The sequence below is a fragment of the Peromyscus eremicus genome, chromosome 20 (assembly GCF_949786415.1).
Source record: "Peromyscus eremicus chromosome 20, PerEre_H2_v1, whole genome shotgun sequence".
NCBI classification, from domain to species: Eukaryota; Metazoa; Chordata; class Mammalia; order Rodentia; family Cricetidae; genus Peromyscus; species Peromyscus eremicus.
In genome coordinates this window covers 42,924,309-42,995,860 of record NC_081436.1, presented here as the reverse complement: position 1 = coordinate 42,995,860, position 71,552 = coordinate 42,924,309, and the positions used below count along the sequence as shown (strand labels likewise).

Sequence of the window (71,552 nt, the reverse complement as noted above, 5' to 3'; positions counted from 1 at the left end):
GGGCACTGTTGGTGATTAAATTGTATATGTGACAAGTACTGTACCATTGAGGTGCTCAGGTCACTCTTTATGTGTATGTTTGTTTGTTTGTTTGTGCGTGCGTGTGTGTGTGCGCGCGTGCACGTACGTGTGTGTGCCTGTGCGCGCGTGTGTGCGTGCGCGCGCATGTGTGTATGTGTGTGCGCGCATGTGTGTGTGTGTGTGTGTGTGTGTGTATGCGCACGTGTTCAGAAGTACATGCATAGACCAGAGGTTGATGTCAAGTATCTTCCTCAATGACTGTCCTCCTTATTTTGGGGGACAGGGTTTCACTGATTGGGTAAACTAGTAAGCCCTGGGAGACTCCTCACGTGTCTGTCTCCTCAGCATGGGGTTATAGGCACATGTTGCCTTGCTTGGCTTTATGTGTGAGTTGGGGGTTGAACTCAGGGCCACATACTTATATGGCAAGTACTTTACTGATGGCCATCTTTCCCTGTCCCTTTTTTGTGACTCTTGATCAGAAATACCTAAGAATGTCTCCGTCATAGATGAAAACCAATACCTTAAAATACATTTAGCACACCTGCCTTCTTGGAGATGCCTTAGAAATTTGACTTTAGTCTTATAATTTTAAATAAAGATTTTGTATGAAAGATGAAAGGTATAGTTATAATGTCTCTCACTTGTGGTTCTGCTGTAAAATTAAAGACAATTTTTTTTTTTAAGACACTCTTTCTCAAAACATAGGCTGGAACATAGACTGGCCTTGTATTTCCTGTGAAGTCTGGGCTGGTGTTGAACTCATTGGATTTTTTTCATGTGCACACACACATACATAAATAATCATAAAGTATTTTTTAATTCAATTAATTTTTTTTGTGTGGGTGCTGGGCATAGAACTCAGTTTCTGAGGTTTGCACAGCAAATACTTTACTGACTAAACCACCTTCCCAGCCCCAGAACAGGACAATTATGATTTTAATTTGGGCCTGAAGAGAATGTCTAGGACAAGGATAGCAAGATGGCTCAGTGGGTAAAGCCACTTGCTGTCAAGTCTGATGACCTAAGTTCAATTCCCAGAAATCACATACTAGGAGGGGGAAATTGAGGTTTAGAGACTGTCCTCTGACTCCCCCACCCCCCCACCCCACCCCCAACACACACTAAAATAAAAAAGAAAGACAAGTCTGTCTAACACACATCAGTAATGTCTGTATGGATGTTTGAACATTCCAGCTGCCTCGAAATTGAAAACCAATTTCAGGAGAAAATTTGTATGGCTTCAAGCCTGTAAGACTACCCCATTCATAATCTTGATTCCTGAGAAGCAACAGAAGACGTGTGTTCTTTTTCTTGTTGTTTTTCTTATCTAGTACTCCTAAAATAACCTCATGGACTCGCAGAGGTCCTGCTGGCTCCTGGGTATAGGCACATTACTTGAGCCCTTGGCTTCAGCCCCACCCTGGTTACTTTTAAGAATGACCAGATGGTCTGTGGGTTGATTGGTGTTCAGAGAGCAAGTCTCCCTCCCTCGGAATTGCTAACTAGAGCCATGGAGGCTTTGGGTATAGGTTGACTGCCACAGGTCTGGCTGCAGCATTCAGGCATGCAGAATAGAGGGTTGCAGGAAGCCCGAGGAGATTCCTCAACCGTAGCAGTCTATGCTTGAAGTCAGCACCAGTTTCTGAACTTCCCAGTTCTGTGAACCAGTGGGCCCCCCACCCCCACGCTCCTGTATCCCTTACTGAACTTGTGCCTGCCTTCCTGACTCTGCCTCTCAAATATTTAGATTATCCATAATCCACTACTGCGCCCAGCTTGATTTCTGTCAGTTCTAACTGAAGCATGGTTTCCTTAGATCCCTCCCTCCTTTCTTCCTTCTCTCTCTGTCTCCGTCTCTGTCTATTTCTTATTTATTTGTAATTGTTCTTTAAAATGTCGTTATCAGCCCTAGGACTGCTCCATGTGTGTTTTTCTGTATTAGGTTTTTTTGTAAGGTCAGATTGTTTTGTTTTGCTTTGCATTTGAGTCCAGGCCTAACTCTGGAGCTCAGGCTGGTGTGGAACTCCCTATGTGGCCCAGCCTGGCCTGGAATATATGGCGATTCTCCTGTCTCAGCCTCCCAACTCTTGGGATTATAGATGTGAGTCACCATGGGAACAGGAATGTCAAGTCCCCACTCCACTGGCTCTCTGGCCAGTGCTGGTGAAGGGCTGCTGGATTCTTGTTTTTGAGTAGCGTATCCAGTTACTTTTGCATCACTGTGACTAAGCTCCAGCGTCACAATTTAAGGGATGAAGGGCCATGGCTCATGGTTTCAGTACATCCTGGCAAAGAAAGGATGATGGATCAGGAAACAGAATGCACCAAGGCATGGCAGGAGCCGGGGCCTGGGTATAACCTTCAGAGACCTGCCCCTAGTAACCTGCTTCTGCCAGTGAGGCCCTCCGAAAGGTTCCATAGCTTTCCAATTTAGCACCACCAGCTGGAAAACAAGCACTCAGACACTAGTCTGTGGGAGATATCTTAGGTTCTGACAGTAACATCTCAATTCTGTTTCTTTTTTCCAGACTTACACCATTCTTTTCCAGACAGGTTTTTCAGGCCTTAACTCCAAGCTTTAGTCTACCTATTAGTGTGGAAACATGTTATAAGGAACTTTTGCAGGTAGCAAAGAACACCAGGAATTGATTTCATTACTTTCTTTTTTTTTTTTTTAATTTTTTTCTTTCTTTTTAAAAAAAATTTATTTATTTATTATGTATACAGTATTCTGTTTACATGTATACCTACAGGCCAGAAGAGGGTGCCAGATCTCATTACAGATGGTTGTGAGCCACCATGTGGTTGCTGAGATTGAACTCAGGACCTCTGGAAGAACAGTCAGTGCTCTTAACCACTGAGCCATCTCTCCAGCCCCAATTTCATTACTTTCTTTCTTCCACTCTTGGTAAGCATCTAATTCCAGCTCCTGATCAAAAACCTGGGTGTAAATTCTCTTGTCTTGTGTCTCCTACTGAGGCTAGGCGCCATGGACACAATGCACTCTCCCTTTCCTTTAAGCTAACCAGATAGCCCAGTGCTGGAGGGTGAACTGTCTTTTACCCTCTCGGTCCACAGAGACTACGGCCTTGCCCATAGACCGTTTAGCAGGTGTCTCGGGGAGCCTGGCTTTTAATAGTACCCGTTCTTATCAAGGGAGGAGTATTGGCAACATTACACTTGAGTCTGTAGACAGTCCTTCCTGAGGTTTCCATGGGGACCTGAGGTTTAGAACAATTTCTGGGAAGAACATTGGGAGCAGATTGAAGGGCGGGATGTTAATACAGTCCTACTGTGCTGGCACGCATCTTTCCTGCAGACGTGGATTATTGATGAGTCGCTCCATTCAAGACCCACAGAGCTGCTTCATTCAAGCTCTTTGCGACCGGATGCTGAGATCTTGTCTCTGTACTCAGATTACAAGAAAAAAAAAAAATTCTCTACCAGTCGTAGCTCTCCATGACTGCTTGATATTTGCTAGTCGGGGAAGCCTCCTGATCTCCCTGGGCTGCCTCACCCGGGAGAGTTGTTTTGAGACTTAACTGAGACTGTGTAGGAGGGGGGAGGAAGAAGAAAGAGAGAGGAGAGAGAGAATGGTTCATATTCCGAAAGACTATTTTGTGTTTCATCTCTGTGTATTTGTATTTTTGGTGTGTGTGCATGTGTGTATGTATGTTCAAATGTGGGTGTGCATGCGGAGGCCTAATGTTGATGCTGAATGTCTTCCTTGATCTCTCTCCATTTGACTTACTGAAGCGCCATCTCTTGCTGAATCCGGTGCTTGCCAGTCCTGGCTAGAGGTTTCCTCACCTCTGCCTCCCTACTGCTGGCATTACAGGTAGCTGCTACGCCTGCCCAGCTTTTAGGGGGGTTCTGGGATCCAAATTCTTGTTGGTCCTTTTCTTAGGATTTCTGTTGGCTGTGATGAAGCCTCATAACCAAAAGCAACTGGGGGAGAAAAGGGTTATTACAGTTTCCATATTATAGTTTATCATGGTAGGCAGTCCAGGCAGGAACTGATGCAGAGGCCATGGAGGGGTGCTGTTTACTGGCTTGCTCTGCATGTACAACTTTATGCCAGAAAAGGGCATCAGATCCCCTTACAGATGGTTGTGAACCTCCATGTGGTTGCTGGGAATTGAACTCAGGACCTCTGGAAGCCAGTGTGCTCTTAACCACTGACCTATCCCTCCAGCCCTCAGCCTGCTTTCTTATAGAACCCAGGACTACCAGCCCAGGGGTGGCCCCACCCACGATGGGCTGGGCCCTCCCCCCTTAATCACTAATTAAGAAAATGCCCTCCAGGCTGGCCTACAGCCTGATCTTATGGAAGCAATTTTTCAGTTGTGGTTCCCTCCACAGAAATCTGTAGCTTGTGTCAAACTGACATAAAACTAGTCAGTAAGTCTTCATTCTTGTGTGGGCCCAGTGAGCCATCTCTCCAGCCTAGATAAAACACTTTGAGTAACCAGTAACCAGTTGTTGGTTAGCTCTTTTAAGCTGTGATGTACATGAACTTATTTAATCTTTAGTCCTTAAACTATAGCATATGGCACTACTATTTTCTCCCTGTTAGAGAGTGGAAAACCAAGGCACAGTAAGGTAAGATAACTTATCCAAAGCTACACAAGTGGTGACTGACAAAAACCCAGGTATTCCTGCTTCAGGGCATGTGTGTTACCATTTGATCCAATTCCTTGGTTGTTCAATCCCTAGTTTTTTGCTTTGATTAAAAAATAAATATTTAGCCGGGCGGTGGTGGCGCACGCCTTTAATCCCAGCACTCAGGAGGCAGAGGCAGGCGGATCTCTGTGAGTTCAAGGCCAGCCTGGGCTACAGAGTGAGTTCCAGGAAAGGCGCAAAGCTACACATAGAAACCCTGTCTCGAAAAGCCAAAAAAAGAAAAAAAAAAATTTATGTGTATGAGTGTTTTGCCTACAAGTATGTCTGTGTACCATATACATGCCGTGCCCACAGAGACCAGAAGAGGGCATCGGATGCCCTGGAACTGGAGTTACAGATGGCTGTGATCCATCAGGTGGGTTCTGGGAATCAAACCCTGGTCCCCTCAAGAGCAGTGAGTACTCTTAACTGCTGATCTCTCTCTCCAGTCTCTCGGTTCTTCTTTACATTCTGTAATCAAACTCCACCATGGCGTCAGCTACTTGATGGCACATGCCTTGTAATCTCAGCAGTTAGGAGGTGGAGGCAGGGACATCAAGAGTGCAGAGTCATTCCTGCCTACACAGCAAGATGACAGTCTATGAGACTCTTCAACCCCCCCCCCCCAAACATCTTTCTAAGAGAGATGTCTTTCTCCAGCATCCATGTGAAAGGTGGGTGTGATAGCTCATGTCTTTAGCCCCAACATTGGGTGTGCAGAGACAGGCGGATCCTAGGGGCCACCTAGCCTGACTGAAATTGCTAGCTGCAAGTTCAGTTAGAAACTCTGTCTAAAAAACATAAACTGGGGCGGCGGTGGCACACACCTTTAATCCAGGCACTCAGGAAGCAGAGGCAGGCAGATCTCTGTGAGTTTGAGGCCAGCCTGGTCTACAGAGTGAAATCCAGGACAGGTACCAAAACTACACAGAGAAATAAATCATGTCTCAAAAAAACCCATAAACTGGTAGGTAGGCCATAATGTTGAGCTCTGGCTTCTACATGTGCTGACATAGGCAGGTACACCCCCCCCCCCCCACACACACACACTAGCAATACCCCTTCCAAAGTAAAGGAAATAAAAATTAAAGAAGTCTCCCCTTCTCTTATGTATGCATAATTGTAGCTAGAGTTTTCCTGCCTGGCCCACAATCAAGACAAATCTCTCTCACCTGCCAGTCCCACAGCCGCTCAGACCCAACCAAGTAAACACAGAGACTTATATTGCTTACAAACTGTATGGCCGTGGCAGGCTTCTTGCTAACTGTTCTTATCTCTTAAATTAATCCATTTCTATAAATCTATACCTTGCCACATGGCTTGTGGCTTACCGGCATCTTCACATGCTGTTTGTCATTGTGGCGGCTGGCAGTGTCTCTGACTCAGCCTTCCTCTTCCCAGCTTTATTCTCCTCCTTGTCCCGCCTAAACTTCCTGCCTGGCCACTGGCCAATCAGTGATTTATTTATTGACCAATCAGCAACACACTTGACATACAGACCATCCCACAGCACATAATTTACCCACTTTAATTTTTTTTTAAATGAGTACAAATTCTATCTCTGTCTGTCTCCCTCCTTCCCTCCCTCCTTTGAGATTGGGTTTCACTATGTATTCCTGGATGTCCTAGAACTTGCTTTGTAGACAGAAGCCATGTGCCCAACCTGAACTCAAGTATTTCGTATTTTGTCATCGTGTCCCCCCCTCCCCCAGCTGAGGACCGAACCCAGGGCCTTGCGCTTGCTAGGCAAGAGCTCTACTACTGAGCTAAATACCCAACCCCTGAACACAAGTATTTTAACAAGTGTAGCTTCAGCTACTTTCTGCAGTTCAAATTCATTGATCAAAGGCAGGAAAAGCCACGACACACTGTTGTTCTGTTTTCCTGTTGTTAGCATGACTTTTTTTTTTGTTGTTGTTGTTGATTTTTCAGAGGCTCTCACGTGGCCCAGGCTGACGTCACTCACCACGTAATCCTGAGATTATAGGCTTGCACAACCGTGCCTGCTATTACTCAATGCTGGGATCAGCTCGGGTCTCTGTATGCTAACCAAGCACTCTACCCATTCAGCCACCTCCCCAGGCCCTTGCCATCTTGTTCATCAGTGCTGACCGTTCTGACTTGGCTGCAAGGTTAAGACCTTTGGACTGCTAAGGCGCTGCCCCTGTACTACTAAGGTGTATGTTTCTATGCCCTGAACAGCTTTGGGCCACCATTCAGTGCAGAAAGGCTCAGAAGGCCTGAGCTAATACAAAGAGAGGGAACCTTTTCAGCAGATAAGCCAGATCTCTTCCCTACTGTTAACTCCCTCCACACCGTACTTCAGGGTTGTTGCTGTTTTTGTTCATAAATAAAACTTTATTGAAAACTGATAATAGGAGGTCACTGTTGCATACCTTACAAAACCAAACATCATCACATTGTCTTGGTACTTAAGTAACTGAACTTAAGGCTGTCTGTGAAAAAACATAGATTCAGGAACTCATGTAGCTTGTCAGTATTCACTTTGTTTCCTGTGAACAAATGACCCGTGAGTCTGACCTTTCCTCCTGCAGATTGACACAAACTGTTGAGTAATGTACACCGAAAACCCATGGAACGTGACTGAAAACCGTGGTAGCCTTGTAACAATATGGACTTTAGTTTTTAGAGACAAGGTTTCTCTGTGTAGCTCTGCACCTTTCCTGGAACTCACTCTGTAGCCCAGGCTGGCCTCGAACCCACAGAGATCCTCCTGGCTCTGCCTCCTGAGTGCTGGGATTAGAGGCGTGCGCCACCACCACCTGGAACAATATGGACAGTTTACCTCCATAAAATAAAGACTTGGACTCTGTACTAACCATTTCTTAAGTTTTTTCCTTTTCCTCTTCCAGATCTCTAGACAAAGGCATGGTGATCCTTTGGCAAGTCCAGCTACCAGAGATCTCTCAGTTGAACAGCACATGATCAAATTCTTGAGATTAAATGTAAATACTATGGTTTTGTTGCTGGATGTGCAGGATCAGTCAGTTCTCCAGTGACTTCACTGGGTGTCTGAGAATTCGGTTTTGACAGTGCCTGTTGTTTGAGTCAGATCCCGTAGGTCAAGGTCTCACTATCACCTCCATACTACTTCAAATGCCAATCACAAGTAGTGGGTTATTATATACCCTTCACCCTTCTGATTGGCCTGCTATAAGATGAGGTTCCCACAACTTCCTCTTGAGTCTGAATAAACTTTCTAGGATGGTTCACAGAATTTAGGAATGCATTTAACATTGACTGGGTCTGATAAAAGCATGGAGCTGAGTGGCAGAGGAAGAGATGGGTGTGGGAAAATGAAAATGAACAGCACGGGGAAAGCCATATAGGGCGGGCGAGATTGGGAATGGTCCCTAGTATGGGAGGTTTTGCCTCTTTGTATTCAGTCATGTGCTGCTCACCTCAGAGGTCAGGATCGGTTGATTTACAAAAGGATCGCCATTTGATGGACAATATCCACGGTGTTAGGAGATTGCCACAGTTTTCAGTCACACTCAGTCTTGGACTGTGCCAACCTCCCAGTACACACATACATCTGTCAGTCCAGGAGCTCTGAGAACCCAGCAGTGCAGGGATTCTTAGTTTTGGTTTTTTGAGACAGGGTTTTTTGTAACGGTTCTGGCTGTTCTGGAACTTGCTTTGTAGACCAAGCAGTCTTTGAACTCACAGAGATCCACCTGCCTCTGCCTCCCAAGTGCTGGGATTGAAGATATGTGCCACCACTGCCCAGCTGGGATTTTTTGTTTGTTTGTTTGTTTGTTTGTTCTTTGTTTCTGTTTTTCGAGACAGGGTTTCTCTGTGTAGTTTTGGTGCCTGTCCTGGATCTTGCTCTGTAGACCATGTTGGCCTCGAACTCACAGAGATCCGCCTCACTCTGCCTCCCAAGTACTGGGATTCAAGGCATGCGCCACGGCTGCCCAGCACCTGGCTGGGATTTTTTTAACAAGGACTTCATTATGAAGATAGAGATTTTCTCCATTTTCAGGCCTCTTCCTCTGGAAGATGTGGGGTGAGGCTGAAAACACCGAACTTCTTCTCATGGCCTGCACTTCCCGGTGATGAGCTCCCGTGCAGAAGAGGGTAGAGCATGGCGGTGGCTGCCGCCTCTGCTCCCAGCGTCAGCCTGGGTTGCAGAGTGAGGCCTGCCTCCAAAACCAAAGCAGAGTTTGCCTTAGAGCAAGAGATACGCCGGGAGGTCCCAAGACATGCACGAAGTGGACATCAGTATCAGAGACTAAATAGAAGAATGAAAGATTGTTCTAGCACCTCTGTCTCAAGGCCTTTAGGAGCTCTGTGTCAGTAACCTGGGACCCAACCAAAGATTAGAAGAAGTGTTTTTTTCTAGTATTTCTATTGCTTAGAAACATGGGGGCTGGCCAGGAACTAAGAATAGACACCAGTATTTACAGTCCTTATAATTTCATGGTAGATGTATTGTGATTTCTCTAAAATAATTTTAAAAAGAGCATCTTGGAATCTATAATGGTAGCTAATGCTTGGCGAGTACTCAGCTTGGTTCCAGGTACTGCCCAAAACTTGTGTATGAACAGTTAATCTCTATTGACTTTATGGAGTAGGTATTGTTACCCGTTTTTCAGATGAGGAAATAGACTCTACTTACCCAGAGTAGTTAGTTTAGAGTATGATTTGAACCTGGCTCTGACTTGAGAATTGCTGTATCCTAAGAGAACGATCTAGTTATATCAGAGTAAATCACTGGACCCTTTCAGGTCCCCTTTAATCTAGGTCCAGTTATCATTCCCACTTCACAGGTACATAAGTTGGTGCTTTAAGGGGTAACCAAAGCCAAGTCCCAGCACTTAGGAGGCAGAGGCAGGTGGATCTCTGTGAGTTCGAGGCCAGCCTGGTCTACAAAGCAAGTTCCAGGACATCCAGAGCTACACAGAGAAACTCTGACTCAAAAAACCAACTCCCTTCCCCCCAAAAAGAGGTTACCGAGCTTATAAGCAACATAGGGATGTATCCCAGAGCTGTCAGTCTCCAAAGATTATGCTCATCATAGGCAAGGCTGAGATAGGTCCCCCAACCTTGGCCTTTCTGCAGCCATGTCTTCCCTTCACCCCCAAACTGAGACTTAGGTTTTCGCATCCATGGAGGTTAAGTGGGAACGATACTGTTAGGGGTTGGGAGTGAGTACATTTAAAAAAGTGCGACTCTTTGGAAACGGCCTCCCTCTGCAGCCTAGAGTGGCTTTTAACTCTGGATCCTCCCACAATCTCATGTCTTGCATAGGTGTGCCACTTGGATTATCTTCTCTGAAAGTCTCTGAGCCTTGCTCTCTCACTGTGAAGTCTGGTTTTGAAATCCATTTGGATGAATGCATTTTGCTCTCTTGGTACACAAGGGGGAGCATCCGGCCTAGGAACGAGAACCCTGGAGGGATGGATCTTCTTGTTCTTGGCAGGGGAGAGCTCTCTTGCTCTTAGTAGAAATCTTTACGTTTACCGCTGAGCAAACTGAAAGCAACTTACAGATACCATGAAACTCCACTTACAACATCCTTCCCAATTACCATGTCCATGAAGCTTAATACAGCAATGTGGTGCGTGGTCAGATGCCTCCCAGTATCTCCGAGGTCATCATTGTTGTCTTCCTCTTTTTTTTTTTCTCCTCCTCTTCTTAGACAGGGTTTCTCCATGTAGCCCCTGGCTGTCCTGGAACTTGCTTTATAGACCAGGCTGGCTTCAAACTCATAGAGATCCGCCTGCCTCTACCTTCCAAGGCACCTGGGATTAAAGGTGTGTGCCACCACCACCCGGCCTCTTCCTTTCTAAAGATGGATTTTTATTTGTGTGTATGTGTATGTTCCTATTTGTATATGCATACCTTTAATCTGAGCATTTGGGAGGCAGAAGGAGGTGGGGGATCTGAGTTTGAGGCCAGCCTGGTCTATACAGAGAGTTCTACATGATGGCATAGTGAGATCCTGTCTCAAGCAAAACAACAACAACAAAAAAATGTGTTTTCCAGAAAGATTGTATATTCAAAACAATAATTATTAGATATTTTATGAAGCAGAAGCTAGAAGAAGAACAAAAAGTAAACATGTGGTGGGATGGGGGAGGGGTGGACTGGGGAGGAGTTGGGAAGGAATATGATCAAAGTACATTGTATGTAAGTGTGAAATTCTCAGTTGTTAATAGTATATATGTGTATATCTATATCTATCTATCTATCTATCTATATAGTTTTTTTTGTTGTTTTTTGAGACAGGGTTTCTCTGTGTAGCTTTGCGACTTTCCTGGAAATCGCTTTGTAGACCAGGCTGGACTCGAACTCACAGAGATCTGCCTGCCTCTGCCTCCCGAGTGCTGGGATTAAAGGTGTGCGCCACCACCGCCCGTCAGTAAATAGTATATTTTTAAAGAGTCAACATATCCAGTCTATTGCATTTGCTAGTACACAAATTTATTTGGGGTTATAGTCTGTGTAATGTATATATATATATATTGGTTTTTCGAGACAGAGTTTCTCTGTGTAGCTTTGCGCCTTTCCTGGATCTTGCTCTGTAGACCAGGCTGGCCTCGAACTCACAAAGATCCACCTGCCTCTGCCTCCCAAGTGCTGAGATTAAAGATGTGTGCCACCACCGCCCGGCTATTTTTTTTTTTAAGATTTATTTAATTTATGTATGAGTGCTATATCTGCATTTATGCCTTTATGCCAGAAGAGGGGATCAGATCCCACCAGAGATGGTTGTGAACCGCCATGTGGTAGCTGGGAATTGAACTCAGGAGAGTCCTCTGGAAGAGCCACCAGTGTTCTTAACTGATAAGCCATCTCTCCAGCCTCCAAACTGAGATATTTTTATATTCTTTCCTAAGAAAAGCTGCTGCAAGCTATGTTGAAGTGACTTTGAAAATCTAGGGAAAGGCCAGATGTGGTAATGCTTGCCTTTAATTCCAGCACTCAGGAGGCAGAGGGGGTGGGTGGATCTCTTGTGAGTTTAAGGCCAGTCTGGCCTACCTAGTGAGTTTCAGGACAGATAGAACTACATAGTGAGACCCTGCATCAAAAACAACCCTTGCCCCCTCAACAAAACCAGATAAAAACTATGGGGGAAACGGCATTAACATTAACAAGGGGCAAGTATATTCTTAGGGAAAGAGATGTTCTTTATTTCTGCATTGATATACAGCTTTGAAGGGCTTACTGGGAAAAGTAGTAACGAAGGCAAAACATCCTGCTTCTGTGGAGTCACTGGACAAAGGTAGAAACCTGCAATCTTCCTGTGGCCACATTCATACTTAATCTGCTCTTTTTATCCTGATGATGGGACTCACAGCTAATGCTTATGTGTCTAGACAGTTGAGCAAAACAGGAAATGAGTTACATTGTCATAGCTTCAGAGAATTTAACCTCATGTTTTTCCTCTCAAAGCTGGGCCTACTTTTAAAAAAAGCATTCCTTCTCTCCAGAGAATTTTGGGGCATTTAAGGAACTCCAGTCATTCAGGGCCTCTCTTAGGGAGCACAGCTAGCTATTTTAGAAAGGAAATGAGAACATGGTTTGATGGTGCTTGGACTGTAAACTGAACACAGCCACTTGGATGAGCACATTTGCTGGCTTCTTCTGGATTCCAAGGATGAGTTCATAGCAGACTCTGAATCTGAGCTCCTAAAAGGGCAAGCTCAGCCTGATGACTCATTCTCTGTGCTGGCACAGTATGATGCTGTAAGTCCATCAGAAGGCCCTCGAAGGGCAATTTATAGCAAGGTAACTAACATTTCCAAGGTAACTAACATTACTGGGATACTTTCTATGTGCCAAGCATCGAACTAGTCAAAAATATTGCATTATTACATCGTTGTAGTTTGCTTTATGTTGCTGTGATAAAACACTGACCAAAAGCAACTGAGGGGAGGAAAGGGTTTATTTATCTTGTACTTCCAGGTCACAGCCCATCACTGAGGGAAGTCAGGATGTGGACTCAAGTAGCACCTTGAAGGAAGAAACTGTGGAGGTGTACTTCTTGCTTGCTCACTCACAGGCTCATGTTTAGTTAGCTTTTTTGTACAGCCCAGGTCCTCCTATCTAGGGAATGGTGCCGCCCACGGTGGGCTATGCCCTCCTACATCGATTTACAATCAAAACAGTCCATCACAGAGATGCCTCCAGAACAACCTGATAAAGCCAGTGACTACTCAATTGAGACTTTTTTTTTTCAGGTCATTCTAAGCTGTGTCAAGTGACAGTTAATGCTAATTAGGACACATGTAACACTTGCAACAATCCTAAGACATGGTTAGCACTACGATACCCATTTTCTAGCTGAAGAAAAGAAAGGGAAATTAAGGTAGAGGATTATGCAAGAGTGGTAGCCCTGGCATGTGCGTCTAAATCGTGATTCTAGAATCTGTGTTCTTAATTTTCAGACAAAATACTTGACAGAAAACAGTTGCAGAGAGGAAATTTTTGGCTGTTTTGGGGTGTCAGTCCATTTCAGGGGAGGTCAAGAGCGGTTCATGTCGCAGTAGACAGGAAGTAGAGACAGGGGAAGACAGGAAGAGGACAGGGCATTCTGTGTTCCCCAAGATCACACTCCCAGTAATCTATTTCTCCAGCTAGTCCCCACCTCTTCTCGCCCATCACATCCTAACGACACCATTTTAATATGACTCCACCAAGGGATGGATCCTTTCGTTAGGTCAGTGTCCTCAAGATCTAATGGTCTCTGGGGACTCCTACAGACAGATCTGGACATGCGCTTTACAAATCTAGGTGCCTCGCAGTCAAGCTGCTAATTAAAATTAACCATCAGAGATGGTATGTTGTCCTAGGTAGCGTTTGTCAACTTTATATAAACTGGTCATCTGGGAAGAGAGAGTCTCAGTTGAGGAACTGCCTCCATCCATTTGTCCTGTGGGCATGTCTGTAGGGCGTTTTCTTAAGAATTGATGTGGGGAAACTGCATGTAGTGGAATACACCTTTAATCCCAGCACTTGGAAGGCAGCAGCAGGAGAATCTGAGTTCCAGGCCAGCCTGGTCTAAGAGTTTCAGGAGAAACCGAGTCTCAAAAAAAAAGGGGGGGGGGTTGGGGATTTAGCTCAGTGGTAGAGTGCTTGCCTAGCAAGCACAAGGCCCTGGGTTCGGTCCTCAGCTACGAATTTAAAAAAAAAAAGGAATTGATGTGGGAGAGCCCAGCCCACTGTGGGTGGTGCCATCTCTGGATCCTGGGTTACATAAGAGAGCAAACTGAGCGAGCCATGGAAAGCAAGCCACTTAGCAGCACTCCTCCACGGTCACTGCTTCAGTTTCTACCTCTGGGTTCCTGCCTGAGTTCCTTCAATGTTGGACAATGACCTGGGAGTTGTAAGCTGAAATAAACCCCTCCTCAAATTTATTTTTTGGTCACAGTGTTTATTACAACAGAGAAGCAAAGTAGGACAACAGTAGCCTATTTTTATATGGCTATTAAGAGGATTAAATGACATGATGTTTGTAGTAAATTGATCTTTTGCTTAGTCCATAATAAACATCACAATTCCAGTTAATATTTACCTATATAAATGAAATTATGCTGTTCTTTGGTGTTGAGATGCTTTTCATCTTCATCCTGATGAAAGAGACATGTACTTGGCTGTGGTAGAATATTATTTTAAGGTATGTTACTTTTGTTTATGTTACATTTGTTTAACTCTGTGAAGCTGTGTTACTGTGCCTGTCTAAAACACCTGATGGTCTAATAAAGAACTGAACAGCCAAAAGCTAGGCAGGAGAAAGGATAGGCAGGGTTGGCAGGCAGAAAGAATATATAGAAGGAGAAATCTGGGAGAAGAAGAAAATCAAAGAAGTAGCCAGAGGAGGAGGACTCTAGGGGCCAGCCACCCAGCTACACAGCAAGCCATGGAGTAAGAGTAAGATTTACAGAAGTAAGAGAATGAGAAAATCCCAGAGGCAAAAGATAGAGGGGTTAAGTTAAGGAAAGCTAGCTGGCTAGCAAGCAGCCAAGTTAAGGACGGGCATGCATAATTAAGAATAAGCCTTCGTGTGTGATTTATTTGGGAGCTGGGTGGAGGGACCCCTCAAAAGAGCAAAAACAACCAACACTTGGCATTCCTAAAATCTATTGGAATGGAGTTATACTCAAAAGTTTTGCATGTAGTATGGTGGAGATACAATGATGGTCACAGCTGGTCAGGATAGAGCATTCCTAAGCAATGCAAATTGGCTCACACTGAAATAAAGTCTGTGTTGGCCATATTAACTACTGCTTTTAACCATTTAAGATGTAACTACACAGTGTATCTAACAAAAGCTTTGTCAGAGTCACCCAAAGACTGTTGAGACACATTCATTTTGCTCAAGGAGCTAGCAGCCAAGTAGAGAATACACACACACACACACACACACACACACACACACACACACTAAACAACAAAAAAACCTACCCAAATAGTTAAATAGTATGTTCTGTGCCACTATAAAAGGATTAAAATATAAAATAATAAATTTGAAACATGGGTGTGTGTGCAGATCCCACTTTGCATGACATAGTAGTGGAAGGCATCCTTGAGTAGGTGACATTTAGTAGTGAGAAAGCCTAGGAAGAAGGAACTCTACAAAGGCCTGGAGGCGGGTAAGAACTTGATGAATTCAAAGACCTGAAAGAGGGTGAGTGTGGCTGGAACATCACAAGATGAGGGGATTCTGGCCCTTTCTCCTCATTCTGGGTCCTTTGCCATGGCAACTTGGATGCTAAGTCCATAAGAAAGGTTTGTCCCTAGGGAAATTCCCAGGAATCTATAAGGAGGACCCCTGATTAGACTACTAGCAATAATGGAGATGGTACCTGAACTAGCCTACCCTGGTAATCAGATTGGTGAATACCCTGTCATCATAGAGCCTTCATCCAGTAACTGATGGAAGCAGATGCAGAGATCCACAGCCGGGCACCAGGCCGAGCTCTGGGAGTCCAGTCAAGGAGAGGGAGGAGGGATTGTATGAGCAAGGTCAAGATCATGATGGGGAAATCTACAGAGACAACAGAACCAAGCTCGTGGGAACTCACAAACTGTAGACTGACAGCTGTGGAGCCTGCATGGGACCAGACTAAGCCCTCTGCACACAGGAGACAGTTGTGTAGCTGGGTCTGTTTGGGGGCGCCCTGGGCAGTGTGATCAGGATCTATCCCTGGTGCATGAGCTGGCTTTCTGGATCCCATTACCTATGGTCAGACACCTTTCTCACCCTTGATGCAGTGGGGAGGGGCTTGGTCCTGCCTCAACTGAATGTACCAGGCTTAGCTGCCCCAGGGAGAACTTACCCTGTTGGAGGAGGGGTCCAGGGGGAAACGGAGGAGAGATGAGAGGGGGATCTGTGGTTGGTATGTAAAATGAATATAAAGAAATTTTCTTTAAAGTGATTGGTTAAAAAGAAAGAAAGAAAGAAAGAAAGAAAGAAAGAAAGAAAGAAAGAAAGAAAGAAAGAAAGAAAGAAAGGTTTGTTGTCTGGAGAGATTGGCAAGGCCAGAGTATTTGTGTGGGACCTGGGAACTGCTGAAGCTGGAAATACAGGTCAGGTCTCTGTAGTCTGGTCTCTGGGTCAGAGTCCTGGAAGGAAACCAGGGCTCCAATGGGATAATTTGGAGAGTTTAACAAACGGAATGATTAAAGGTATGGACAACACCAGGAGGAGCAACAAAGGATGTCGGAGGCCAAGGTCACTAACACCAGGGTCTATGGCGGGTAGTGTCAGTAGTTCTCCAAGACCTCCTTGTCCTCACGCCTTCATGGGAACATGTTAGTGGACCCAGCAAGAGTGACTCCGCAGATGTGACTGCAGCAAGATTTGAGATGATCTGAGTTATACAGTGGGTTCCGTGAAATATGCATGGTGATGGTCAGTGGGTATCCTCGTCGGGGAATTGCAAATCTTATGATACAGATTTTCAAACCAACTGAGTATAGAGAAAATAGAAAATAAATCTTGGGTAGTATGAAAATGATTGATAGAGCAATTGCCCTAATATGTGCAAGGCCCTGGGTTTGTTCTTCAGCGCTGAAAAAAAAAAAAAAAGATAAAAGGTGGGGGAAGGGAAAAGGGGAATAGGAAGGGGAGAAAGAAAAGAATAGGAAGAATAGATTAGGAAGAGAAGGAGGAAAAACTATCAAGATTTCACTTGTGACTAGATTTGGTATTAAGCTATTGGATATTATAAATAGGGAAATGGTACAATTAGATATAAAACTTAATTAGATGGGACAGTGCTATTTATGAGGCTATAGCCATGTTCCGGTCAGGGCAGTGTGATTCTGATGATTTAATATGAATAGGTGTTTTGCATGGCATCACTAGAGGTGTTTGTTGGCTGCTTCTCAGAGAGCGCTTCCATTTCAGCTTCCATTTCGCAGACAGATGGGGCTGTTGTCCACATTTTCCTCTCCAGCCACAGGCCTACAAAGAAGCAGCCACAGACTAACAACCTTTTGGGACTGGGGTGGTTATGTAAACACCACGCGCAAGCATGGTGGCCCAGGTCCCACTTTAAGGACCGGAAATTCACCTCTAAACGATGTGGCATCCAGTTCCAAGCAGCAACCTGGATGAAGGACAGGGCTTGATCCAAGAAGAGCAGGGTGCAAGTTTGGAGGATCAATGTGCCAGGATTGGCCCCTTGTCACAGTACATGCTCAGGACCCTAGAATGAAGTTAGGCCTTTTCTAATTTGGATTGAAAAATTCATGTGAATGTTTTAAAAGCCCAGAGCTGGATTGCTGAATTGTGAGTTATTTTAGGATAATGCTTTATCAGTCTCTGTTTTGGAAAAAGTGGTTGTGCCTTTTGCATTCCCAGGAGGACCCAGCAAGACTAGTCATGCTTCACCCCTCCAGTCTACAGGGATGTGGGTCCTGGGCTCACACAGCCTCAGTTTGAATGAATCCTACTTCTACTGTGTACTTCTGTGTGAGCTGTATATGTTCCCTGTGCCTTTACTTCCTCCTCTCAAAATGTGATCTGGAAACAGACCCTAGTTAGCTGAATCTAGAAGCTCCAGCATTATGCTTAGGCCAGTGCCCCACCACCCCAATACAAAAGGGAGTGACTGCAATATAACTTTTCAATTTACTGTGTTAGGTGCCTCTCTCCCTCCCCTCCTCCTCCTCTGTGTGTGTGTGTGTGTGTGTGTGTGTGTGTGTGTGTGTGTGTGTGATGGTGTTGTCTGAGACAGAGTCTCTGTATACTATATAGCTCTGGCTGTCCTGGAGCTCACTACATAGACCAGGCTGTCCTTGAATTCACAGAAATATGCTGGCCTCTGCCTTCTCAGTGCTGGGATTAAAGGCATGTGCGCCCTGCCTGACTGGGTGCTTTTCTCCACTCAGTTTTCTCAACGATCCTATGAGTACATGCTACTTTCACCCCATGTTGTGCGTGAGGACAGGTGCAGAAGAACTGATTCAATAAACACATTAAATGTCATTGTGCCTACACTAAACCATGTGTATACCTGATTGGAGAATATTATATTTTAACTTTGTAGTTACCATACAAATAGTAGGTCTCATTATGACATTTTATACATACAAACTATATATATATATATATATATACACACACACACACACACACACACATATATATATATACACACACACACACACACACACACACAAACTATATGTAAAATCTTATTTACCCCCAGTTATCTGTCCTTGTCCCTCCTGCAGTCTTTCTTACACTCCCTTTCCTCCGTAGTTTCCCTTCTGCTTTCAACACACACACACACACACACACACACACACACACACACACACACACACACTGTTCAATCTAGCTTCTGAATAGGAGAGAAAATGCAATATTTTATTTCTCCCATTAGACTGTAGACAACTGTATGTTGCTTCATAGACACCCTGCTTCACCCCGTGAGTACATGGGGCTCTCAAATATGACTTGCTGTCTTTTTTTTCTTTGTTTAATTTTTTCACATCAGGTCTCATATGTAGCAGAGGCTAGGTTTGAATTTGCTGTAACTCTCCTGCTTCAGCTGCCTGAGTGCTGGGATTGTGGACCACAATGACCAGATTTGTTTTCTTTGAGACGGGATCTTGCCAGGGTGGCTTCAGACTCACAATTCTCCTGCCATAATGCTCCTCCCCTGCCCCTTCTCAGTGCTGTGCACCATGGCTTTCTTGCTGCCTTCTTTGTTTGTTTTTTTGCCTTGATAGACCCATGCATTCAGCAGACACGTGATATTGAGTAAATTGGGAGTAGCTTGATGGGAAGTCAGTTTGGACTATAAATATGAAAAACATGATTTCGTTTCTTTTTTTTTTCTTTTCTTTTCTTTTTTTTTTGAGACAGAGTTTCTCTGTGTAGTCCTGGCTGTCCTGGAACTCAGTCTGTGGACTGGCCTCAAACTCATAGAGATTCTCCTGTCTCTGCAGCCCGAGTGCTGGGATTAAAGATTTGTGTCATTACTGCAAGGCTGATTTGTTAATATTTATTTATTTACTTTAAGTATTGGCTTCCATCTAGATCCTATGGCCCTTTCCAAGTCTTCTTGTTTCCCCAGATGACTTTCAGGAAAGATCTGGCAACTTTTTAGCTCCTGAGACATAAATTTGGTTTAAGCTTAAAAAGCGATGCTTTCTGATGAAATGGGTGATACCATTAATTTAAACAATACACTGAGACTAGCACCGTGGGGAGTCATGGGCTGGCTGTCTTTTCTTAGGCCCATAATGGGACCTTGTGAATAATAACAGGTGCTTCTATGATACGTACTTCAAGTTGGATAACCACACGAATGCATCTCATCACACCAACTCAGGTCGCAGACCCTGTTGTCATTCATACCCATTCTGCAGATGACACCTGAGGCACATTGAGGTCCTGTGCACTGTTCACTGCAACCAGAGGGATGGCCTGGCTCTATAGTCTGTGTTTTTGACGCTCTGTTGCTTCTTAGAAGGAAGCAGGGGCTGTGTAGAATAACTCTGAAGTGGAGAAAAGGCTGGCTAGTAAACTCTAATGAAAACAATCAAAGCTCAGTTTGGGAAGTGCAGGAAGGGTGAGCCACACACACTTTCATGTGGGCGGAGAATGGCTCTGCTGTCACACTCGATGGCAGCTGCCATCGGCCAAGTATGATTTCTCAGGATGTGGTAGTTGGCTGAGTGCCTCTTGTAGCCACTAGGTTCTGCTCCCCCTCTGCCTTCCTTCTCCTGTCCCCTGAGAAGCCTCCTTCAGACTTTCCTCACCCTCCTTCTCTTTCTAGGAGGCTGTCTGACTCAGGCGCTGAGAGAGACCAGCCGTGGACTGCCTCTATCTGCACATGTAGAAATAGATACATACATACATGATCTTTAAAGATGACTTCTTTAGTGCATGTTATGCAGACATGTGCATGGATAATTTGCAGGAGTTGGTTTTCCCCTTTCCACTTCCCCTTTCCACCATGTGAATCCCAGGATCAAACTCAGGTTGTCGGGCTTGGTGGCAGGTACTGAACCACCTTACTGACTGCTCTCTTTATCTATATTTATCTATATCTCTATTTTAAAACTGTTGTTGTTGTTGTTGTTGTTATTATTATTATTATTATTTGTTTTTTTGAGGCAGGGTTTCTCTGTGTAGTTTTAGAGCCTGTCCTGGATCTCACTCTGTAGATCAGGCTGGCCTCGAACTCAGAGATCTGCCTGACTCTGCCTCCCAAGTGCTGGGATTAAAGGGCGTGCACCACCACTGCCCAGCCTGATACATATATTATTAAAAATACTTTATTCCTTAAATACCTCTCCTGCTCCTTCTCCCTTTTCCTCTATTTGCACTTAGATCAAGTGTTCATTAAATCAGTATCTCTTAAGCACGCCCAGACCTCATTGGTATGCTCTGTCTCCACCTTCTGAGGCTAGAATTACAGGTGAGCCTTCGTGCCTACTTGGCAGTCACATGGGTACTGGGGCTCTGAACCCCAGTCTTCTCGCTCAGCAAATGCTTTAACTGCAGAGCTACTCCACAGCCCCTAACTGCTCTTCTAATTGTACTCTTGATGCCATTTTTTTTTGATGGAGAATTGTGGCAGGGCTGTGGTACATTTCAGAGTTAAAGGTATCAAATAAAAGACCCACTGGTAGGGAGCCCAGACAAGCCACAGGCAAGTCAATGAGAGTCCCCAATTCTTTTTTTTTTCCTTTAAATAAATTTATTTACTTATTTTACATCACAGTTTCCTTTCCGTCCTCTCCCCCTAGTCCCTCCCTCACCTCCTCCTCTGTTCCCACCCCCAATCCACTCCTCCCTTTCTGTTTAGGAAAGGGCAGGTCTCCCATGAGTATCAACAAAACATAGCATATCAAATTGCAGGGAGACCAAGCACCTCCCCATGTCTCAACTCAGTTCTTAAACTCTTTTTTTTTTTCCCCCCCGAGACAGGGCTTCTCCATGTAGTTTTGGTGCCTGTCCTGGATCTTGCTCTGTAGACCAGGCTGGCCTCGAACTCACAGAGATCGGCCTGGCTCTGCCTCTCGAGTGCTGGGATTAAAGTTGTGTGCCACCACTGCCCGGCCAGTTCTTACACTCTTGTTGCTCAATGAACAATAATGATGACTAACATCTCTTGCATTCCTATTATGGTCAGGCTCCAGGAACATTTATTCTTACTTCAGGAAACTTTACTGTGTCTTGAATGTGAACTGTCCTCTGGAGGCTCATGTGTTTGAACTCTTGGGTTCGAAGTTGGTTGGTGGTGTTTTGTACGGCTATGAAACCTTTAGCAGGTGGTGGACCCTTGCTAGAGGAAGTGGGTCACTAGGGATGGCCTTAAAGCCTGGCCCCGCTTCCTACCTGCTGTCTCCCAGCTGCTTATGCTTATATCTGCATGCCTCTCCTGGTGTGATGGACTGTATTCCTTCTTAAAGTGTAAGCTGAAATAAACCCCTCTTGCCTTAAGTGGCTCTGCTCAGACCTTTGCTCACAACAACAAGGAAAAGGATCGGGTCTATTTCTCAACTTCGAGAAATAGGAACCGTGAATGAAGGTTCCTGGGAAGAAGCATTGACTACCAAGGCAATCAGAACTTCACTGATGTGGAGAGGTTAGAATGTTGCAAGTTCCCAGCCATTTTAAAAGCTATCTTTAGCTTCTTTAATAATTACTTACTGCCCACCTCGGTGTGTGACCTAACATCCTTGTGAGCGTTAGATAAATGCTTTGGAATGTAGGAAGAGACTCTTCCAGCGTCTACCAATCCAAAAAACTAAGAATGCCCACAGACAGCGTCTGAAGCCAGGAATAGGGATTTCCCCACTTTGCCGTGACCCACCTACCTGATTACAACATATTTGGAAAATGAGTCGACACATGACTTTGTTCTATCAGCACAAAAACTTCATGAAACTTCAGCCATGTTGGAACATGGAATTTGGAGTAAACTAAATCTGTGTTCCTGGGCCATGGTCACCATGTTTGGTCCAGAATAAACTCTCGCCTCCCCTTTGAGGTGAGAACTGTGTTTCTTGCATTGACATCTTAACTATCGACATCTTAGAGACTGCAACAGAGGGAGTTCTGTAAAGGTGTGACAAGCCACATTGCAGGGAAGAGCTGGGTCTGTGATTCTAACCTCTTGCTTTCTGGAACATTTTAACCTCTATTCTTCTGAGGGTGGGTAACAGCTCAGCATCACATCCCCAGAGAAGCCTCTGCTCAGCCTGCCTCAAATAATGCTATACTGTTCCATTCAGAACACTCGTCACAAGCTAATTCTATTCACTTGCTGTATTTTTTTGGGGGTGGTATCTTTTGGTTAGAATCCGAAGTCCATCAAGGCAGAGACCATTTCTGTCTCGTTCATCATCCTGTTCTCAGTGTTTCCGCACAGATCTAGCAAACAGTAACTGTTCTGTGTTTGTTGGTGAATAAATGATAATGACTTCAGAATTCATTTTCTCCCTCATTTTACAATACAATCAATACATGGAAATAGCCCACTTAAACATAACAATGTAGTTTGAACTCTGGCTGGTATTCAACCACAAGCTTATTTTTCTATGCATTCCCAGGAAATTTTATCATCATGGTAACAAATTTCTGGGAGTAGGAATATAAGTCTCAAAGATGAAAGATAAATATATACAGAAAATAATAAGTCAAGTTGAATTGAACACACACCAAAAATACCCCAGGGTGTATTGTTGGAAAAACATTTATTGCAATTCAGTGTCAAAAAATGTTTACAAAAATATGCCACTGTCTGGTACAAACAACTATAAAAATGTCAGTTCATCATGCAAGAAAGGTGTGCAAATAAGTTATATAGGACTCGGATTATTCAATATTAAACAATCATCTTTGCATGTAATCTGTCTAACCTTATACATTTAGTTAAAACATTCCACCCACTCTAATAGTTTTCTTTAAAAAGTACACTTAAAGCTTCTAAGCTTAGACATGGACTATAATATACACTCTCTTTAGCCAGGGTGACTGGCATTTGGTAGTATAAAGATGGCACCAAAGGCTCCCAAGTATGGAGCAAGGCTTGGAGCCATCTGTTAAACAGCCTTGTGCATAGTTAACAAATGTATCTATACTCAAAGACAGAGTCACGTTCAGTAATGTTGAAGCATATGGAGCATCCAGAAACTTGGAGTTTGGATGTAGCCATCCATTTCCAGCCAAATGGGAGAGGGACTCAGTTCAGAGAGCTTCCTCAAGAAGCTTTGCTTTGCTGAAGTCAAGGACACTTTGAAAAAGGCACCCCAGACAAAAATCATGACTATCACCATCCCTTGCCTCGTGAGATAAATTCTGTTCATTGCAAACAAGGTTGAACAGAGCGAACTCCCACCAGACAGAACCTCTCTGGATCTTGTAGTGGGGCTCACCGGTAAGAAGAGCTGGGAGGAGGATAGATGTCGTAAACATACCTTTCCATTTCAGGGGAGAAGACATGCTTGGGGACCAGCAGAAGCTAGGTCAACACTTATCTGTTCTTTGGTATATATGTGCATGTGTGTGCATGTGTACGTGTGCATGCTAGTATGCCTGGGGATGTGTGCACATGCATATGCATTTGGAGGCCAGGGCAGACATTGGGCATCTTCCTGGATCTCTGTCCACTTTTATTTTTGAGGCAGGGTCTCTCACTGAGCCTGGCTATCACTTGGTTCTTAAGACTGGCTGGCCCGTGAACTCCTCCCCATGCACTAAAGATGGCTTTTACATGGGTGCTGGAATCTGAATTCAGGTCCTCATGCTGGCATTGCAGGTACTTTATTAACTAGCCATCTCCCCAGGACCCCGTGTCTGTTCTTAAAGGGGCATTATGTAAAAACCCCAGGGAAGGTTGAATTTGTCAAAACATGGTGTTTGCTCCCTGCTGTTTTTGAAACAAGGCCTTGCTATGTAGCCCAGGTTAGGAGTCTACTTCTCCTGCCTCTGCGAAGATTACAGGTGTGCACCACGTACCTGGCATGCTGGTTACTTCCTAGTAAGCAGGCTGTGCTCAGTAGAATGCTATAGTCACAGCAGAGTGAAAGGGTGTGAAAATGAAAAGGGACCCCCCTAACTTCTCCAGTAAAGAATCAGGCTTAAAAGGTTTGGAAAACTTGGTGGTGCATGCCCATCATGGGATGGTCTCCCCTGCCTCCCACAGTGAGGATCTTTGGAAGAGTCACACTGAGTGTCATGAATCTACAGATGTCCACAAGGTGCTTGGGTGGGAGAGGGACTGGGAGCTCCGGCATCAGGAAGCTTCAGGAAGCTCTGTTGCTGACTTCCCAGGGAGTGTAGAGGAAGGCTCCCCACCCTGCCAGTTCTCGAAAGGCTTCCGCATCTTGAAAGGCAGAAATGCCAGAATGCATCCTCTCTAAAACCCTTCTTGGTCTAAAGTCTGGGACGGGAATTTCCTTCCTCTAGAAAACCAAAGGTGGTTTTGTTGTTTTCTGTGTCAGCAAAGCAGAGCAGGAAAACACAGAATTTAGAGGAATTACTACCTTGTTTGTTGAAGCCATAGATGGCCCATAATATATCAAAGTAAGATCCCTGTGTCTGCCCCAGAGGTTCAGGGTGTTTGCGTCTGTTTAAGCACTGACGGGTTTCAAGCCAGCATCCAGTCAGAAGAGATGGTTCACAGACTCAGATAGTTGGAAACAGATTAAAAACAACAACAGATGTCAGCATAGAAAATGATAGTTTAGTTAAAAAAATGCACACATAAAATTACAGTCAAAAATTCACACATAAAACTTAGAGTGTTTGCATAGCAAGATGTTATTGCCCTGCAGCCAGGCAGAAAAACATAAACCCAGGTGCATGTTTTATAATAAACATTGTTTCGAATGCCGAGAACCATATACTGCTAAACGCCTCTTGTGATGATTTAGCTCTCTGTGATTCATACCAATCGCTTAGACAAATCTCAAATCCCCAGCCTTTTCTCTTCAATGCAAAACAATAAAAATAAGGAGTCTATGTCCATAGCAAGCACCTCATGGGAAAGGGTTTGTGAGGCCACAAGGATGAGCCACCCACTAGCTGGCTTTCCCAGTCACAAGTAGATCGGCTCTTCTGCTGAGAGCTTTTGCAGGGGAAGTATCTTGTCCAAACCACTTTCATCTGAAATCGATCATCACTAGCCAGAAAGCCTCTCCCAGCTGATGGGCTGTGGACCCCACCTCGGAACTGCTGATCCTTTCTGCTACCCTTCCCTCCCATTCAACTGATGCACCTGTCCACTCAACAGTGGTGAGTCATGACATGGTCTAGTGTCACTGGGTTTATTTTTTTTCTTTTACTGGCTCTTGTGATAAGAGGAGCATTCCTAAACTTTATATGGAATGGTTCTCCCTCTTCAGAGACTCAGCTGACTGCTCTCCAATGTTTTGAGTCACCATTACCCTGGGTTTGCTCAAGTGGCTTGGACAGAACCTTTTCCTTCTCTTGCTGTCTGAATGACTTCAGAGTGGGCATACCTAGTCCTGCTTTACAACATGCAAAGGAGGGACAGGAAGGTACAGTAGAGAGAAAACACATATTTTTTCTTTGTGTTGGAAGAATTCTTCTAGCAATTTCTATAGCCACGCCCCTCTTGCTTTTGTAGCAGCAGTTCTGGGTCAGGGATTCTTAGTTTTTGTGTTGGAAGTCTGGGAGTCCTGGGTGGGTTTGCCAAGAGGAATTCTATAGACTATTCATGTCCTAGGAGCAAAAGTTTTGAACTCCGGTTACTTGTATGTGAGGCTCTAGCCGTGGCCTAATATGGACATCTTGCCTGCTCTACTCTCCCTGTCGCTCCTCCTCACACAGACCATCAAAGATACATCATTTCTACTCCTCGCCCACTCCCTCTCCACCTGCCACATCCTTCCTAGTTTCTCCTAACCAATGAAAGGGACCCATCCATGTTCCTTTTTTCATCCTTAAATCAATTCTTCAGTTGTGTCACATACCAATGACACTAAGGTTCATGGAGAATCTGCAGGCACCTAGTCAACATTCTGAAAAGCTCTGACCTCACTGCTAGGGGCCAGGGTCATTTTACACAGGGGCAGGTTGCTGCCTGGGGCATGTATGATATAGGCCTTTGTGCATTGCTGACACTCTCCACGAGACCGGCTCATCGGTTTTCTGCTGCCAGTCCAAAGCGGGCAAAGTTGCTGGGACTGTGAACTCCAAGTTCCCAACAACCTTCCATCTCTAAACAACACGACAGAACAGTGGCAACAGGCTGATGAGGACATGTGAAAGGCCATGAGCCCCTAACCCTAGCAGTGTCACTCAGAATCACTGTTTCCAGTGCTTTTCACAGCAACGGCAGACACAGCTCTACCCCACATCTTTACAGAAGGCGAGATGGTGTAGAGAGTCTGACAATTATGGAAAAAAGTGTCTGTCTGTCTGTCTGTCCCTCCCTTCCTTCCTTTCTTCCTTCCTTCCTTTCTTTTCCTTCATAGTCCCAGCCCTACATTCTTAATGTAAAAATCATTCTGGGGAGAAGAGTTTTTTTTTTTTTTTTAAAGAAACCAAATAGAACAAATAGAAAACCCTTACAAGTTTGAACTGTCTAAAGTTCAACTTTATACATCAACTCTTGTTCTTTCACATTTCCCTTTTTGCATTACGAGCCTCTAAATTCAACTTAATTTGCCCCTCAAGGAAGAAGGAAGTTTGGAGAACTTCCGATGTTAAGTGCAGAGACTGCCAATCAGGGAGCCCTGCAGACTCCATCTGCCTGCACAGTACTATCACCGAAGGAAGAGGCATTGACTGTCCCTTGTTCCTGTGTATGCTCGGCCATCTTTCCTCTCCTCCCAGGACCACCCCAAGCATCAATGCTTCAGGTTACACAATACCTTACTTAACATTTATATGGAACAAATTCCTATTTCTGCTTCTTTGCCAGGGACATGCATAGTGGCAGTTTTATTTGAAGATTAAAAAAAAAAAAGCAAATACAACTGCAAATGTACATTGTAGAAAAGCAACAATCTATAAAAAGTAAAAAATAACATTTTCCCCACCCCAGGAATTAACTCCTGGAGTCCTGAGATTTGCTTTCTTCCACAGTGTTCCTATCTCTGCTTGCAAGACCCCCGGGGATCCTTTGTCTTTTAACTCAGTCCTGAAACAGTTTAAGATGAACTCATCTCTCTATCTGGCTGGAACTCCAGGCTTCCTTTTAACTCATGCTTGTGAGAAGTCCCAGTTCAGGACGACTCAAGTTTGATGGTGGACCTAAAGCACAGAAAGAGCCTCGGCTCATTACCCTGCCAAGGGGAAGCAGCAGCTATCAGAATGTTTAATTGGCTGGTGTGAAAAGTGTGTGTCTCTCAAGCCTCAGGTCTTGGGCGCCACTACGTTCACAGACATTCACTAATCCATGAAGATTACCCGAGGAAGTCCAGACAAGCCCAGAAGTTAATTAGAAGAGGGTAGAATTCAATCAGAAGTGCCAAGCCTTCACATCTACAGGTGCCTAATTCTAGCTCTCCATGACTTCTGCTGGAGCTGTTCTTAAGCTAGCCTTCTGGTTCCCTGCATGAGCTACCACATGGAAGGAAAACAATGTGTAGTTACTGGAGAGGAGAGGGAAAAGGAAGTCAGAACCAAGAAGAGGGTTTTTTTTTTTTTCCTAATTCGTTCCCATCTTAGATCACTTTACAGATGAAAGAACTTACATGAAACACAGACATTGCCTGCTAGATAATGTATGCTGCCAGAGAGCACTCTATGCTTTTAGAGGTAGACCATTGTGTGGCATCTTCGTAGGATAAGGCCTTATGCCCCATGCAGGATTCAGATGGGTGGACTTCTTTGCCTGTTCAAAACAAACCCCAGATCCAAACCCAAAGCCCACGGACTTCTCAACTGTAGCATTCTTTTCCTCCTTCCTTACGTCTTAACAACATGATCACATTGTAAACAGGGTGTTCTATCTTGTATTTGAGTTTTGCATTTTTCTTCCTAGGGAACTAGGAAGTTTCCATGAACATCAAGAGGACTCCATTTTCATGGCAGACATAAGAGTTCTTGCCTTTATAGTCTTGCTGGCGAATTGTTAAGGGGAAAAAAAAAAGTCTTATTTACAGTAATCTCTGCTTTTCCGTACCAGTTCAGTTCTAATGTGAAGTTCACATTTGTAAATCCCCATTGGCGACTGCGTCCCTTCTCAGGGACTTCACTCAGAAGTGTCCAGCCAAGGCTTAAAATGTACACTATTTACAGACCAAGTTATCCGGACTCGCAGCCGTTTGATCGGCAGGGCCTTGTGAAGTGCCCTCACGGGCTGGGATTCAGAACTTGAACAGGTTGATGAAGTCTTGCGGGGAAAGTGAGATAGAGCAGCTCTCTGGGTTGTTGGCTGTGCACGGATGGTCAGTGCCCTGGAATGGAGAGCATTGGGGTTAGAGCTGAGTTCTCAGTGGCAGCTCCCTGGCTCTGCAGGGCACTGCCCGGTCCCTTAGCTGCTCTCTGTCAAGAATGCCGCTGCAGGGGCTGGAGAGGTGGTTCGGCCGTTCGGCGCATACACCACCGCTCTTGCAGAGGACCCAAGTACCGGTCTTGTCTCTGGGTCAAGAGGCTCACAACTACCCGTGACTTCAGCTCCAAGGTACCTGAGACCCTCTTCCAGCCTCTGCAGGCACTGTTCTCACAGGCACGTAACCACACATAAACATGTAATGCATGTTTACGATAGATAAAAAATACCAATAAATCTAAGGAACAAAAGAATGTCACTGAATTCAGGAGGTGAGGAAAGAAGTGGATGAGTAGAGTGATGGGTATGTGACTATGAGGACCTGCGTTGGATTCCCAGTACCCATCTGAAAGCTGGGTATGGAGGCATGCATCTTGTAACCCTAGCACTGGGGGTGAGACAGAGACAGATAGGTCCCTGAAGTTCATTGGCTGGCTAGTCTAGCCAATCTGGTGAGCTCTAGGTTCAGTCTTTAAAAAAAAAGGTAGTGATCTATTGAGGAAAAAGGAGACTGTGACCTCAGGCCTCATGTGCTCATATGTGCACCTACACATACATGTGCACACGCAAACGCATCCACACATACTACTCCTCCCTACCCACCCCCAAAAGGAATTCCAGAGCACGGAGAAGCTAATGAATTAGTGTTTGCCTGTGTATTCACCTCTGCACACAAAGACAGACTAGGTGGAGAATGGGTTTCAGACACAGATCGGCATAAGGGCAGAGGAAATGAAGGGACACAAGGTCTTTGAGTTCCTCTTCCCTGTCCAAGGGCTGGATGAGTTTTATTCTCCCTTAGGTTGAGGGCTGAGAAAGGAAGGAACAGGGAAGATCTGGCCTCTTGTTGTTGGCATCGTAGGCTCTTAGGACCTGGGCTCAGGGAAAGCAGGGCTGGAGGCAGGAACTGAGGCAGAGGCCACGGAGGAGCACCGTTTAAAGGCCCTGCTCCTCACAGCCTGCTCAGCCTGCTCTGTTATTGCGACCCAGGAGTGGCCTGCTCACGGTCAGCTGGGTCCTTCTATGTCAATTATCAATCAAGGAAATGCCACGCAGACTTGCCCACAGGCCAATTTGGTGGGGACATTTTTTCTACATCGAGGTTCTCTTTCTCAAAACGATGCGCGCCGGCTTGTGTCACATGGACACGACACCAGCCCACAGGGACACGTACCTTCCAGGAGAGAATGTGGCAGTGTTTGCAGAGCTGCAGGGTGTCTCCATACTGCTCTCGCCTGGGGTAACATCGTATCAGCTTAAAATACATCTTCTTCCAATCCAGCTGTCCCTTGTCAGACAAGATCAATCGCTTGCGGATCTGAAGATCAAACGGAGAAAAAGTCATTTCAAGAGAGTTCACCAGGAGGATGTTTGGGGGTTTTCTGGTCCCGAAGATCTGCTCCCACTCTTTCACCCATATTTTTATATGGACCCTATATCACCCAGGGGAGAAAAGTGTCCGGATGGAACACAGCACTTTCTTAGCTCTCCACCCTTACTCAGCACCGTTTAACCGGCTTTCGGAAGAAACGGGTAGCTGTATTTTCCTAGTGACTGCTTCTGTGGTGCCTTTGACTGGTCCCTCAATGCTTAGGCTTCGCCCATAAGCCACTTCAATCTTTTCTTTGCTGTAGCCCTGAATGGTTATTTCTAGGAAGACGCAGTGATGAGCACCAGGGCTCGGTTTTATTTTAGGTTTCAGTGTCAGTGGCTCCATGAAAAGAACCTATTGAATTAATGTGATATTTTACTAAATTAGTTTACTAGTGAAGAGAGACCTGGCATGCTTGCATCCTAGGTCTTAAAGGTCCTCACGGCCACGCCCCAGGGGCAGGTACCTCCAGGTCCTGTATCAGCTACCTGCTATCTCAACTAGGAGCGTTGCTTCAGGGCATGGCTCAACCACCCACCCACAACATCAATGCACATCGGAAGAAATGGGAAAAACCACCCTCAAGTGGTGTGATGAGGAACAGGTTTACAGGGCCTCTGCAGGGCCAATTCAAATGTAAGGCCAGCTGTCGCACCCCAAGAGTCATTTCACTAATCTGAATACACCGGTTGGTCACTGGTGGTGGCCTTAGCCTCTTCATCTGTTTGATGTGATGACAACATCTACCCTTCCTGGGTTGGGAGGCTAAAAGGAAATAATGTTCATAAAAGTGCTTGACTATAAAGCGCCAGAAAAATGACTTTTTATTTATTTATTTATTTTAAGAAAAGAGGCAATACCAATTTGTGAAATTTTGGGGTGAGCCATAAAATGTAATTTGGGTCAAGGACTTACTTTTTTCCCCCTTATCAAGACAATGTGTTGACAGTAACAAGGAACCAAAAAGCAAAAACCACACACACTGACTTAGGCACGCCTTACACTGGTGGTTCTCAACCTGTAGGTGGAGACCCTGTTGTGGGTCCAACTACCCTTTCACAGGGGTAGCCTAAGATCATCAGAAAACACAGACATTTATATTGTGATTCATAACAGTAGTAAAACGACAGTTGGGAAGCAGCAACGAAAAAAATTCTATGGTTGGGGGGGGGGGGTGTCACTGCAACACGAGGAACCATACAGAAGGGTCTTGGCGTTAGGAAGGTTGAGAACCCCCGCTTCAGACCGTTGCTTTCTAGTAAACCAGGAAGTCCTGGAGGCGGGCAGCCCCACTGCATGCTGGAGAAGGGTGGGTCTCCTCAGAGTAAGGGCAGCTCAGGCAGCACGAGGGGGCAGGCCACTAGGCCTCACTGACCTGCCGCTCGGAAAAGTGGTACTGGCAGAGTCTCTTCCACAGCAGCCGGTCCTCACTGAGCACGTGCAGGTCTGGGGCCGCCTGGCCCAGGCTGACCAGGTCCCGCCCATCGCTCAGCCTCTGCATGATGTTCAGTTGCAAGCACACAGGCAGGTCGGTGAACGTGAGGCCTCTGAAGGCAGGCTGCAGAGAGGAGGCCGGATGATAAGCTGGGCGTTAAGAGAGAAGAGCCATCTTCCAGAATGCCACTGGACCCTCCCTGGTCCTCTAAGCTCAAACTGGCTTATCAACAGCTGGAGTCTCAAAGCAGCGATGCTCCCTGTCTTACCAGCAGAAGTAGGACCCATGGCAGAGCCTCTAGAGGACAGCCTGGAGTGTCTTGGCTGACTGCCACCTGCAGGCTTTCCTTGTTTGCAAGCTTCTGATCTCAAAAAAAAAAAAACTCTAAAAAGCACATGCTGGATTCTTTTATTATTTCTCTCTCTCTCTCTCTCTCTCTCTCTCTCTCTCTCTCTCTCTCTCTCTCTCTCTCTCTCTCTCCTTCTCTCTCTCACTCACTCATAGGATTTCTCTGTATAGCCTGGCTGTCCTGGAACTCACTCACTCTTTAGACTAAGCTATCCTGGAACTCAGGAGATCCATCTGCCTCTCCTCCCCAAGGGCTGGGATTAAAGGTGTTCACCACCATCATCCTGCTATATTTTTCTTTATTCTTGAGAATTTCATGTAAGTATACAAAGAAATATGATACTATTTATCCCATTTCCCTCCTCTAACCTCCCTGTACCCAAGAGGTCCCTTCCGACTTCATGTCCTTTTAAAAGAAAGATTTATTTTTATTGTATATGTATGATTGTTTGTCTACATGTATGTAAACACACCATCCCATGCCTGGTGCCTGCAGAGGTCACAAGAGGGTGCTAAATCCCCTGGAACTGGAGTTATGGATGGTTATGAGCTGCCATATGGGTGTTAGGAACTAAACCCAGGTCCTCTGCAAGGGCAGCAAGTGCTCTTAACCACTGAGCCATCTCTCTAGCCCCTCATGGTTTTTTGTTTGTTTGTTTTGACAACCCTCTCAGTCCAATTAACGCTGCCCATATGTGCGTGGGTGAGGCCACACACTGGAGCACGGGAACATACTGGATTTTTGTGTTTGTTAACTTCACTATTCAACTGCAAGACTCACTCCTTTCCCTTTCCCGAAGTGCCCTGATGGGTAGCCCAGGCAGACACCTGGCCTCCCATCTCACTGTCCTCTGTGATTCCAGATTGTTCCATTTCAGTGTACTCTCTGGCACCAAACCATTTTCTTGCCTTCCTATGCACAAAGCCCTCACCCACCTGGCCTTCTCTCAGACCCACTTCAAACCCATTTCTGTTGGGCATGGTGGCACACACCTTTAATTCTAGCACTTGGGAGGTAGAGAGGAGGACATCTGTGTGTTCATGGCCAGCCTGGTCTACAGAGCAAGTTCTAGGACAGTCAGGGCTATATAGAGAGAACCTGTCTGGAAAAAACAAAAACCAAATACCGAACAAAGAAAACAAAACAAAACTCAACCATGTCCTCTGACCACTTTTTCGGCTTATGTATTTCCCTTAGGTCTCGTTCACTGCACCTTCTTACAACTCCTACAAGCCCTTTCAGTGACTGTCTGCAACATGCACCCCCCCCCCTCCACCTGCTTTTCTGCATGTGGTCGTTTGAAAGAAAATGGCCCCCAAAGGGAGTGGCACTATGAGGTGTGGCCTGGTTGGAGGAAGTGTGCCACTATGGGGGCGGGCTTTGAGGTCTCTTTTTCTCAAACTTCCCTCAGTGTGACAGTCAGTCAACTTCCTGTTGCTGTGGTCACAGTGTCTCTTCACAGCAACAGTAACCCTAAGACACTGCACAACCCCCTTCCCTTAAGAAACACTGAATGGAACATTCCTTTCCGAACCTAAAGTCCTGACAACAGGGAGCTTGCTTTGTTTCACTGCTGTGTCCTGGTGCCCAGAGTGTTTGGCACATCATAAGCACTCAGTAAATAGTAGTGCAATGGATTAAATACAAATAGTTGAATAGAAAAAGAAAAAGAATACAAAAGACCCTGTGCTTGTGCATGTGTTTGTGTGTGTGTGTGTGTGTGTGTGTGTGTGTGTGTGGTATGTGTGTTTACAGGACTATATGTATGTGTTTGTATGCATCCTGTGTGGGTTTGTGTATGTTCCTGTTTGAGATTATACTTGTGTGGGTTTGTGTCTATGTGTTGGTGTGTGTACGTTTGTGTTCACACTGGAAATGGTTGGCCCCAAACCCTCTGAGCTAAGCTCCCCTGTCACCGAAGCAGCTCTATGCCCACCTGGGAACATTTAATTTTTTTAAATTTTTTATTTATTCTACAAATATGAATGTGTCGCCTGCAGGCATGTATGTGCATCACATGTGTGCTTGGTGCCCATGGAGACCAGAAGAAGGCATCAGATCCTCTGCAACTAGAGTCACAGATGGTTGTGGGCCATCATGGGTGGTGGGAACCGAACCATGGTCTTCTGCAAAGCGACAGTGCTCTTCACTGCTGAGTGATCTCTCTAGTACCCTCCAGGGAATGCTTTAAAAGCTGCTCATTACATGTAATAGACACCTGCAATCAACTTTGGGCTTCTGAAGGAACTTCCACTATATCCCCAAGCCTTTTCTTATTTTAAAATGTGATGATCTCAAGGTATCTCAGCTAGATCTACATCCTTGAAGGCAGGACCTAGCTGGGAGGCCTTGGAGGACCAGTCCAGCACAAACAGCCCTTGTGGCGCTTACCGCGGACAGGTGCAGAACTTCGCAGGGGGAAAATAAGACTCTTGGAATAGAGATTATTTTTCTCATCAGATTTCTGGGGGAGAATCTGTGGGAAGCACAGCAAAGCCCAAACACATGGGGGAACCCAGGTGCTACTTGGTCCCAGCCTCATTGGGATTCCAAGCATCGCTCAGCCCTCGGCAATCACCCGAGTTCTTGGTAGGCAAGACAGGCATTGGTGGGAAGATGGGGCCCAGAAGGAGGATTTAATGGGGACTGTTGAGAAGAATGGGCGTGGCATGGGAGGAACTCGATATGGGCAAACAGCAGATCCAAATGGCATCCTGGGAAGCCTGGGTCTCAGTTTCCCTAGCTCCCAAAAACTGTGTTTAGAATACCGAAGATCCCTCTAGTGCTAATGATCTTGGCCCTGCAGCAACTCGGGCCTTCTGTTTCGTCAGACGTGTCAGTGAGTTGACAGTTTTTACTGCTCACTTCTACCCTGGGCTGTTGGGCTGAACTCCATTTGTTTACAACATTCAGGACTCGGTGTGACCGCAGAAAGCCCTATACCTATTTGTCATTTATCATCTGCTGTTGATCATATGAGCTAATAAAACTGCCATGGGATTTTCTTCTTGTTTCCAGCACTTCAAAGCCTCTGCTCTTTTTGGTTAAAACTCCCAGGCCAATTATTACATTAACTCCTATTAAAGGCAAGTCGGCTTGGCAGAGTTTGCCTTGTCAAATTTTCAAACCTGAACTTTTCCAAAACTCTTGCCCAGACCTCATGCCAAACCCTGACTCCTGATAAACGGTTAACTGCTTGCATGCCCTTCTTCCTTTCGAATATAAACATGTAAAAGGAAAAATATGTCACCCCTGCAGCAGTCTCAGGCAAGCACTTGACTAAGTTCCATTTGTGTCTACCCCAGCCCCCATTTTCCAAAACACTGCTTTGCCCACAGCACTATAATTATATTTTATTTTTCTCCCCTACAAACCAGTTCTCTTTAACTTTGTCCTTCATCCTTTATTATTATAGGAATTACAGTTGCCAATAAAAATTGGCTTGGAAGAATTAGATATGAGGATTTCTAAGGCAAACAAGGTTATATGCTAGGACAACAGTGGCAAAAACGTGGGCTGACAGGGAAGAGCTTACAATGAAAGTCACTTTAATATTTTCATGGATTAACATACCCTTCTTTCTGACAAATATAAAAATACCGTCCAGACTGAAGTAATTAGAGTATTCTTGTTCTCTCCCTGCCCCCTCCCCACCCCCAGGATCTTATAGCCCAGGCTGATTTCAGATTTTTTCTGTAGTTGAGCATGACCTTGAACTCCCCAATCTCCTGCCTCCACGTCCCAAGTGTGCTGAGATTACAGGCCTGAGTCACCAAGCACCATAAGAGTTGGGGCTCTATGTGGGAAGCTCCTCTGTACAGCTCTCAGAACAATATAATTCAGAGCCCCCTAGTGGGTTCAGGAGCGGACAGAGTGGAGACAGGATCTGCACAGCCCTCTGTCAGCAGCCTGTTTTGGAGTCTGATGTCAGACCTCCTGGTGTAGAGGCCCCAACACAATTACACTCTGCCCTCCATGTTCTCGGTTTCTACATCCTTGAGTTCAGTAAACCACAGATGGGAAAATACTGAGAAAGAAATGCATCTGTACTGACTGCAGAGAGACTTTTTCTTGACCTCATGCCCCATGCACAGAGCATCCTGTAAGGTATTAAAATTGGGCTAGAGATGATTTGCAGTGCAGAGGAGGATCATGTAGGTGAAGCATAGTCACTAGGCCACTGTATATAAGACACTTGACCATCTATGGCATCTAGGGGATCTTTGGGGTGTCTTTAAATCTACCCTCTGTGGATATTGAAGATGATTTTTCTCATTTATAAAACAAGGAAATGAGTATCTTGCAGTGTGCCTGGGTAGAAGAGATGAGATAATGCATGGAAGTACTTAGCACAGTGCCCAGTAAATTTCAGTCATTTGCCCTAATTACAATTAATTACTAGATACGTTAATTATCGCATGGGAGGGACTTACAGTGTGTGTGCAGGCAAGCCCTTGATCATAACACCTAATGCACCTATAATAACGCTGACTACATACGAGGCCCTGTTCCAGCTGCTGTCTGTAGACCAGTTTATGCAACCTCATGCCTATGTTAAATCTCACACAGGAATATGAGATGGGCATGTCTGCCTCTGTTTTCCAAACGAGGAAAGTGAAGCATGGGGAGACTGAGTAACTGTCTGAATCTTGCAGTTGGTAACTTATCACTGTTACCCATAATCAAGGACACTCTTCTGCAATCATGCTCTCCGGAACCCTGAACATGTCCTTTAGCAGGCAGGTTGATGGGGAGCTGTCTCTTCAAATGAACATTCATCTCTTCAAGTAAGATCTACTGACCACTTGTGCCAGGTATAGAGGAGAAGATGACAATGTCTTTTCCTCTGGAGATTATAGAGCAGTGGATGGAGACAGATGTGTCTGTGCCCAAGATCCTTTCAACTAGTCAGAACCGATCTGAAGAAGACTGTGCAATAGGGGTTGTGAGAGATGGGATGAGGGGCTGGGGAGATGGCTCAGCAGGTGGTTAAGAGAGCGCTGGCTGCTCTTCCAGAGGACCTGGTTCAATTCCCAGCAACCACATGGTGGCTCACAACCATCTGTAATGAGATCTGTTGCCCCCTTCTGGCCTGCAGGCATACATGCAGACAGAACACTGTATACATAATAAATAAATAAATCTTAAAAAAAAGTTTGATTGATCAGTGGATAAATAATTGGAAGAAAACCAGATGGGAAAAAGTTTGGAAAACACCGATGTTAAACATGCTTTGCCATTTTAGGAATCAGTAGTCCCAGCTTCTGACTTTAGCCTGATTGCTGTGTAGGCTAATAGTAATAACAATGGCTGCCTTTCAAGAGAGTGTCTGGGAGCCAACTAAGGAGGATTTTAAGGAAGTAAGGTCATGGAAGTGCAAAGATTGGGAGATCGGGGTAGGAGACACACTCATTTGAGGTGGTCAGAGGGAACACAGCTCAGGGCAAGCATGACCATCTAAATGAATGCTCCAAATTTGCTAGAAGGAGGATGTTCTTCGGACAAATGGGCCTTGTTCGTTTCTATCACTGGCTGGGAATTTCCTCTGGGGAATAAGACAGGAAGTATTCAGTCCAGGCCATAGAGAATGCTGGAAATCAGGTAGCAGGTCTATGTGAGTTTTCTGTGAGAGAAGAATGCAATTCTGGTTCTAAATGTACATTGTTAAGCTATGTCTCTACTTCAGAGATGGGACTGGATAAATTATTAAAACTATACTCTTCATAATAAATGCTTAATTTTCTTAAAACCATCCAACAATGGGGATAATTTCTGAAAGATGACCTACATTTGGGCTCTGCTCAGCTCTCTGCATGCATGTGTTTGCAGGCATGTGCATGTGTTTGCAGGCACCTGCATGTGTGTGCATGTACATGAGTATGTGGGTGTGTACGGGGAATGGGGGTGGCGGGATAGAGTTATAGCCTAAGTAACTTCAAGGACGCCATGTAACTAGAGGATTCTAATTATTCCTTCTGCTTCAGAATTTAAGAAACCAAGGTGCTGGAAAAAATCATTCACTGTAAAGAAAGAATGTGCTTTTTGGAAACGTCACAGAGCAAGGTAATTGTTTGGAGGAGTCACGGGGCTTTCTGCTTGTCACCTTCACCTGATACATGGTGCAGTTCCAAACGGTGTGGGTCCCGGAAGCCACTTAACCAGCCCAGTGTGTGATTAGATAAGTAGCCAAGTGTTGTGTGAGCTTCCTGAGTGTGCCTGTCTGTTAGTGAGCCCTGAGAGATTACGCCAGCAACATTCACACGGTTCCGTGTGTGCCCCCCCCCCCCCCCCCCCCCCCCCCCCCCCCCGGTCACCATTAAGAGGATGGGAGCCAACAGGGAGTGTTTATTCTGAAAGCCAAAGGAAATGTCTGCTCTATGAAGCCATATGCTGGCTGGTAATCTACAGGCTTTGGATGAGTCTTGCTTGGCATTTTCTTACATGCATGTTCAGGCATGGTTCAAAGGTGTCCTTTGTCATCATTACCATTAAATGGGACTGAAATTCTAAAAGGCTGGTGGTACCAGTTCTCCAAGCCACTGTCTTCTGGGTTCTATTGTGCTGAGGGCAGCGTTCCCAATCCACAAGCAGCTCATTCTTTTTGAGGAAATGAGCAGAGAGCACCCCAAGGCATCACTGAAGACTTCAGCAGACAGACAGCATCCCTCCCCCAATAGCTTTGTTCCCGTGGGTTGGTCTGTTTGTTTTTTGTATGAAGCTTCAGTTGACTGTCACCTTTCACACTCCTTCCACCTGTTTTGCCAAGTTCTTCTCCCCACTCCCCCTTTATCAGGATGCCCCTCATACCACCTTCCACCCTCAAGCACAAGGATGAGACATCAAATCGGAAGCGACCAGCTCCTGCATCACCAGAGTGGACTTTATGCCCTGGAGTTCTGCTCAGTGTCTGAGTGGAGGAAACCACGGCGGGATGAGTGGGGCTTGCACTTACCCTGGTGATCTGGATGCTGCTCAGCTGCTGCTGCCAGTGTAGAATGGTCTCCATCCGATACACCCACATGTTAATGTTGCCCACCAGCACAGACTTGCCAACTCTCTGGACCAGTGTGCATAAGGATGTATAGAGGGTCTGGAGAAGTTCCCTGATGAGTCTTATGTTTTGCTGGTCTTCAAGGACTTGAGAGGAAAGAAGGAAAATGAAATCAATGTCAGGGACACCATGCATGTTACAGGTGGTGTTTTCTTCTTCACTGTCTGCCCCTATTACTGGGCACTGCCCCTCACTAGTGTTTTTTCTACTCAGCTTATGGGTCGAGTTTCCATTATCTAGGTCCCTCTTTGTTCTCTTCTCTTGGGTTTCTGAAGAGCTCCGTTTCCTTTGCTGCACCAGTGCCAAGGGTCCTCCTGATCAGAAAGCGGCTTTTTTTTTGTTCAGGCACCGACATATGTTTAGGTGGTCAGTGGAAGACTGCAGTTTTGGGGTTCAGAAGGTTGGGTTCTAACCCCGTCTGGCTAATCTCTTGACAATCATAGGCAGAGGATCATTTCTGCATGCATCAGTTCCCCTATGTGTGAAATGACTCGGCTGAGCCAGAGGTCTAAGGTCCTTGCTAGTTCAAAGAGTCTATGCCTCAATTCTGCCTTGCACACAGCTCCACTTCCTAGGAATAAAGAAGCTCCATGGTGAAGGCTGGGGTACATGTCCTCATGGAGAAGCCAGTCAATCTTAAAGCAAGGCAAACAGATGACCCTAAAGAGAGGACCAGAGGGCAGTGGTCTTGTTCTTTGCCAAGGGCTGAGCTGGAAGCTGGTACCCCTGGAATTCAGCTGACATTATTCATTCCCATCTACTCACATTACTTTCAATCTAGTGGCATGCCACTTGATGAGAAAATCCACCTGCCTATTCCCATGCCTCTAAAACGGGTTGAGAGAGGGTGGGGGAAGCTCACCTTTCAGTACTACTTTTTCCAAGATGTTCATGAAGTTCTTTTGGGCGATGCCACTCAGGGATGTGAGCTGTGACTTTGCTATCAGTTCCAACAGCTGTGGATAAAAATAGAAGTTGCCAGGCTTAGAATACAGGGATATTTTTCTCCTCTAATCTTCACTTTTGAGTCACATGACGTGCAGATACAGACTGACGGGAGAGAGAGAGCGATAAATGGCAGGCAAGGCCACCAGGCAATAAAAAGCAGACGCTCCAAGTGAAAGACAAACGGTGGAAATTCAAAACTAGGAGTCAGCCTGAACATGTAACTGCTTTTTTTCTTTTATATATAAAGGCTTTGGGTTTCCGCCAGGGCTAATCCATTCTATTTGGTCCTCTTTGGAAAGGAGAGCTGACAGTAGTCCGGAGGGAACAGAACCTCCCATGACCTGTGAGCACAGGAGCTTTGCACAGTCACCCCCAGGGGGGACTGTTCCTGCCCCAACTTGAACTTTCGCCCACTGGCACCCACAGCTCTCAGGGCACCGCGAAGCTCGTGTTTGGTGACCATGTGCTTGTCCCAAGGAAGGGATGATTCTCTTTTAGACACTGTTTGCTTTTTCATGTTCAATAAACCTGCCTGATTAGACTCTTTTGCTACATTTACTTTTTTTTTTTTTTTTTTTTATAGAAAGATGGGTGTACAGTGTGTCTATCTATTTCTTCCCGGAGGCTCAAAGGAGAACCCTTGTATCTGTTAGCTTTGATGGTGTCTGATTTAAAATTTTATTTTATATATCTGAGTGTTTTGCCTAAATGTGTGTAAGTGTACCATGTATGTGCCTGGTGCCTCTGGAGGCCAGAAGAGGACATCAGAACCCCTGGAACTGGAGTTATAGTGAGTTCCAGAACAGCCAGGGCTACACAGAAAAATCCTGTCTTGAAAAACTAAACTGAGCCAGGCGGTGGTGGCGCACGCCTTTAATCCCAGCACTCGGGAGGCAGAGGCAGGCGGATCTCTGTGAGTTTGAGGCCAACCTGGGCTACAGAGTGAGTCCAGGAAAGGCGCAAAGCTACAGAGAAACCCTGTCTTAAAAAACCAAAAAAAAAAAAAAAGAAAAAAGAAAAGAAAAAAGAAAAACCAAACCGAACCAACCAACCAAACAAAACCCCCAAAGATTCTATTGTTGAAAATTAAAATGGCAAGGGGTCTTGGAGGTCACCTAGTTCAACCCACTTCTCAGATAAATCAGGTGAGGCTCAAGGGTATCACCAGGGTCAGGGAGATGGCTTAACAGGTAAAGACACTTGCTGTCAAGCCTGATGGCCTGAACTTGACCTCCAAGGCACACAACAGAAGGAGAGAAGTGTACGTTGTTCTCTGACCACCAGACATGTGCCCATACACAGGCATGCACATGTGTGTGCACACACGCAATAAATAAATGGAATAAAAAATTTAACAATAACTTTATGAGCTATCTCACAACCCATGAGAGGACTCAGCTGTATTTTCTCCACTTAGGAAAGTGAGAGGACACACTGTATGTTTCAAAGAATCACCACACCAAAGGTTGCTATAAAGTCAAAACAACTCATTTCATCAGAAACAGGACAAATAAAGTCCCCGAGAAACACAACACAGACTCAGGCTTAGTAAAGTGGCCTTAGAAAACCAAGACCCCAATATGGGAGAGACACAAGAGAGGTAACAGAGGTGAATATGATCAAAACACATCATTTACATATATGAGAATATCATAATTAATTATTATGTGTAATTAATATATGCTAATTCTAAGAAGCAAAAGAAAGAAAAAAAAAAAAAAGAAAACTAAGACCCCCTCACTTTGTGGACTCCTCTGTCCCTAGAAAAACTTTCTCAATGGAACCTTGACTGTCTCCCATCACAAAATTAAACAGGCTGTCCTTTGAGCTGAAACAAAATTTTCAGTCTGTTTTTTCCTTTTTTTGGCAAGGTCTCACATAGTCCAGGCTAGCTTCAAACTTACTACCTAGCTAAGGATTACCTTGAACTTCTGATCCTCCATATTCTACCTGGGGTTACTGGTGCATCCCGCCATGCTTGGTTTATGAGATGCTGGGAAGTAAATTCTGGCCTTCCTGCATGCCAAGCAATCATCTACCAACCGAGCTCCATATCAGCTCTAGGAAGCTTTCTGAGAGCATTTCATCAGCCCAGGCCCCCACCCGATTTCATCAATGGACTCGGATGCTATATTGGATGCTGGAATCAAGGCAGAGGGAAGAAACAAAGTAAAACCCAAAAATCTGCACTGCAAAAACAGAAACAATATGAGAACACAAGAAATGAAAATAAAAGCTGGAATGCAGAGGAGGATGAACTTTGGACCCACATCCTAGGTGGTTCAGGGCACCTCCGTGTCCCAGGTACTTAGTTAAACATTTTGTCCCCTTTGGGACCCTGTCAAACCACATATAGAACTAGTTCCTCGAACATAATTTTACTTTAAATTGGGGGAAAAAAGTTTTAAACCTCAAATGTCTTCCTGCTGGGTTTGGTATCTTTGACGTGTGCAGGGGGTGGTGTGGCCTCCTGACGAGGAGGAGGAGGAGGAGGAGGAGGAGGAGGAGGAGGAGGAGGAGGAGGAGGAGGAGGAGGAGATGCTGCTGCTGTGTTGTGCTTAGTGCTAGAGTCCTAAACTTGGAAGTCAGGGGCTGACAAGAGTGGAATCACAGTCAAGGCATCAAAACACACCCGGGTGGACGCTCTGTCCATCCACAGTGACCACAGCCCTCTGTGCCTGTCTGGTTTAGTTCAGCCACCAATCAGCATGTGACAGTGGAAAGAGGAACACAAACCTTTCATTTTCCCCCCTCCTCGAGCAGCAGGCTGTAGAAAGCCAGGCTGGGGTTTATTAATACCCAGAGCCTCACATGACCAGCATACAGCAAAGATGAAAGAAAACACAAGCTTGGAGCCTGGAGCCTGCTCCTGCAGGGCAGGCGGCTGAGCACTGTGACTCAGCTTTGGGTAGGAGGTGAGGCAGGGGGCAGCCTGCGATCAGCCAGAAGTGCATCCAAAGCGTGGGTGCCATGTGACCACCAGCTCCCAAGAGCGTCAGTATTAACCTTATCTAAAAAGGCACCCATCACAAGGAAAAATAAATAAATAAATAAATAAATAAATAAATAAATAAATAAATAAATAAATAAATAAATAAATAAACCCCTCTGCAGCAGGCTCTGACTGTGTATCCAAGACACCTCTGCAGACTGTACATTTAGGGGAAGCAGAAAGCTGGTTGATATCATCTTCCTTAACTGAGGAGGGAGAGGGACAGAGGAGCAAATCCTGTCAACGGACAATAGGGTGACATGTCGACTCTTCTCTCACCCTAACTGCAGAGAAAGTCCCTGCTGTCATTACTAAGCAGCTGTGGAGCCCTGGAACAGGAGAAGCAGGTTCTCTGTTGGGGTGACCTTTCCAACTGTCATTCATGTAGCAAGAATCCCTGTGTGTGTCCACTCTGTCCTAGCGCTGAGGCAGATGACGGGGAATGATGACAAAACCCACACTTCCCCAGACGCATGGAGTTTATCGTTTAATCATCCAGCCTGTTTCTGTATTCTTAAGGCCAATAAAAAGACTACCTACGGGAAACACAAAACAAAACAACAACAAAAGACTCCCTACAAGATTGTTAGGAGAATCAAGTGAGATAAAAACAAAAACTTACTCTGAGTACCAAACATAAAGTGTTATTGCCACTAACAAAATTATTCTTCTCCCCAATTCCAGTCTCTTAAGGAAGTTTAAGGTTGACAGCTGGGGGAGCAAACTTTTGTAAAGGGCCAAATAGTAACTGTTTTTCCTTCTTTCTTTCTTTCTCTCTTTATTTATTTCTCTCTTTATTTATTTCTCTCTTTCTTTCTTTCTCTCTCTCTCTCTTTCTTTCTCTTTCTTTCCTTCTTTCTTTCTCTTCCTCCCCCCCCCCCCCTCTTTTCTTTGCTTTTGGATTTTTAGACAGTTTCTCTTTGTAACAGCCCTGGCTGGCCTTGAACTCACAGCAATCTATGTGCTTCTGCCTCCTGAATGCTGGGATTAAAGTTGTGCACCCTCACACCCAGCACCCAAACAGTAACTGTTTTAAGGTTGGGGGGTCATTCAGTCTTTACACTAAAAATGTCCTGCAACTGTAACACAAAAGCAACCACAGACAATATGTAAATCAATGTGCACCATGTGTGTATCAATAAAACTTTATTTATAAAAACCAGTGGCAAGCCAGACATAATTCTGGATTTACTTCTGGTACCATCACAGAGATTATAAATGAAGGTCCCAGAGTCAAATTGTTTTGCATAATGACAGCAGCTACTTTAGAATTGTTGTGAAGATCAAATAGTTCACCAAGCACTCACCATGTGCCAGGAGAATATACTTAGTAGCTTATTATCACCAGCTTTTCATCATAACACAGAAAAGACAGCTAGCTAAAAATTATTGCCAGGCAGAAAACAGTGAACTACTAAGGCAAAGTATAGCTCGTTTAAAGACTCTGTGTTTCAACTGCACGCACCGTAACTAAATGCTTTCAGATTTCAATATTCCACTGCATCTTTATTATTTGTGATGCATTTAACAGCTCTCTACTGATACAGTTCATGACTTGCAGAGGTGCTCCTACCATGAAGTCATATTTTGCTGACAACAATGGATAGTTACTGTGTGCAGAGATGGCGCGACACAGTTCACCTGTATGGTCTCAGTTTTCAAGGACAAAGAGGTTAAGTTCCCAATTTGACAAGCGAGGACACTAAGGCTCAGAGCTGTCAAGTACCAACCGTAAATTGGGGAGCCAATACTTGAGTCCAGATATGTCTAACAGAAAATATGTATTTCTGTAGCATTCAGGACTCCCATTGTGAAGGATAATCAATAATTTGGCATGTAGGGCCAAATTGTATTCTAACAATTGTAGCAATATCATGACTTGTTATTGTGTGGGGGAAAGAATCTGGAAATTTTATATCAACAGTGTGCTCTGACTGGTGATCAGCTTCCATGCCGAGGTGAAATAATGCCCAGAAAATATTCTAACACATTTAGAAAGAGGCAAAGGCTTTGGGTTAACCTCTTATATCCATACAACTCTACTGCCAAGAACCAGTAGGTAGTGTCATGTGATGTTAACAATAATGGTGATGAATCTATCATTTTTGTTGTTAAGAGAGCCATTTGCCCAAGAGAGTAGGTTTGTATCCAGCAATTTGTTTACCAAGACGATCGAGCCAATTGGATCTTTTGCCCTTAGCCACAAGAGAAGGGGGGAGTAGAGGAAAATGTCTCGTTTGGAAGTAGCTGTTTTCTGGCAGGCAAATTTTAGCTCAGGTGCCAGTAATTTGTGGCCGTGTTGAAAGTGAGGCAGAAGGTGAAGAGGATCAGGGAATCAAGCCATAGGCTGCCCCTGAATGCCATGGTGTCATTGTGAGTGGGCAGTGTGGGGGATCTGCCACTGTGTGTAAGGACTCACTGTGCAGAGAGAGAGAGAATGAAGCTTTGCCACTGGAGGGAGGGGGTGGCCACCACATGCCCAAACCACATCCTGCCATTCAGCCTCAACTCATGCTAGTTTGAGAGATGATGAGTTGGAGAAAAATCTAGTTGCAAGCAAAGCTGTGTAGCAAATCTCAGAGTGTGTATCAACCACAGTGTGATGCGATGTTTGGAGAGCCACTGGGCAAAAGTAACTTCTCTCCCATCATCCTTTACTCAAAAACAGGTTTCTTCTGCAATTCATCCTAGCATAGCACTTATATTTAAATGTATTAGCATTAATGTATGTGCGTGTGCGTGTGCGTGTGCGTGTGCGTGTGTGTGTGTGTGTGTGTGTGTGTGTGTGCCACTGCGTGTGACTGGACATCAAAGAACACTGCACATGGGTGTCAAAGAACCACCTTTGGGAGTTGGTTTGGTTCTCCACTTTCACCTTTATGTGGGCCCTGAAACTGAATTCAGGTCATCAGGCTTGGTGGCAAGTGCCTTTACCAGCTGGACTATCTTGCCTGCCCAGTATTAATATTTAAAAAAAAAAAAAAAAGATCATGTCTTTTCCCCCACTCAAAATGGCTTCCTTCTGCATTTAGGAAAATCCCCAAACACCTTTTCACAACTGACAACTTCACAACTGTCCTGGATCAACTTCCTGTCCTCCAACCTCCTTTGCACAGTGGCCCCAAACTCCTTCTGTCCCTCCTATACAGTCCAACTGCTTTCGTCGGACAGATTAAGTTCAGCCCCATCTGTGAGTCTCTGTCTCTGTCACATCGCTACATGCTTGGCTCCAACTCAGGTCGTCGTTCAAATGCCGCCTGGATAGAGCTCAGAGAGATCTCCTTTGACATCGTACATGAAAACCAACCTCCCTTGTCATCTTACTCCTGGCCCTTCACTGTTCCTTTATGTAGTTTCACTGGCCTTCACATACCTGCTACCTGTCCGATCAGAAGCTCTGCCTCCAAACCCTAGAGGGAAGCTGGTTTACTAGGTCATTCCTTTGTAAGACAGGCCACAGGCCGGTGGTTCCACATAGACTTGGTTTTTATATATCTGTCTTTGGGAATCTGAGTATTATTTCTGGAAGGGACCGGGAAACAGGTGACCCGAATGCCCTGCTGCTTGGGATAAGACACTTCTTGACAGTCCAGTGACATGACTCTAGATTGCCTGAACTTTCAGGCTGGACTTCCTATGGTATCAGAGTGGGGATCCAGGAGTGGCACAGGGTGCTTAGGAGGAAGTTACCTATCAGGAAAATCATCTCAAACACTCCCTGAAGGGCAGGCAGCCTGACCTCTACAGGGATGCTGATAATCAAGCCTTCAGAAGTATTGGTAAAAATAGCAGCTTCCCCTTCCTGTCAGTTTCAAAGTTCAAACCCGAATGGAGGTTGACCATGCATATTCTAGCTCACGAGGGATACTGTTAATACTATATAAGAATACATCTGTGGGGACTGGAGAGATGGCTTAGTGGTTAAGAGCACCTGGCTGCTCTTCCAGAGGACCCATGTTCAATTCCCAGCATCCACATGGCAGCTCACAACGGTCTATAACCCCAGTTCCAGGGGATCCAACATCTTCACACCAATGCACATAAAATAAAATAAAAAATAAAATAGGGGAAAGAATACATCTGTGTCTTGGCTGGGTGTGGTGGTACATGCCTTTAATCCCAGCACTTGGGAAGCAGAAACAGTTGGATCTCTGTGAGTTCAAGGCCAGCCTGGTTAACACAGAGACCCTGTCTCAAACAAACAATATCAGAAAAGGACAGATTTGTGTCCAAGTTCTTCCATCTCCTAAGAAGAGGCTTGCTTCCATAACTTGCTTGGAAAATCTCCTGGCATGATCAAAAGCAGAGAAGAGTTCCAGCCTAGAGAAGCTTAACCTATGTCTCACGTGCTCAGTACCCAAGCTGGGTGTCCACTGGAAGGTGGTGTCATTTATAATAAGCCTTCAGTTACATTAGGCAGCAGCTCGGCCTGCGCTGAGTATGTGTACTTCCAAGATCCTTATTTATTCAATGGATAATACATATCACAAACCTGGAAAGTTCTGTCCTGACTTTGAGCTTGAACACTGGCAGGTTGTAAGAGGAAAAATTTCAGCCACATTAATAATCTCCAGGCATGTCAAGATCGGGTAAATATTATTTGCAAGTGAAACAGCTCTTGAGCTAAGAGAGTTAAAATAACAAGGAGGGCCAAGTTTATATGAATTAATTGTATCCTCGGCCAAGAGAAACTTGTCTCTCCATCTCTCATCTATCCCAGTTACTCTGGAACTTACAAAGGGTCCCTGACTCCTGTTGTAGAGATCCGAGCAACCATGTCTTCCTCAGCGACATTGTTTAAACTGAGCCCCCCAGCTCTTCCAGCGTGGCCTCATCTGCCCCAGAATGCCCCACTCCTCCCTATGATTCTCGATTGTCCTCACTTTTAACCCAATGTCACTCCCCTTCAGTTCTGCCCCTTTCCATTTCCAGGTTTATACACACACACAATTTATTACCACAAGCCTTCTATCCACCTCTCCATCTGGCCAAATCCTGGCCAACCAGGAAGAAAGCATCTCAGGTTCTGCTTTTTTTCAAGAAGCCATATTCAATGCTCCAAACCCAACTGATTGCTGAAGTAGTTGTGCTTTGATGTCAGGTCCAAAATTCCCAGCAGCAGAGGGTAGGTCCCATGCCACTTTCAAATGTCTCAGGCACACGGATACATGGGCTGAGTACAATTTAGGGCTCCAAAAGTATTTACTTGAAGCAATTTGCTATGGTCAGGATACAGCAGCAGGATGATGTCAACTCTTTCCTCCTTGACACTGGAGAACTTTCACAGAATCAGGAGGCCTTTGAGTTCTACATCACAGGATAGTATCAGTACCTTCACGAGCATCCTTCTTGGATGGGCACTAAACTCATACTTAAAACTCAGTTCACCTGGGGGCTGGAGAGATGGTTCAGGGGTTAATAGCATTGAGTGCTCTTCCAGAGGACCCAGGTTCAATTCCCAGAACCCACATGGCATTTAAAAATGGTCTTTAACTCCAAGATCCAACACCCTCACACAGACATACAGACAGGCAAAACACCAGTGCACATAAAATAAAAATAAATAAATTATAAAAAAAAAAAAACCAAAAAACCTCAGTTCATCTGTCCACTCTGTAATTAGTTCTGCCTCAGCCTAGAATCCAAGGTGGATTTCAATAAAAAACAAAACAAAACAAAACAACAACAAAAAAGTATTTCTAAGGTCTATGTTAGTATGTATTTAGATTCTGAGGCCTCATACAAAAGAGCATGTTTTTGACTCAGTCATTTCTAAAGTGGGACAAGAAAAGTCAGTTAGAAAAATATGGAAACATGGCAATTCAAATAATTTCTGAGAGTCATTTCAAGACAGGGCCATGCCCCTGCCGCTGTGAATTGTCGCTGGCTTCCTTTCTTCTATTTCAGACACCACTAGTTTTAAGCCCCTGGTGGCTGAGGCCACCCTCCATCTCAGGAAGGCCACCAAGTATGTGAAGCGCCAAATTAATCCAAGGTTACTGTGGCTGAGGAACCTGCATGAAGAGCCAAGCTATTATGCATACATATCACAACCCACTGGGGCTTGGCATCAGCACGCCCTAATTTCAGTACTGGGTTTAAATTTGACTCATTGGGACTTATTTGGTCTTTGGTTTGCCAAACCACCTATCAGCTTAAACTAAAACATGTTTTTTTGGAAAATGCTCTTTAGGGGTTGTAGGAATGCAGTAGCTTTTAGAAATATTCAAATAGAGTTGGGGTGGTAGTGTGGTAAAAAAAAAAAATAATAAGAATGTGCCTCGAGGTTGTGATGTTCTTTGCTGCAGAGGGACACAGAGAGTAGGGCTATAGGCTTTCTTTGTCCTTTCTTGCCCCACCAGCACACAGGGGCCAGTTTACCCCAATCAGGAAGTAGTTCTGCATGGACTTCCTGGGTTGATAATTGCAGCTCTGGTTGCCAGGTGGCTGGTCTCCTTTCACATCCCATGGAAGAACTGAGAATGATGGTCAGAGTTATCTGGGCACCGTGGCCTTTTCCTGTGAATATGTGTCCACGTGCATGCTAACAGTTATGTGACAGAAAAAAGGCAGAGGGCAGCACAATGGTGCAACAGGTAAAGATGCTCGCCGCACGCAAGCCCGATGACCTGGCTTCAGTCTCTGGAACCCACACTGGAAGGAGAGAACTGATGCCCGGAAGCTGTCCTGTAACCTTCATGCATGCATTGCAGCAGGTGCAGGCCTGCACTCCCATGCACACAGCACACATATCTCTATCACACACACACACTGAGACTCCATTCTGCATTTCTCCATCCGAGCATATGGTGCAGAGCGCCAAGTACAGGACAGGTTCAGATCCCCTGTGTCTCTTCTTGGCTAGGCAACCTTGCACAAATCACTCAACTCCCGGACCTTTGCTTTCTCATCTTCAAAATGGTTTATCACCTCTGCCCACTGAACAGCCTGCCCACTTTCATAGAAGAAGTAGATGCACAGGGTTAGGACCAGTGAATTGCAAAGAGATAGCCAGTAACTGATTTAATGTCCAAAGCTGTCACAAGTATGACTTATTAAAATAACGCTTTTCCGTCGTTCTCTGTTCCTTGACTTTTTTCTTCCCCATGGATCCCTCCTGTCTACCAGATGACGTCACATAAAGAAGCCTCGAACTTGAAGACTCTTAAGTCTACTTCCTTGTTTAGCCACAGCTAACGGAACCACCATCACCGGCATTCACCCATTCACGGATGATCCCCACATGATCTCATTTGCTGCTAGCTACATCTTTGAGAGAGTTGGGGATGTCCGTGACCGTCACTACCATGACAGAAGTTTACCCAGTATCACGTGAAAACTGTGCATGGCAACAGCCTCCCCTGATCCTGTGTGCTGAAGTAGACTCAGCTACTTTCATCCAGATTGAATATTCTGTAATGATCTCTGGACAGACGTGAGCCCTGGACAGACTAATGATCTCTAGTCTCCCTGAGTTTTATTGCTCCTTAAGACCTGTTCCAGCCCCACTTACTCCTTCCTGGTAGTCTTTATCGGATAAGCTGCTCACAATGCTCCCACCTCCTGAGACTTAACAGGCTACCTCCTCTAAGCTATCTACCTACTTACTCTTCATAGGTTACCTTCTCTACACGCTAGGGCCTATCAGGCACTTTAAAACTCTGTATTATGGTGATACAGCGCAGATAACTGCAGTACGTATTTTCCAAATCACCAACATATTTCACAAATCACGAAGTAGGTGGTACAGCAGAGGTCAGAAAATTTTTAAAGGATAGTAAATGTTTCAGGCTGGCAGGCTCCAAGAACTGTCACTCAACTCTGAATCCGATTTCCACTTAGCACAGAAAGAGCCACAGACGGTATGTAACAAGTGTGCATAGCTGGGCTCCAGTAAAACTGCATGGACACTGATGTTTGGGTTGTGCATAATTTTAATGTCTTATTAATTATTATACTTCTTTTATTTTGAAAAATATACAAATCATTCTTGGCTTGTGGTGCACACAAACGCAAGTGGGAGACCAGACTGGCCTGAGGAGGTTGCCTCATTCCTACTGTGGACCTTAAGGTGGTTTCATGTCTATTTATTCTCTATCATTCTCACTTATTTACCTCACATAAATAAGAATATACACATACACATATGTGTATACAGAAATTTTTTTTCAGTGCTGGGGCTAGAATACCCAGGGTATAACACATACTAAGCAAGTGCTCTACCATGGGCCGTACCTAGGCCATTTTTTTATTGGTGCTATAGAGTTTTAACTTAATTCTATTTTATCCCAATAATGCAGTTTTTTCTCTGCTTGAATAAAGGACTGTCTTGGAGATAGTTCCAGTTTATCATATATAAAAAAAATCTTGTTTTAAAAATAATTATTTTTCTTTTGTGTGTATGTAATGTGTGTATGCACAGGTCATAGCAAGTGTATGGAGGGCACAGGACTTTTTTCTCCTTCCATCTAGCTTTGAGGAGGGTCTCTCTCATTTCTTTAAAGAAAGTTTTTTAAAAACATTTATTTATTGTGCGGTGTATATGTGTGGTGTGTGTGTGTGTGTGTGGTATGGTGTGTGTGTGGTATGGTGTGTGTATGTATTATGGTGTGTGTATGTGTGTATGGTGTGGTGTGTGTGTGTGTGTGTGTGTGTGTACTCACATGGTACATGCTTACCACACTGTACATACAGAGATCAAAGGACAATCATAGAGTTAGTCTGTCCTTCCATCATGTGGGCCCAGGGAACTGAATTCCAGTTGCCAGGTTTGTGTGGCGAGTGCCTTTACCTGGTGAGTCATCTCCCTGGTCCTTAATAATGCAGCCTCCTTGAGTGATTCACTGAAGAACGGGGTCGTTTAGGTAAATGTTGGTGTTTGCGATCATCAAGCCTCCTGCAGAGGCATTTTTAAAACTTGGTCAGCCATGCTCAGCACCTCAGAAGTCCCACTGCAACAGGCAAATCCTTAACTGCATCTCATCTGCAAACCCAGACTCCCCATCTTAATCACTCAAGAAAGATGGTTGTACGTATGTAAATCACTGAAACTTACGTAACATTTCCCACATCCTGTATCTTTATTTTCACACTGCATTTTCCCATTCTCACAGAGATACCTTGATTCAGGTACAATTCCCACAGCTCCCCAGTTTAGAGGATCATAGCAATTGATTTATGGAAGGTATCAGAGCAATTATGGTTTAGACTTCCAGCTGGAAAATGGGAGGGGCTCCCCTCTTCCCATCATGCATTGCAGATGGCCCACAGTACACACTCCAGAAGTCATAATCAGAATTTGATACTGTGTATCTTGTTTAAAAGTTCATTATGCAAAATACAACATTTGGGCCCTAAATAAATTCCCGAATTAGTCTGCAGACTCTAAAACTCACTGGGATTTCCCTAGCAGATATTTTAAAAATGCCAATAACTGCACACAGCCTGTGATTAGTTAATTCAGAAGCTCTTGGGGCAGGTAGCCTATACCTACTGGCTTCTTAAGTGCTTAAGTGCAACCAATGCTGAGATATGCTTCATTCTCTGGCCTTGGTGTACCGGCAGTCAGCTGCTATTCCTAGCTACCAACCTCCAACCCTCTTTTATGGGGACTCAACAGTAGTTTTGGTAAGCAGGCAGCCCTTAATTAATTAATATTAACAACCAACTTAACACATCAACTATAATTAATCAACATAATTATTCAATTTAATATTGAATAGAATCAATCCATTGATAATATTAGTAATTAATATTAATTAGTATTAAGTATTAGTGGCTAAGTCTGTATCACTGGCTCTCATCTGCAAAGTTCACCCATGTGTAAAAAAACGTCACCATGTTTCCACACCTTCCCTTTGTAAGCAGGGACACCCCTCTTACGGAAGAGGAAACCCGGTGGGGCCTGACTTCAGGACATTTACGTTAAGCCCCTGCTTACAAAGAACCCAGGGAAGCAAGCTGACACAGCATGAGCTCTTAAGAGTATCCAGTTCTCAAGTCTGCATTTTGTTCCTCCCATAGTCCTGTGACCTCAGACCAGTCAGTCTCCCGGCCTCACCGTTTGTTTACACTGAAATAATCTAAGCACCTACATTTCATAGGAACGCTGGAAAGATTCAAGGTGAAAACGTATGCAGCTGTGTTATAATCTGGGCCCTTTACTTTATTTCTTCTGAAAAGACAACTGGTGGGAAGGAACGCCATCTAGAACCAGATCATTTTTGATGATGATCGATTTGTAACATGTAATCAGATCTGAGTGTGTCCTCTGACACAGCTGATGGAAACTATTCATATTCTTAGCCACAGAAGTTTCCAGATCTCCCCGGGACTAATTCCAACCAGCCAGACTAGTTTGTAGGCATTGTGAGGACTAGGTGACCTCTCCTAAACAGCAGACTCATGCAGAATGACAGGAACATTTTACCCAAGAAGGGCTCTTATTTTTATCCCTCTTGGACTGGAGAAGGACTCGGCCAGAGAGTGTACGGAACTGCTCATGCGTCATGGGCTCAGCACAGGCCTTCCAACCTGCTGCTTGAAGGCCTGGGCGTCTGCCAGGTCATTCTGCACAGCCAGCCTGTATCTCCCCAGATGACAGGTGAATGAACCAGGCCTCAAGGGGGCTTGAATGTCACCACCCTGGCTGAGCTTCTGCGATCATCTGACTGTGTGATGGGCACCGAGAAACCGGACAACCCAGAAAAAGAAAACAAACGCTTCACCAAGTAACACCCACAGGTGGAAATTCCCTCCAACTTCAGAGCCCCAAACCTAAACAGCTGCTTCTTCCCAGGGTGAGCCATCAACACAAAATGTACCACGAAGTGCGTGTGCGTAAAACCATCAACCAAACAAACTCAATAGCTTCAAAGTCATGTTAGACTCACTGTGCTACCTCCTTCATTATTAATACTTTGCTAATATTCATTAATTTTTTTTTTCAAAATAGGGTTTAATATAGAAAGCTACAGACCCCAATGGCGGTGTCAGACTTAGGTAGATGGAGACTCAGTGTGGGGTGGGAGGCATGGGAAGGCCACACTGAGGGGCTTTGTGGCCTGAGTGAAGCAGGCCTTGATGTGACCCAGAGCCAGCTGAAGCAGAAGAGCGAGAACAATCAGAAGGTTTCCACACAAGCTTAATTTGGGGCTTTTTCCCCTTCACGGCTGTTGCTTCCTGCTTCATGCTCCCAATTAGACGGGATGGGGGGTTGGCGGACAGGACCAGGAGTGAATTTTCACTTGGGGTGACTGACTAACAGAGTCACTGAGGAATTATGGCACTCCATGTCTGAGGGGGGTCCATCTCAGAGACAACAACACAGCTACCATGTAGACCCTCAAGTATTGGGGACTGGGGAAGAGATGCCGGAGAGAGTTATTTTCTGCTCGCCCTGAACTCTCAGGGCCATGAAAATCTCATTCTCATTCTCTCTGTCTGTCTCTGGCTCTCTGTCTTTCATTTGAAACTAGGACAACATGAATTTTTTTTTTTTCAAGATAGGATTTCTCTGTGTGGCCCTGGCTGTCCTGGAACTCACTCTCTAGACCAGGCTGGCCTGGAACTCAGAGATCTGCCTGCCTCTGCCTCCTGAGTGCTGGGAGTGTACCACCACTGCCCAGCCAGATAACTTGAATGTTAATAATCCAATTCAAGAGTCTGGATTAGCGTGGGCTTTGGAGACTCACCCTTACTACGTAGTTGAATCTTCTGGAATCCAGGATGGCGGTTGAGAAGTCCAGTCTGTTGAAAGCTTCCCCCAAAGTACAGTAGCCATGGCGCTGCATGGGAGTGAAACAGAGGCACACATCACTCCTGCCATGTACAGGCTGTTCTCCAGTACACTCCACTGAACTCCGCTGGACCCTCTGGCTCCCCGTCTAAGAGGACTGGCTTTTGTCTTCCTCTCTGTATCAGAATCCCAGGGAACACAGGTGGGTGGTGCAGCCCACCTCTACTTCAGTTGGGGGCTAATCTGTGGACTATCCCTTTTCATGACTAGTACCACCCTAGCTCTCTGCGCACACTATCTGGGGGTACTAGTGTGCATTACTGGGAACTGAGTATATGCTGTTTGGGACTGTGATAGTGTCTGCCACACACTCATGGGAAGAGATCAGTTCTCCCTGCCTCCATGGTGGCACTACCCTGCACCCACTGCTTTGTAAGGAGGAAAACAAGTTTTGAACTTTTAGTACGGATGCACAGAGAATTGGGAATACAGAGTTCTGGCCTATCATCTCATCGTGTCCTAAGTTCCTGGGTGATTTGGGTTTGTCCCTGCTCCACCCTCTCTGGGTCTGATGCCTTAGAGAAATGAGGTGTTTCCCAAGGTCCCTGAAAGAAACAGGATGCTGTCTGTCACTCTATCCTATTGCCTCATGTTCTAGTGAGCAAACTGCTCCTTTTATCAAGTGCCACAGAAGATGGCTAGCATAAGGACCTGAACCTACCTGGAGTACAAAGAGCAGACACTGAAAACACTTGCCAGATTTGTTAGTCCTCTCAAACCTAACCCCTAACCAAGCCAATACCTGAAGAGAGCTTCCTCGCTCGCTCGCTCGCTCGCTCAATCCCTCTCCCTCCCTCCCTCCCTCCCTCCCTCCCTCCCTCCCTCCGTGTCTGTCTGTCTCTCTCTCTCTCTCTCTCTCTCTCTGACAGAAAGTTGCTACCCTCCTGGCTCCTGTTAGATGTAAAGGACTGTTTTTGCTCAATGCTCTCCTAGGAAGGTACAGCATTACTAAGCACGGTGCTTCAGTAAGTAGATGTGTGCTTACCTCTTTAGTACTTCCTTTGTGAACATAGATCCATTTTTCTTGATGGAAATCTACACCAAACATGAAAAAGAAACATATCTGAACAGTTTGTAGCAGGCAGGCCTCAGATTTCAAACACGACTCATTTTTATGTATTTATTTATTCCAAAGTTGAAAATGTTTTGACAAAAAAGACTTGACCGACAGTCTGAGAGGATGAAAATACTCAGTTTTGGTAGACCCTTGTATCTTCTGCCAACACCGAAGTATCTAGACCATGTGAATAAGATTTTTGCAAGAGAGATGTACCTATTTTCTTCTTCCATCCCCTTTTTTTTTTTTCATTTTGAGACAAAGTCTATGCATCCTACACTGACCTCAAACTCTTCTTCTACCTTCCGAGAACCATGATGCCCAGTTCATTTGGTCCTGAGGACGAATCCAGGACTTTCCCACCTGTGAGGCAAGCACTGAGCTACATCCTCAGCCTCACAACTCTGTTTTCAAAGCCTCGAAACACAGCTGAAAAGCAAAGCACCCTGGGAATGGATTCAGCTGTGTCCCTGCACTATAACTGTCTCACCTATACCACACACAAGGGACAAGCAGGGATGCACTCAGCTGGCAAGGACTTTTGAACAGCATAGAATACGATAATTGGGGGCTGGGGGTTTAGCTCAGTGGTAGAGCACTTGCCTAGCAAGCGCAAGGCCCTGGATTCAGTCTTTAGCTCTGAAAACAAAACAAAACAAAACAAACAAACAAACAAAAAAAGAATATGATAATCGTGCTTGTGAAATGCATAGTTGAGTTTGTGGAAGCAAAGATTCCAGAAACCTCAGTTAGTGATACAGAAGGCAGCTGTCTAATCTGAGAGGTGCTAATTTGTTTTTCAAGAACCATTCATAAGAATCTCCCAAGCCAGGCAGTGGTGGTGGCACACACCTGTAATCCCAGCACTCGAGAGGCAGAGCCAGGCAGATCTCTGTGAGTTCCAGGCCAGCCTAGGCTACAAAGTGAGATCCAGGAAAGGCGCCAAAGCTACACAGAGAAACCCTGTCTTGAAAAAACCAAAACAAAACAAAACAAAAAACCCCCAAAAAAGAATCTTCCAACGACTTTTTCTTTTGGCAAAGGGTCTCATGTAGCCCCAGGGTGGCTTTGGATCTGTTATGTAGCAAGGATGATGATGGCCTTGAACTTTTTTTTTTTTTAGGTTTTTCGAGACAGGGTTTCTCTGTGTAGCTTTGCGCCTTTCTTGGAACTCACTCTGTAGCCCAGGCTGGCTTTGAACTCAGAGATCCACCTGGCTCTGCCTCCCGAGTGCTAGGACTAAAGGCGTGCGCCACCACCGCCCGGGTGGCCTTGAACTTCTGATCCTCCTACTGGGATGGCCTTCATCTAGGGTCACTATGCCTAATTATGCAGTACTAAGGGACTGAACCCAGGACTCTGTGCCTCCTAGGCAGGCACTCTACCAACTGAGCTATGTCCCCCGGACACCTTTCTTTTTATGTTCAAAACAAATGACTTACACTGAGTTTTGGTTTTGCTGTTCAGTATGTCTTTCTTTCTCTTCTTGGCTGCAACATCGTAGTTCAGGCTGTTGAAAAGATTCTCCTTATTGTATACCTCCTTGCTGCAGTAACTGTAAGGGAAGAGAAAAGGGATGCAGCAGCTATCCTTCCACAAATAACTCACTGGTTTATAAAACACACCAACACCAACACAGATGCGTCCCAGACAAAACAAAACAATAAAATCATAAAAAAAGTCCGTACAACAGTGGTTCTCAACCTTCCTAGTGCTGTGACCCTTTAATACGGCTCCTCATGTTGTGGTGACCCCCACCCATACAATTATTTTCTTGCTACTTCGTAACTGTAATTTTGCTGTTATGAATTGTAAGTATCTGATATGCGACCCCTGGGAAAGGGTCATTCGACCCCAAAGGGGATGCAACCCACAGGTTGAGAACCACAAGCACAGAGACTCTTTGAGTAAAAACATCATCACCTCCATGTGGAAGGCAGGGATGGGGCTTGTGCTTCTTCTGAATTCCCTAACAGGGCCTTCCATTATAATTGGATACAGAACACTATACTCTTCAAGAGCGACGCAGTCCGTGACAGTATCACTTTAAACAAAAGTGCTGACCCGGGGAGGGAGATGGCTGGCATCACTGTGCCACACAATGCCCACATTTTGCAAGCTGCAGACAGAGCATCAATTCCAAGCTGCTGTGACTTCTTCCTTCGATTTCCACCATCCTCTCCCCATCTTCTCCAACCCTCAACCCCTTCATTCTTTTTCAGACAGGGTCTCACCATGTAGATCAGGCTGGCTCACCATGTAGATCCACCTGCCTCTGCCTTCCCAGTGCTGAGATTAAAGGTGTGTGCCACCGCCGGCCAATACCTTTTTCTCTTCTTTTTAAGACAAGATTTTACTATGGGCTGGGCGGTGGTGGCGCACGCCTTTAATCCCAGCACTCGGGAGGCAGAGCCAGGCGGATCTCTGTGAGTTCGAGGCCAGCCTGGGCTACCAAGTGAGTTCCAGGAAAGGCGCAAAGCTACACAGAGAAACCCTGTCTCGAAAAACCAAAAAAAAAAAAAAAAAAAAAAAAAAAAAAGATTTTACTATGTAACTCAGGCTGGCCTTCAATGACTGTGTAGCAAGGCTGGTTTTGAATGTACTGTTCCTCCGCCTCAGCCTCCTAAGTACTGGGTGTACACAATGCTGGGATTGCCAGCACGTGCTCTCCCATCCTGCCCTTCTCTTTATAAACAGTTTTATTGAGCTATAAATTGCATATTATACAAGTCATCCATTTTAAAGTATAACCAAGCTGCTTCAGCCAGCGTCTTCCTGCCATGCCTTTAAAACATGGTCACAATTACAAAAATCTGACTTGCGAACTCCCCTTCCAGCAGGTCTTTGGCATACGATGCTAGTTGTTTAGGTTTCTGATGAACAACAAGAGGCTTCAGGCTGAAAGGCTAAAGTGTTGGGTCCTAACAGAAACCAGGAAAATGCATAATTCATAAACTCAGAGGGGCTGAAAAGACACCAAATACACTTATTCAATTCATAGGTCACTGAAGGGTGGGCTGGTCCAACTTTGTCCAGGTGTCTACTTCCTTCAGCAGGCTGAGGCATCATGGAAATAAGGGTGACGGTCTCACAATGTAAAGAAAATCCCTGAATACTTTCTACAAAAATGATGGGGAAGAAATACTAAAATTTAACAAGAAGATGGGTTCCTATGCCTCTTTTTTCTTTTTGGTTTTCGTTTTGATTTTCTGAGACAGGGTTTCTCTGTGTAGCCCTGGCTGTCCTAGAACTCAACTCTGTAGACCAGGCTGGCCTCAAACTCAGAAATCCAGCTGCCTCTGCCTCCTGAGTACTGAGATTAAAGGCATGCGCCACCACTGCCTGGCTCCCTGCTTTTCAACCCTCAAGAGGCAGGAAGGATTTATAACAACCACCTGTACAAATCAGGTGTGTGTGTCCACTAATATATTAAGAGTCCTTTAATTTTCTGACTTTCTTTGTAGAATTTAAAATGTGATTTGATTTATATGTTTTTAGGGGGGATGTATATAAGCATATATGCTCTTCTGTACTTCCTGCTTTGTGTAAATGATAGCAGGAACAGGAAGGCCGGAAACTGTCCAGTATTCTTTCATTTCGATTGGTGTCTCAGTAAGTAGGACTTGCCTTAGTATCTTATTAAAACGCTGAGATCACCAGCTAGATACCCTGGTCCTGCTTTCAGATCCGGCAGGGACAAACCGACAGGCCACCAGTCAACGATTTACTGAGTTCCCGAACGCCTTTAGCCTGCTCTTTTTCCATTCAGGGAAACGGGATATTTTTAGGCTTAGATTGTGTGGTGCAGAAATGCCCTCTCTCAGAGGCACTTGTTTAAGTGAGCCAAGGGTGAACGTTTTGGGTCAGGTTTTGTACGGCTGAGTGTGTGTCTGTCTGTCTGTCTGCCTGCATGGCTGTGAGGAGCACAGCCACTGACAAGGTCATGGTCTGCTTCTAGTCAGCATGAAGAAAGGGGCAGAATAAAGAACAGAACTCCAGTTTCGGAGGCTAACTTAAAGAATTGCAACCAAAGCCAAGGAAGAGGAAAAGATGGGAAGTCACTTGAGTGGTCCGTGATGTCCCAGAGCGTCAGAAAACAAAGCTAGAACATTCTGTGGGCAAAAATACCACGGGAAGACTTATGTTTAAAGAAATACACACAGAGACCCACAGCCCTACAAACTACAGTAAAAATTCCACACCTAAAGAACAACAAAGCAAAGTTATTTTAAGTCATACATACAAGGGTCTGCAGCCAGCAGCATTCCTTATCAGGCCCAGATAGTGACCATTCTCCACCAGTTTTAACCGTCCACACCTCATCTTATACTTTTCTAATGGAAAGTGTTCCAGGGAAGTTGAACACTTGTTTTCATCACAGATGCTATTATGAGCTGCTTTAAGCTGGAGTGACTCATTCCCAAAGCCAATTCAGGAAGAATTTCACACCATTGATGATGCTCTCTTGATGCAGAGTATAGAAAAGTTTTAACCGCAGGGAAACCCTATACGTCTCATTTTGGATTAGGGTTTGAATTCTGGAGGCTGGGCTTGGAAGCAAGGCTATGAAGTTTATTTGTGTAGTCTGCTTATGTTTTCTCTCAAGCAATAATCTATTCCGTGGCTATTTTGAGACTCCAGTTATGTCTATTTCCAGGAAATGCAAAATCAATGGAAAATTACAACTCAATGTTTAACAAGAAAAACATCCACCATTTACAAATTATAGCACATATATATATATTTAAAATAATCAAAACCATCTCAAGGAGGCTGCCTTCCTACCAAATGTAACAATAGTCAGTGAGTTGTTACTTTGTAGCTACTTCTTACTAATCTTGATGTTTATAGGCACAGGCCAAGAATAAGGAAAAAGCCCTCCTTCACCCAGCATCCACATTACCATCAAACATACAGAAAACACTATAAGACAGACGACTGCAGAGAAGGTGTAAAGATTTCAAAATAATACTATTGTGGCAGCAGATAAAGGAGGGGCTAGGAAACATGATCTTTATTTATTTCATTTGTTACTAAGAAAAACATTTAAGAAAATCACGTCCTGACCCAAAGTGGTTCTATAGTCCTGATTATGGCCAATGAGATTTTGATGTTTATTTGCTCAAAGTCATATCCAGGTTGACAAACTTCAAAGGACTACTTCCTGGATTGCTTTGGGGAAACAGGCTAGTGCACGAAGCTTCTTACAATACTGCCTTGCACAGAGTAAGTGCTTATAAAAATATCTCCACTATTACTTTTATTCAAGGCATAAAGACCGACTTCCTCCTTCCCGGGCCAGCCTTAGCAACACACAGTCTATATCATTGAAATGGGCTTTTAACTGCAGAAGTCCAGGCTTGGAGCAGAGAGCTGAGATTACTCATCCTGGGGTTGGGGTGGGGCAAGGGTGGTTGGGGAGGAGGCAGTGTGGGCCATCTCAACCACCACTTCCTTGAAGCATTCTTGGATCACTCCAGCTCACTGTTCCTTCCTTGACATTCTAATCTGCCTTATTTGCCGTTCCTCCTTTATCTTACAAGGTCCAACTTTCTAAGGGGCCAGCTTTAAGTTTGTCTAACGTCTATGGTCTCAGGAGGCATTTGGCTGCTTTGAGACTTTAACATTTGGCTGTTGGAGGACAGGGCCCTGGACCACAGGAACAATGGCCAGCAGAGTCTAGAACAGGTGTACCGTGCAGGCAAGTCAGGGTTCACACTAATAACTCCCCAAAGCACACCTTTATTCTTCGCCCTTGCTAGGCAACTCTCAGGATGGTCCATGGAACTAGAGACTGTAGCCTGTGCCTCAGTAGTTCAGTTTACAGTCACTCACCTTCTCTTATAAAGGACTTGCCTTTTGTTTTCTGAGAACAAGAGAGGGCATTCAAGCTCACCTGTGCAGTCAGGCACTGGGCCCAAAGCTTACATCACAGGAAAACCAAGACGGGAAACTGTGGGATATTTGAGATCACAAACCAAGACCTCAGGAGGCCACTGCTTTTAAGAAGTTGGCAGACTCTCGAGCTAAGGAAGGAGGGGATTGTTTATGGTTGCTGGGGGAAAAAAATACCCTGCAAACAGCCAGCTGCTTTGCAGAGAGGCAGATGACCAAATCACTAGGTCCTCAACTGTGACTCAGCAGAGGGCTGCAGGTGGTCACGGTGTTGATCACTGCTGAGATAATGACTGGGAGTGTCAGCTTCAGTTCACAGGTGTGATGTGCAAGAACAGAAAAGGGGAGTGGGCAGGAAGGGGTCCAGTCCCAGACTCCAGCCTCCTTAAAACTTCCCGGGCAAGATGAACTCATCCTCAGGTCTTTTGTAACAGGGAGAGTGGGGTGTCATGATTTCTGTAGCCCAGAGCAAGAATGGAGTGAGTATCTAGGTGCACGGCGGTCTCCCCCCTTTAGATCTGGGCCTGCTGAACACAGTGGGCTGTTACCCTATTTTATTGGGGCAAGTCACTGTGATGCAGCTGGCCGAACCCCTGCAGCATCACCCTGGGATGAAGCTGAGCTTTTTTTTTGAGACAGGGTTTCTCTGTGTAGTTTTGGTGCCTATCCTGGATCTCTCTGTAGACCAGGCTGGCCTTGAACTCCCAGAGATCCGGCTGGCTCTGCCTCCGAGTGCTGGGATTAAAGGCCTGTGCCACCGCTGCCCGGCCCGAAGCTGAACTTTTTATACAGAAACCGAGGGCTGGGATATTAGATTCTGGCTTTTAAGGTGGATGATTCCAAGGAGGAGAAAGCTTCTTCTGGTTTACCCCCTTCTCACTTAGCTGAGGAAGAAGTACTAGGTAAAACTGCTAACTCTATTCTCTGGAAAATGGTCAGGTACAACGATTGGTCATTTATCTGATTTTCTGTGAATAAGATTTCTTTAGAGTGTTCTAAACTGCCTCAGAGGACCTAACACAGAGGTTAATTAATATAGTCGGTTCTCCTGAAAGGCCCCGAGTTCAATGGTTTGTTTCACTTCATTAAGAGACAGAGGGAATTCAAGCATTACAAATCACAATCAAATGGGAGGCCTTGGAGGTCAAGTGCCCATATAACCATAGTTTCTTGATAATTAATTGCCAAACCTTTATTCAAACAACCGCTGGCAAATCTCACTCAGTGGGACCTGGCCCACTCACAGAACGCTGTTGAAGTCAGTTGAAGGATGCAGGGCTGTGTGGGGGTGTCAATCAAAGGATAGTGGGAGGGGAAGGCGCTCAGGGGGTGACCTCAACTGCACCAGGCCCCTCTGAACCCATTTTTATCCCGTTCCTCGGGTGTCTCAGGCAGTCAGCTGCCCAGGTTGGGGGTTGATCCTCGACCTTATAATTTATGAGTGGGCACTTGTTCCGACCTCAGATTTTCCACCAGACGACAGAGCTCAGGTGAGACTTCAAGTCTGGGTGGTCTTTCTGCAGCTGGCAGGCACCACTAGGGATGGGAGTGTGCGCACCTTGTGAAGACCGACTGGAAAGAGCCACGGAGGAAACAGGTGCAAGAGCCTGGTCCTTCCTGAAGCCGAGCTTTGTGCGTGCTGCGTGTTTCGTACCCGCCTCCCTGCGGCCCCTAAGCGTTACCACTACCACCCACTCGCAAGTCTGCCCAGGAAGGCTGCTGTCCCAGGGCCCATCGGCTGCCCCTCCCAGTCACTCTTTTTCTCGGCCCACTCAGCCGTCGACTGTGTGTGGGAAGAGCCTTCGTGCAACTCAGGGCAGGCAGTGCCCACGACCAGACCCACCATCCGGCTCGTGACTGCCGTACTTGTTCTCCTTGGGTCCTGTCACAGGACAGGGAAAGGCACACAGCCAACTCGCTGGCGCCCACTTAAAGCAGTAACTGTGCAATTCCGGGGTCTAAAGGCAAGAGTCCCTGAGTTGTGCGCCTGAGTGCAAGAGTTAAGGGATCTGATCCCCGGTTGCCAGACTGAGGGATCCCGGGTTCTGCATGGAATCTTTTTCTCTGGGAGACACTGACCTTGATCAGTAAGAGACACCAAATTACCCATCTCTTGTGTTCTGGCGACCTTTGCAGAAATCCGGGCACCTCACTCCTGCCCCCCAGCCAGAGGCTCCCTCTTTATTCTGGCCCAGACCTGCTTGCCTTCCTTCATCTGCCCCTGCGGCGCTTCCCACCCCACACCCCACCCCTGCGACCAGCTAAGGTCGGGTTTTGCGAGGTTGGAAGTTGAGGGTATGTCCTCACCTGCTGAGGTCGCTCACGAAGCTGCCGCTTTTCTCATCCAGGAAGCGCTTCCAGCCATCGGCTGTCTTCACCCAGCTCTGGCCTGGGGACCGCCAGTCCTGCCCGAGGAACGGCATGGCACCGAGCGCGGACGCGACCGACGGACAGGACGGATTGATAGCCGGGGACCGACCGGCCTGGCTGGCCCCGGGGATGCAGCGGCGCTGGAAAGATGCTAGGGGAACACAGGCGGCGACCGGGACAAGTGTGGGGAACTGGTGTGGGGGGCTGCGGGTCTCGGGTGGGCGCGGGGGGTCCTTGCACTCGCAGAGAGCGCAGGCGCTGGGGAGGGTCTCCGGTCGCGTCGGACTCCGGGAATGCTGCGCCAGGCTGCCGGGGCGCAGTATTTATCCCGGGCCTCTGCCCCGGCTCTTTGTTGCCGGAAGAGCCGCCTGCTCTTAGCCCGGCCCCCCCGGGCCCCGAGGCCACGTGGCTTTGTTTATGGGCTCGCCTTGTTTTCCGAGGCGCTCGCGGCTCTCGCTCGGATCGCGCGGTTGCACAACCTTGCGCCCGTGGAAACTTGAAGCCGCGTGGCCAGGCCAGATGTCCCGCTGTCCCTCGGTCCCCTGGCACCTCTGCACCCCCCTAACGGCCCGCCTCCCCCCACCCCCACCCCCACCGGGAGTAGCTGCCGCCACCGAGATCCTGGCCCTGTACTCGGCACTAGGTTCTCCCCACGGCTCCTGGACTAGCTAGGTGCAGCTAGGAAGGCGGCTCCGAGGGTTGGGAACCATCAGACCCTAGGTATCTGAGAACGTGGGGACGGATCTTTGCAAGCAGATCAGCCTAGGGGAGGCCAGAGTGTCAGGGGCAGGGTACGGGGCGCAGTCTCTGGACCTCTCTGACTGCCAGTACCAACTCCAGGCGCCAGGGTGTGCTAAGGGGAGGAGGGGACCGGGTGCGTCAGGAGTGGGGAGGGACAGCCCCCACCCCTTCCGCCTTAAAGCTGTCATTGATGTGTGTGCTGTCAATCTCGGCTCCCCCACCCCCCACTCCGGTGGCAAAAGATGGGGGAAAGAGGGGGAGACCCTGTGGCTTCTGGACTCCAAGGCGTGGAAGTGAAGAGCTGAGACAGTCCTGGGCCCCACCCCGGGACCCTGAGCGAACAGCGCGCTGGCAGCTGAGGCGCCTGGTCGGAACAACGCTGCCAGTGCGGAGAGTCAGTCTCCGGCTATGCTCACTGTACCTGGTCTAGTGCCCCAGGGCTGCACTTTTATCCTGTGGAATCATTGGAGCCCTCCTCTCTCGCCCTTTCTGCAGTTCAGTTCATGCAGTTCAGGTTGTCCTCTGGCCTTTAGCTATAAAGTCCTCTCCTGGGTTTCGCATGGGGGACCTGCCTGGTATCATCATGGTTTTCAGGTGAAAGGCCAATGGGTCCTCAGAGAGGGTTAAGACTACCCAGGGTCTTATGGATACTTTCTTCTCAACTAATCGTCCCCTTTCTGCAGAATATAAACTCCCTTTTATTCTAGAGACATCTCAGGCAAGTGCCTTGCTATCAGGCCCAGAACTGGCCACCCATAACCATCCTCTCTATCCCCCCCCCCCGCCCCCGTGTATGTGTGCATGTGGAGGCCAAAAGTTAATGTCAGGTGTCTTCTTCTCAATTTTGGCCTTATTTAATTTATTTTTGAGACAACACTCGCTGAAACTGGAGCTCATTTATTGTCTAGACTGGCAGGCCAATGGACCTCTGGGTTCTCCTGGTTTTGTCTCCCAGTACTGGGATAAAGGCATAGTGCATTATTTTGTTTTTTTGTTTTTTTTTTAAAAACATGGGTGCTGGCGATCTGAACCCAGGTCCTCATGCCTGCTCATCAAGACCTTATTCACTGAGACATCCCACTACCGAATCATCTCAGTAGCCTCTCCATAGCCAATTCTTGTGTGAACAAGGGATTACTGCATCAGGGTGAGGTGGCTTCCCATTTCATTCACTGGCCTCCCACCACCACCGGTCAGACCCGTAAAGTCACATTCATCTGTGCCTACATGGCACCAGGCAGTAGCAGCAAAGTAAAAAAAAAAAAATCCCATTAATTAATTAAATTAAATAGAGAATTTGCTTCCTGCTCTCTTCTTCCACACCCTGGCCTCTGTAGCCATGGGCAGTGTCTCTTGCACTGTGCGTTGAGGCTGGGTAAGCAAAGGGCCTGAGTGTGCCTAGGGGGCTCTCTGTTGCAAGGGGGAAAGAGATGTTTTTAATAAAGTCTGTCTTCAAGTAGCCAGGATTTTCTGATTTTGGTTTCCCACCATAAATAATTTATTAGTGCAGCGGTAGTAAAAATGGCTTGTAAAAGCACAGCAGAAGATTCCCAAACAATGTTAAACTCCGATCAGGCTACGAGAGGAGGCAACGCTGGGCCGGGGCTTTGTTGGAGAAGAACTAATTTGGGCACCGAAACGCAAGGGATGTGATTATTAACGATGCAGGGGGCTACTTCCAGGAAGAAACCACAGAGGTCTGGAAGGCAGAGGCTATGAATTCTAATTTTGCTAAAGCAGCTTACACTTTGTTGGGTGAACAGCAGAAGGCTCCACAGACTCAAGACAATGGTGCAGGGGATGCCTGCCTTTCAGACCGTTGAGAGAGTATAGTAGTTGTGTTTCTAAGTGCCATTTCTTCCCTCTCTGTAATAGTGGTATGTATCTACGCTTTTGACCTGGTCCCTTGCAGGGGAGTGGAGGAAGCCTTGGGTGAACATGTGAAGAACAGTTGAAACCCTGAGTGTGTATTGTTAACATGCTTACCGTTATGTCAAGGGCCCTGGTGCATTAGACCAATGAGAGTGGCCCAAACCTTCTCCAAGTTAGGTTCAGGAAATTGGCAAAAGTCTTCCTGTGTGTTGTGTAACAGTTTCCTCCAAGATGGAAACATTCCATACTGTGGGGAAGCTCTTTAAGCAGGGAGGTAAACTACTCAAAATAGCTTCAGGAAGTCCCTGAAACTGACAAGATTCACTAGGCCCCCACGGGCCAGAGTAAGTAACAAAGACTGCTGAGGGTCACTCTCAGAGAAGGCAAGGTGAATAGGAGACCATCAGCCAAGCCAAGCTGTAAAAATGAGACCAAACAGGATGCCTGGAAGCAGCAGAAACCACCTAGCAGCCCCGAAGAGGTTTAGAGCAGAGTCACTTGGAAAGGACACTCTCCAACCTGCTGAACTGCCTAAAGGCTGTGCAGTGTTTTCCAAGTTCCCATTGTTGTGCCTTGTCACCCATGCTGGGGTGGGTCTTGGTGATGCAGCTGTCTCTGAGTCATTTCTGCTCCTGTAACTAACCTTTTACCCATATTCCTGCAAGTAACCCCAATAACACTCGTTGGTTTACCAAGCTCGATTTTGGTGCTATCCATCCTTTGGTCTGCCCTGGGCTCCCTCTCTATGGTGACTAGACATGTGTGTAGTGCCTCCCCAACAAAAGTTTTGTCACATAACACAATGACCCAACTACAAGTGTTTATGAACGACTGACCGGTGTGTATAAAAACTATCAACCATAGCATTCTCCTCTGGATTCACCACAGCCTGAGACTGCTTCCCTACAGAGACCTTCTATTGAGACTAGCTAAGCCTGCCCCTGAGGTGTATACCATCAACCTGCCTCCTCCATTCAGATGTGTAAAATAAAGGCTGAGTTTCTGGGCTGCTTCTGTGGTTGCTGCATCTCCACCAGAGTGCGTGGCCTGGCCCACCAAAGCCCAGATTTCTGTGCCTGTGTATCTTTTTTCCATTCTCTTGCTGCCCCAGTCAGGTTTCCAGAACTAAAGCCATGCAGGACATGGCAGCATCTGGATGGGCAATCTGTACCTTTGAGTTACTGGCCACGCGACTTGCTTGGGCCAATGGAATAAATGCTAGGAACATGTGATGAGGGCAGAGGTTATTTACCTACAGACTTGAAATCTCTTGTTTCTACCCTTCTGTACCCTGGCTAGTCACTACTCTTTGAACTGCTAGAGTGGCACCATGTATCCTGGGATGTGACACCTGAAACAGGTCTCCCTGGTATCCTACATATGTTAGCAAGAAGTAAGGGTTTCCTGTAGAATGATGCTGAGATTTGTTTGTTCCACACTATCATCTCTATAGCTGGGGAAAGGACCCCCAAGAGCAAGTTCTCAGCACAAAGGAGATCAGTTTGCCCCAGAGGGACACAGGGCGGGGAACAAGAGACACAGACAGGAGCTAGAGGATGAGGAAGAAGAGGAAAGGAAGAGAGAGGGGGCCGGAGTATTTATCCTGGAGGGGGGGGGGTGTCAAAGGACTGTCTCTGGATAGAGAGGAGACAGACGTGGCCCAAAGGAAAAATGGCAGTTTATAAAGGTAAAAGGGGAAACCACGTGTTAGGATGAAGTGTTTAATTTTAATTGGGCAGGTTAATTAGGGCAGTCAAAGGGGGCTTTTGATTGTTGGACTTCAATACTTTGATAGCTGGACCTTGGTGGTCAGCCTCAGGAGGAGGAAGTGGCCAAATAAGGGAATGGACCTTGGTGAGTAGCTTTAGGAATGCGATCTAACCATTTAGCAAGGCAGAGGGGGTGGGGGAGAAGGGCAAGGCCCGTCAGAGCCAAGTTCACCATGCTCGGGCCAGGCTCAAGTCCCTGCAGCAGACTGTTAGGAAGAACCAAGTGGCTGAAACTGATGGACTTTTTTTTCTTTATCTCTAAAATTCAAACAAAAGTAAAACAATCACATTTTCCTCCTTTCCTTCCTCCCTCCCTCCTCTTCTGCCTCCACCTCTCCCTCCCTCCCTTCCTTTCTGGCTATGAACTAATAATCTCCAGAAGCCACAGCATTTGCTTTGAGTTCTTCAGCTTTCTCCTTAAAAACAGATTTTTAAACTCATGAGCTTGTGTGTGTGAGTGTGTGTGTGTGTGTGTGTGTGTGTGTGTGTGTGATTGTATGTTATGTATGTGTTATGTTCCAGAAGACAGTGTTATTCCTTGGAGCTAGAGTTACAGGCGGTTGTGATGTGGGTACTGGGAACTTAGCTCAGGTCTTCTGGAAGAGTAGGCTGTGCTCTTAAACTTGAAATTGTCTCTCCAGCCTCAAGCTTACCCCTTCTTCTTCTTTTTTTGTTTTTTCTCGAGACAGGGTTTCTCTGTGTAGCTTTTGCGCCTTTTTCCTGGAACTCACTTGGTAGCCCAGGCTGGCCTCGAACTCACAGAGATCCGCCTGGCTCTGCCTCCCGAGTGCTGGGATTAAAGGCATGCGCCACCACCGCCCGGCAAGCTTACCCCTTCTTAAAAAAAAAAAAACGTGACTATCACACTTGAACTCAGACTACTTTGAAAGTATAATTGGCTGCTTTAGATTTACTCTATCATCAAAAGTCTAACTGACCACTTCATGGAAGACCAGTTTCAAACTAGGTTTACAACTAGACTTGTAATGCTGGGCCCTTCAAGATGGAGAACTTGTTGGGCTGTGTCTGGTTGCAGCTCGGCGACCTTCACATTTGACTCTGGCCTGACTGTATGCAGACTGTGACTGGAAGCCATCTTCTGGCTGCACATTTGAGAATCACCAAAGGAGAGCTGCGGATGCTACAGCCTTAAGCCGAAGATACAGAGGTGGATGCAGGCTTGGAGGCTCTCACTAGGTACAGTCCTGCTAGGATGTGGTGCCATTACCACACTACCTGCCATGATGCATGATGCATGGCAGGCATCCAATTAATAAGTCAACAGATGTTGGCCTGACCTGGAAGGCTGCTACTCTTATGACTTCCACCTATGGTCATTTTATTAGGGACACTATAATAGTGTCCGGAACTTGACCTCGTTGCTACCTTTTCTAACAGAGATGTCTTACAAATTGGTGTGGAAAAGAGAGACAGTGGTTAAGGGTGGCTTCTTAGAAAACACCCGTGTGAATGCTACTCTGCTGATGGCCAATGCTGACCATGCTGAAGACACCGTGGAGTGCTTTGCCAACCCGGTCCTGCTTAGCCCTCCTTGCTAACCTGTGATCTAGGATGAACAGGTCCAGACTATTTTTTTTCCCAAAGCTTTAGTGGAGTGACTTCTCACTGAGTTGCAATTTTTTTTTCATAGTCTCTGTTTCTGAAAGGGTATTTTTTTAAAATGCAAACCAGACTTATTAGCCAATGTTGTAAGTTAAAAATAACTTGCTGGCCGGGTGGGGCAGGGACAAGAAGCCACCGGATCTGTTCAGGTTAGTGACTTTTGCAGAGAGGAGCTGGATGGACTCAGGGTATTAGGCTTGACCTGCTGATGGTGTCACAGGAATGTATGTTTAAGGTCCCAACAATTTGCCTATGGCCTTGCAGACCTTTGGCCTAGGGTGGGGCATCATCCTTAAAGCAGTGTGAAATACTTCTGCCGAGGGTGTTTCAGCAGGGCTGGCCAGCCATGAGTTATTTTGGAGGCTTTGGCTGCCGTAAGCTCTGCCAACTAAACTCGAGTCAGTCAGACATATGTCACTGAAAATATCCTCATTACTTTAATGAGGATCACTTGGCATTCCTCAAGCATGGGCCTGGCTCTGTTTAGAAGAAAGAGTCAAGAGTGTTTTTGTTATAACCCTTTCTTTCACAGAACAATTGCACATTCTCTGTTGAAAACTCTTTTTTTTTTTACTATGTAAACGTTTTTAGTTACATTTGTTTGTTTGTTTATGTTTGCATGCCCGGGCCCAAGTGTGGAGGTCAAAAGGACAATTTGTGAGAGTTGGTTCTCTCTCCTCTACAGTTTGGGTGTTTGGGTCCTTGGGGAATTGAACTCGAGTCATCAGGCTTGGTGGCAAGCACCTTTACCTGCTAAGCCATCTTGCTGGCCCTCTTTTTGTTCTCGCATAGGTAGTCAGAAAGATTTAGAGGCAAGGCTAACTTTTCTACAATCAAGGAAGTAGATAAAACTGAAACATTCCCATTGATGGAAGGACAAACTTTAATCAGTAACTTCTTATTCTCCTTCCTTTAAAAAAAGTTATGGGGGGGGGCGGGGAGGAGTGGGGGGGGCGGGCAGGGGGGCGGGGGGCGGGGGAGGGGGCGGGGGGGGGGGCGGAGGGGGCCTGAAGAGATGTCTCGGTGGTGGTTAAGAATGCATCCTGCTTGTGGTGGCTTGAATGAAAATGGCCTCATAGGCTCATAGGGAGTGGCTTTATTTGAAAGGATTAGGACCAGTGTCCTTGTTGGAGTAGGTGTGGCCTTGTTGGAGGAAGTGAGTGTGTCACTGGGGGGTGAGCTTTGAGAAGTTCAAGTCAGGCCCGGTGGCTGGCTGCTCTCTCTCTCTCTCTCTCTCTCTCTCTCTGTCTTTTTCTCTCTCTCATCCTGCTGCCTGTAGATCAAGATGTAGAACTCTCCAGCACCATGTCTGCCTGCATGCCTCCATGCTTCCCACCATGATGATAATGGACTAAACCTCTGAACCTGTAAGCCAGCCCCAATTAAATGTTTTTCTTTATAAGAGTTGTAGTGGTCATGGTGTCTCTTCACAGCAACAAGACGCTGACTAAGACATTGCTCTTGCAGTGGACATAACTTTGGTCCCCAGCACCCATCCTGGGTCTCTCACAACTGCCTGTAACTCCAGCTACAGAGGAATCTTAATACCTCTGGTTTCTGAGGGCACCGGGACTCATGTGCACATAACCCCCTCACTTAACCTAAAAATCAAATAAATCTTTAAAACCT

General features: G+C 45.8%; 1 protein-coding gene across 1 annotated transcript; it reads right to left on the bottom strand.

The window, feature by feature from the left end:
• Positions 1-26,700: 26,700 nt before the first annotated feature.
• On the bottom strand, positions 26,701-64,268 carry Fbxo32 (F-box protein 32). Its single transcript, XM_059247457.1, has 9 exons — positions 63,856-64,268; positions 57,096-57,208; positions 55,582-55,631; positions 54,493-54,585; positions 39,722-39,815; positions 38,761-38,945; positions 31,400-31,582; positions 29,827-29,970; positions 26,701-28,557 (listed from the first exon to the last, which is right to left on the bottom strand). The coding sequence occupies exons 1-9, from the start codon at positions 63,969-63,971 to the stop codon at positions 28,468-28,470; spliced, it is 1,068 nt and encodes a 355-aa protein (XP_059103440.1). The 5' UTR covers positions 63,972-64,268; the 3' UTR covers positions 26,701-28,467.
• Between the last annotated feature and the right edge of the window lie 7,284 nt (positions 64,269-71,552).

What these genes read in the sequence shown, in the direction of transcription:
- Fbxo32 (XM_059247457.1), bottom strand. Translation starts at nt 63,971, where the DNA reads ATGCCGTTCCTCGGGCAGGACTGGCGGTCCCCAGGCCAGAGCTGGGTG. An exon ending in ACAAAGGAAGTACTAAAGAG is followed by an intron (nt 54,586 to 55,581) that starts GTAAGCACACAT and finishes ACTCCCATGCAG; the next exon opens with CGCCATGGCTACTGTACTTT. An exon ending in GATTCAACTACGTAGTAAGG is followed by an intron (nt 39,816 to 54,492) that starts GTGAGTCTCCAA and finishes TTTTATCCACAG; the next exon opens with CTGTTGGAACTGATAGCAAA.